General features: G+C 39.0%; 2 protein-coding genes across 2 annotated transcripts; both read right to left on the bottom strand.

Moving 5' to 3' along the window:
• Positions 1-11,710: 11,710 nt before the first annotated feature.
• On the bottom strand, positions 11,711-71,811 carry LOC125247191 (cytosolic 5'-nucleotidase 3-like). Its single transcript, XM_048158410.1, has 4 exons — positions 71,629-71,811; positions 65,679-65,777; positions 13,230-13,299; positions 11,711-11,960 (listed from the first exon to the last, which is right to left on the bottom strand). The coding sequence occupies exons 1-4, from the start codon at positions 71,629-71,631 to the stop codon at positions 11,902-11,904; spliced, it is 231 nt and encodes a 76-aa protein (XP_048014367.1). The 5' UTR covers positions 71,632-71,811; the 3' UTR covers positions 11,711-11,901.
• On the bottom strand, positions 13,306-20,247 carry LOC125247190 (zinc finger BED domain-containing protein 4-like). Its single transcript, XM_048158409.1, has 2 exons — positions 16,035-20,247; positions 13,306-15,911 (listed from the first exon to the last, which is right to left on the bottom strand). The coding sequence occupies exons 1-2, from the start codon at positions 16,458-16,460 to the stop codon at positions 15,471-15,473; spliced, it is 867 nt and encodes a 288-aa protein (XP_048014366.1). The 5' UTR covers positions 16,461-20,247; the 3' UTR covers positions 13,306-15,470.
• Positions 71,812-72,089: the final 278 nt, after the last annotated feature.

The following is a 72,089-nucleotide window of genomic DNA, read 5'->3' as shown; positions in this document are numbered from 1 at the left end:
ATCAATAAACCACAAATTTGAGCTTTAAACCAGCACATTCTCGCCTGAAACACTCTTAAAACTACATTTCATGACATAATAACAGTAATATGTTTAAATTAAAGCTGCAAGCAGCATTTATGGGGCCAAGCACAAAAGCAGCACAACAAGCCAGCCAACACAGCCATGAGCATCAGACATGAGCATCAGACTCAAAAGTTATAAGCATATTTAAAAAAAATTCTCCACTAGGTGGCGCTTGTCCGAAACTTCTCAGGCTCCTTCAGCTAATTGTGTTGATGACCCATACCAAGTTTCTTAACGATACGCAAATGTGTTCATAAAATACAGCATTTTACCACAAAATTCAAAATGGCCGATGGCCAAAATGGCCGATATGGTAGTAATGGACATCATTCGACTCGGCATGATGCCCCGAATCCTAGGAGACCAAAGTTATGATTTTTGGAAAAACCAATCAGAAGTTATAAGCATAATTAGCCATTTTTCATATCTCCAGACCAGTAGGTGGCGCTGCACCGAAACTCTACATGATGCCTCAGGTTATGCTTGTGATGACATGTACCAAGTTTGGTAAGAATACGATAAAGCGTTGTGGAGATATAACCTCAAGTCTGATTTCAAGCTTTTCGTCCAATTCATTTGTGCCGATTTCGAGAACGGATGGACCTATCGAAAAGATTTTAATAACATTTTGCAAGCATGGTCTGAAGATGATCTGTATCAATTTTCGTGAAAATCGGAGTAACGCCCTTGGAGGAGTTCGACAAAGCAGGTTTTTCGCAAAATTCAACATGGCTGACACACCATAAGTCAAAACCTAGCATGTTTGGTATCGTTGAACTCAGTAGGAATTCAGGAGTCTAAAGACATGATTCTTTTGAAAAAAAGTTGACCACACCCATAGTGATAAGTATTTGAATATTTGAATTTACCACTAGGTGGCGCTGGTCCGAAACTTCTCAGGCTCCTTTGGGGCATTGTGCTGATGACCCATACCGAGTTTCGTAACGATACGTTAATGCGTTTGTAAAATACAGCATTTTAGCACAAAATTCAAAATGGCCGACAGCCAAAATGGCTGATATGGTAAAATTGGACATCGTTCGACTCGGCATGATACCCCGAATCCAACGAGACCAAATTTATGATTTTTGGACAAACCCATCAGAAGATATAAGCAAAAAAAGCCATTTTTCGTATCTCTGGACCAGTAGGTGGCGCTGCTCCGAAACACTGCATGTTACCTCAGGTCATGCTTGTGATGACATGTACCAAGTTTGGTCTGAATATGATAAAGCATTGCGGAGATATAGCCTCAAGTCTGATTTGGGGTGCTCTACGTTAAATTTATTTGTGTGTTTTTCAAGAACAGTTGCGTTAATCAAAAAGCTTTTAATAACTTTTTGTCTGCATGGTCTGAAGATGATCTGGTTCAATTTTCGTGAAAATCGGAGTAACGGCCTAGGAGGAGTTCGAAAAAGTAGGTTTTTCAGAAAATTCAAAATGGCGGAAAAATTTTCATGACGGAAAATGACGACATAGGGTGCAATCGAATCGCCTTGAGCCAAGGAATCAGAGGAAAAAGGAATTTTGTTTCTAACCCTTACGGTTCAAAAGTTATTAGCATAAACATAAGTGCAACTTTGGACAGCTGGTGGCGCTAGAGGGATTGAGTTAGAGAATCCAAATTTGCTATGGACAAAGGTCAAACAGTCCTCTAACTGTGTGCCAAATTTCACAACTTTCCCGCAAGCGGTTCTATGGGCTGCCATAGACTTCAAGAGCGGAAGAAGAAGAATAATAATTAAAGCTGCAAGCAGCATTTATGGGGCCAAGCACAAAAGCAGCACAACAAGCCAGCCAACACAGCCATGAGCATCAGACATGAGCATCAGACTCAAAAGTTATAAGCATATTTAAAAAAAATTCTCCACTAGGTGGCGCTTGTCCGAAACTTCTCAGGCTCCTTCAGGTAATTGTGTTGATGACCCATACCAAGTTTCATAACGATACGCAAATGTGTTCATAAAATACAGCATTTTACCACAAAATTCAAAATGGCCGATGGCCAAAATGAACGATATTGTAAAATTGGTTATCATTTGACTCGGCATAATGCCCTGAATCCTAAGAGACCAAAGTTATGATTTTTGGACAAACCCATCAGAAGTTATAAGCATAATTAGCCATTTTTCATATCTCCAGACCAGTAGGTGGCACTGCACTGAAACTCTGCATGATGCCTCATGTCATGCTTGTGATGACATGTACCAAGTTTGGTAAGAATATAATAAAGCATTGTGGAGATATATTCTCAAGTCTGATTTCAAGCTTTTCGTCGAATTCATTTGTGCCGTTTTCGAGAATGGATGGATCTATAGAAAAGCTTTTAATAACATTTTGCAAGCATGGTCTGAGGATGATCTGTATCAATTTTCGTGAAAATCGGAGTAACGCCCTAGGAGGAGTTCGAAAAAGCAGGTTTTTCGCAAAATTCAACATGGCGGACACACCATAAGTCGAAACCTAGCATGTTTGGTATCGTTGGACTCAGTGGGGATTCAGGAGTCTAAGAACATGACTCTTTTGAAAATAAGTTGACCAAAACCATAGTGATAAGTATTTGAATAATTGATTTTACCACTAGGTGGCGCTGGTCCGAAACTTCTCAGGCTCCTTTGGGGCATTGTGCTGATGAGCCATACCGAGTTTCGTAACGATACGTTAATGCGTTCGTAAAATACAGCATTTTACTACAAAATAAAGCATTTTAGCACAAAATTCAAAATGGCCAACAGCCAAAATGGCCGATATGGTAGTAATGGACATCATTCGACTCGGCATGATGCCCCGAATCCTAGGAGACCAAAGTTATGATTTTTGGAAAAACCAATCAGAAGTTATAAGCATAATTAGCCATTTTTCATATCTCCAGACCAGTAGGTGGTGCTGCACCGAAACTCTACATGATGCCTCATGTCATGCTTGTGATGACATGTACCAAGTTTGGTAAGAATACGATAAAGCGTTGTGGAGATATAACCTCAAGTCTGATTTCAAGCTTTTCGTCGAATTCATTTGTGCCGTTTTCGAGAATGGATGGATCTATAGAAAAGCTTTTAATAACATTTTGCAAGCATGGTCTGAGGATGATCTGTATCAATTTTCGTGAAAATCGGAGTAACGCCCTAGGAGGAGTTCGAAAAAGCAGGTTTTTCGCAAAATTCAACATGGCGGACACACCATAAGTCGAAACCTAGCATGTTTGGTATCGTTGGACTTAGTAGGGATTCAGGAGTCTAAAGACATGACTCTTTTGAAAATAAGTTGACCACACCCATAGAGATAAGTATTTGAATATTTGATTTTACCACTAGGTGGCGCTGGTCCGAAACTTCTCAGGCTCCTTTGGGGCATTGTGCTGATGACCCATACCGAGTTTCGTAACGATACGTTAATGCGTTCGTAAAATACAGCATTTTACTACAAAATAAAGCATTTTAGCACAAAATTCAAAATGGCCAACAGCCAAAATGGCCGATATGGTAGTAATGGACATCATTCGACTCGGCATGATGCCCCGAATCCTAGGAGACCAAAGTTATGATTTTTGGAAAAACCAATCAGAAGTTATAAGCATAATTAGCCATTTTTCATATCTCCAGACCAGTAGGTGGCGCTGCTCCGAAACACTGCATGTTACCTCAGGTCATGCTTGTGATGACATGTACCAAGTTTGGTCTGAATATGATAAAGCATTGCGGAGATATAGCCTCAAGTCTGATTTGGGGTGCTCTACGTTAAATTTATTTGTGTGTTTTTCAAGAACAGTTGCGTTAATCAAAAAGCTTTTAATAACTTTTTGTCTGCATGGTCTGAAGATGATCTGGTTCAATTTTCGTGAAAATCGGAGTAACGGCCCAGGAGGAGTTCGAAAAAGTAGGTTTTTCAGAAAATTCAAAATGGCGGAAAAATTTTCATGACGGAAAATGACGTCATAGGGTGCAATCGAATCGCCTTGAGCCAAGGAATCAGAGGAAAAAGGAATTTTGTTTCTAACCCTTACGGTTCAAAAGTTATTAGCATAAACATAAGTGCAACTTTGGACAGCTGGTGGCGCTAGAGGGATTGAGTTAGAGAATCCAAATTTGCTATGGACAAAGGTCAAACAGCCCTCTAACTGTGTGCCAAATTTCACAACTTTCCCGCAAGCGGTTCTATGGGCTGCCATAGACTTCAAGAGCGGAAGAAGAAGAAGAATAATAATAAAGCTGCAAGCAGCATTTATGGGGCCAAGCACAAAAGCAGCACAACAAGCCAGCCAACACAGCCATGAGCATCAGACATGAGCATCAGACTCAAAAGTTATAAGCATATTTAAAAAAATTCTCCACTAGGTGGCGCTTGTCCGAAACTTCTCAGGCTCCTTCAGGTAATTGTGTTGATGACCCATACCAAGTTTCATAACGATACGCAAATGTGTTCATAAAATACAGCATTTTACCACAAAATTCAAAATGGCCGATGGCCAAAATGAACGATATTGTAAAATTGGTTATCATTTGACTCGGCATAATGCCCTGAATCCTAAGAGACCAAAGTTATGATTTTTGGACAAACCCATCAGAAGTTATAAGCATAATTAGCCATTTTTCATATCTCCAGACCAGTAGGTGGCACTGCACTGAAACTCTGCATGATGCCTCATGTCATGCTTGTGATGACATGTACCAAGTTTGGTAAGAATATAATAAAGCATTGTGGAGATATATTCTCAAGTCTGATTTCAAGCTTTTCGTCGAATTCATTTGTGCCGTTTTCGAGAATGGATGGATCTATAGAAAAAGCTTTTAATAACATTTTGCAAGCATGGTCTGAGGATGATCTGTATCAATTTTCGTGAAAATCGGAGTAACGCCCTAGGAGGAGTTCGAAAAAGCAGGTTTTTCGCAAAATTCAACATGGCGGACACACCATAAGTCGAAACCTAGCATGTTTGGTATCGTTGGACTCAGTGGGGATTCAGGAGTCTAAGAACATGACTCTTTTGAAAATAAGTTGACCAAAACCATAGTGATAAGTATTTGAATAATTGATTTTACCACTAGGTGGCGCTGGTCCGAAACTTCTCAGGCTCCTTTGGGGCATTGTGCTGATGAGCCATACAGAGTTTCGTAACGATACGTTAATGCGTTCGTAAAATACAGCATTTTACTACAAAATAAAGCATTTTAGCACAAAATTCAAAATGGCCAACAGCCAAAATGGCCGATATGGTAGTAATGGACATCATTCGACTCGGCATGATGCCCGAATCCTAGGAGACCAAAGTTATGATTTTTGGAAAAACCAATCAGAAGTTATAAGCATAATTAGCCATTTTTCATATCTCCAGACCAGTAGGTGGCGCTGCACCGAAACTCTACATGATGCCTCATGTCATGCTTGTGATGACATGTACCAAGTTTGGTAAGAATACGATAAAGCGTTGTGGAGATATAACCTCAAGTCTGATTTCAAGCTTTTCGTCGAATTCATTTGTGCCGTTTTCGAGAATGGATGGATCTATAGAAAAGCTTTTAATAACATTTTGCAAGCATGGTCTGAGGATGATCTGTATCAATTTTCGTGAAAATCGGAGTAACGCCCTAGGAGGAGTTCGAAAAAGCAGGTTTTTCGCAAAATTCAACATGGCGGACACACCATAAGTCGAAACCTAGCATGTTTGGTATCGTTGGACTTAGTAGGGATTCAGGAGTCTAAAGACATGACTCTTTTGAAAATAAGTTGACCACACCCATAGAGATAAGTATTTGAATATTTGATTTTACCACTAGGTGGCGCTGGTCCGAAACTTCTCAGGCTCCTTTGGGGCATTGTGCTGATGACCCATACCGAGTTTCGTAACGATACGTTAATGCGTTCGTAAAATACAGCATTTTACTACAAAATAAAGCATTTTAGCACAAAATTCAAAATGGCCAACAGCCAAAATGGCCGATATGGTAGTAATGGACATCATTCGACTCGGCATGATGCCCCGAATCCTAGGAGACCAAAGTTATGATTTTTGGAAAAACCAATCAGAAGTTATAAGCATAATTAGCCATTTTTCATATCTCCAGACCAGTAGGTGGCGCTGCTCCGAAACACTGCATGTTACCTCAGGTCATGCTTGTGATGACATGTACCAAGTTTGGTCTGAATATGATAAAGCATTGCGGAGATATAGCCTCAAGTCTGATTTGGGTGCTCTACGTTAAATTTATTTGTGTGTTTTTCAAGAACAGTTGCGTTAATCAAAAAGCTTTTAATAACTTTTTGTCTGCATGGTCTGAAGATGATCTGGTTCAATTTTCGTGAAAATCGGAGTAACGGCCCAGGAGGAGTTCGAAAAAGTAGGTTTTTCAGAAAATTCAAAATGGCGGAAAAATTTTCATGACGGAAAATGACGTCATAGGGTGCAATCGAATCGCCTTGAGCCAAGGAATAATTTTGTTATAACTTTTGACCACAAGGTGGCGCCGTGCCGAAACTTCTCAGGCTCTTTCAGGCCTTTGTCCTGATGGCCCATACCAAGTTTCATGACGTCATAGGGTGCAATCGAATCGGCTTGACCCAAGGAATCAGAGGAAAAAAGAATTTCGTTTCTAGCCCATACGGTTCAAAAGTTATTAACAAACACGAGCTCAACTTTCGACAGCTGTTAGAGACTCCAAATTTGCTATGGACATAGCTCAGACTGTCCTCTAACTGTGTGCCAAATTTCACAACTTTTTACCATACGGTTCTATGGGCTGCCATAGACTCAAGAGCGGAAGAAGAAGAATAATCGAAAATAAAAATAAGAAAAAGAACACCAACGGATACAATAGGTGCCTTCGCACCTTCGGTGCTTGGCCCCTAATAAGCGTACGGAACGCCAACAATAACAATAGGTGCCTAAGCACCTTCGGTGCTTGGCCCCTAATAATAATAATTAAAGCTGCAAGCAGCATTTACGGGGCCAAGCACAAAAGCAGCACAACAAGCAAGCCAACACAGCCATGAGCATCAGACATGAGCATCAGACTCAAAAGTTATAAGCATATTAAAAAAAAAATTCTCCACTAGGTGGCGCTGGTCTGAAACTTCTTAGGCTCCTTCAGGTAATTGTGTTGATGACCCATACCAAGTTTCATAACGATACGCAAATGTGTTCATAAAATACAGCATTTTACCACAAAATTCAAAATGGCCGATGGCCAAAATGAATGATATTGTAAAATTGGTTATCATTTGACTCGGCATAATGCCCTGAATCCTAGGAGACCAAAGTTATGATTTTTGGACAAACCCATCAGAAGTTATAAGCATAATTAGAAATTTTTCATATCTCCAGGCCAGTAGGTGGCACTGCACCGAAACTCTGCATGATGCCTCAGGTCATGCTTGTGATGACATGTACCAAGTTTGGTAAGAATTTAATAAAGCATTGTGGAGATATATTCTCAAGTCTGATTTCAAGCTTTTCGTCGAATTCATTTGTGCGGTTTTCGAGAATGGATGGATCTATAGAAAAGCTTTTAATAACATTTTGCAAGCATGGTCTGAGGATGATCTGTATCAATTTTCGTGAAAATCGGAGTAACGCCCTAGGAGAAGTTCGAAAAAGCAGGTTTTTCGCAAAATTCAACATGGCGGACACACCATAAATCGAAACCTAGCATGTTTGGTATCGTTGGACTCAATAGGGATTCAGGAGTGTAAGAACATGACTCTTTTGAAAATAAGTTGACCACACCCATAATGATAAGTATTTGAATATTTTATTTTACCACTAGGTGGCGCTGGTCTGAAACTTCTCAGGCTCCATCAGGGCATTGTGCTGATGAGCCATACCAAGTTTCATAATGATATGCAAATGTGTTCGTAAAATACAGCATTTTACCACAAAATAAAGCATTTTACCACAAAATTCAAAATGGCCGATGGCCAAAATGGCCGATATGGTAAAATTAGATATCATTCGACTCGGCATAATGCCTCGAATCCTAGGAGACCAAAGTTATGATTTTTGGACAAACCCATCAGAAGTTATACGCATAATTATCCATTTTTCATATCTCCAGACCAGTAGGTGGCACTGCACCGAAACTCTGCATGATGCCTCAAGTCATGCTTGTGATGACATGTACCAAGTTTGGTAAGAATACAATAAAGCGTTGTGGAGATATAACCTCAAGTCTGATTTCAAGCTTTTCGGCGAATTCATTGGTGCCGTTTTCGAGAATTGATGGATCTATCGAAAAGCTTTTAATAACATTTTGCAAGCATGGTCTGAAGATGATCTGTGTCAATTTTTGTGAAAATCGGAGTAACGCCCTAGGAGGAGTTCCTCAAAATTCAACATGGCGGACACACCATAAATCGAAACCTAGCATGTTTGGTATCGTTGGACTCAGTAGGGATTCAGGAGTCTAAGGACATGACACTTTTGAAAATAAGTTGACCAAACCACTGGTGATAAGTATTTGAATATTTGATTTTACCACTAGGTGGCGCTGGTCCGAAACTTCTTAGGCTCCTTCAGGGTATTGTGCTGATGACCCATACTGAGTTTCGTAAAGATACGCTAATGCGTTCGTAAAATACAGCATTTTAGGACGAAATTCAAAATGGCCGACGGTCAAAATGGCTGAAATAGGAAAATTGGATATCATTCGACTCCGCATGATTCCCCGAATCCAACGAGACCAAATTTATGATTTTTGGACAAACCCATCAGAAGTTATAAGCAAAAATATCAATTTTTCATATCTCCGGACCAGTAGGTGGCGCTGTGACAAAACACTGCATGATGCCTCAGGTCATGGTTGTGACGACATGTACCAAGTTTGGTCTGAATACGATAAAGCGTTGTGGAGATATAGCCTTATGTCTATTTTCGCAAGCACTATGTACAATTCATTCGCGTGTTTTTCGAAAACGGTTTGAGGAATCGACTTGAATTCCATAACTTTTTGTCGGCATGGTCTGAAGATGATCTGGTTCAATTTTCGTGAAAATCGGAGTAACAGCCTAGGAGGAGTTTAAAAAAGTAGGTTTTTCAGAAAATTCAAAATGGTGGAAAAATTTTCATGACGTCATAGGGTGCAATCGATACGTTTTGAGCCAATCAGAGGAAAAAAGAATTTTGTTTCTAGCCCTTATGGTTCAAAAGTTATTTGCATAAACATAAGTGCAAAATAAGAGTACGGAACGCCAACAGTTACAATAGGTGCCTAAGCACCTTCGGTGCTTGGCCCCTAAATATAGCTGCAAGCAGCAATTACGGGGCCAAGCACAAAAGTGGCACAATAAGCCAGCCAACATGGCTTTGAGCATCAGACCACCTGCAACAATGAGCAATTAAAGACCTATTAAGATCATTTTAGGCAAAAAGAGCTGAAAAATGATAAAAAATGAGGATTTACTGGTTCATCACTTTCGATCAATAGGTGGCGCTGTGACCAAATTAATGTGGTATGGTCAGAGTGAGGTGACAATGACAAATGGCAAAGTTTGGTGTCAATATGTCAAAGCATTGCAGAGCCGTGAACACACACCCAGAGCAGTGTGCAGCCATTGCTGCGGCGCCCAGGGAGCAGTTGGGGATATGGTGCCTTGCTCAAGGGTCTCACCTCAGTTGTGGTATTGAAGGTGGGGAGAGCGCTGGATATTCACTCCCCTCACCGACAATCCCTGCCAGACCTGAGACTCGAACCCATGACCTTTGGGTTACAAGTTCGACTCTCTATCCATTAGGTCACGACTGCCCCGAATAAGTGGAATGGACACGGACCATACACGGACACATACTGAATTCTCTTTATCATCTTCTTGCACTTGAATGGTTTAAAATCACATTAAAATATGGAAATAGGAATCAATAAGCGGAATTGAAATGTCTTATCAAACCCATAGTTTTTGGAAATTTGGAACCGGTTCTAAAATGAAACAGGTTCTCAATACTAATGATACACTAAGCCTAATGATAAAGTGATTTCACCTGACTTGAAGTACTTGTTCATACTTTCCCATGTTCTTAGCTGGTCATTTGGTGCCAAGGCCAAAAAAAACAGTGAAATTTGGGTTGTTGTGATGAAGTTCTTTTTCTTCTTCTTTTTTGAAGCAATTAAGCTTTTTGAAAGCATTTCAAATGCATTTGATCACTCTGCACAATAATCCAGAAACAATGTGAATTGACACCACAACTGAAGCAGCAAACTGTGTGAAATCAACATTTATGCCATTGACAATACTTTTGGCCATGGCTGTACACAGGTTTATAAAGACACAGTAAACACAATCGATATGAATCAAGTTGTTTAGTCACGAGTCTTATGAAGTGACACGATAGCTTTATAGGAACATTTAATTTAGCTTTTATTCACATATTAACATTGATCAAAGCTTGTTTGATGTTTGAGAACCACTGAGGTTTATTCTCATGTGTAAAGCAAGCAGCTGCCATCAGCCATATTTGATGTGCCCCACGTGGTGATCAACGTTTATATGTGAATAAAGCCTAAATTACATCTGTTTATCAAATAAAATGATTGTACACAATGATTGGAATGAGATGGAATCTTCCAATTCAAACGATGTTCATAAGACTTGGATTAACCACTTGATTCATATAAATTACATTTGTTATATCTTTATGAACTTTCTAAAGCATCAACTTTTTGGGTTAATAGACTTTTACTGGAAGGACAGAAATCTTTTAATTTCATTAAAAAATTTCTTAAAGGTGCCATAGAACGTCTTTTTAAAATATGTAATATAAGTCTAAGGTGTCCCCTGAATGTGTCTGTGAAGTTTCAGCTCAAAATACCCCATAGATTTTTTTTTTTTTATTAATTTTTTTAACTGCCTATTTTGAGCCATAATTATATATGCACCGATTCCTTGCGCGGCCCCTTTAAATCTCGTGCTCCCCTCCCCCGGAGCTCGCGCTTGTCTTAACCAGCATAAACAAAGTTCACAAAGGTAATATAACCCTCGAAATGGATCTTTACAAAGTGTTCATCATGCAGCATGTCTAATCGCGTAAGTACAGTGTTTATTTGGATGTTTACATTTGATTCTGAATGAGACTGCAAGTGTTTAAAAAATGAAAATAACGACAGTCTTGTCTCCGTGAATACAGTAATAAACGATGGTAACTTTAACTACATTTAACAGTACATTAGCAACATGCTAATGAAACATTTAGAAAGTCAATTTACAAATATCACTAAAATATCATATCATCATAGATCATGTCAGTTATTATTGCTCCATCTGCCATTTTTCGCTATTGTTCTTGCTTGCTTACCTAGTCTGATGATTCAGCTGTGCACAGATCCAGACGTTAATACTGCCTGCCCTTGTCTAATGGCTTGAACATGAGCTGGCATATGCAAATATTGGGGGCATACATATTAATGATCCCGACAGTTACGTAACAGTCGGTGTTATGTTGAGATTCGCCTGTTCTTCGAAGGTCTTTTAAACAAATTATATTTATATAAGGAGGAGGAAACAATGGTGTTTGAGACTCACTGTATGTCATTTCCATGTACTGAACTCTTGTTATTTCACTATGCCAAGATAAATTCAATTTTTAATTCTAGGGCACCTTTAATTTGTGTTCTGAAGATGAACAAACATCTTATAGATTTTTTAAAAAGATGAGTAAATAATGACAATTTTTATTTTTGTGTGCTATCCCTTTAATAAATGCATATAGTTTGCCTTGAATGTGCCTTTAACAAATATTGAAGAAATTCAACTTTCAAACATTTCAAATCAAAAACAGTTTTGACTTTTTTTATTTTATTTATTTATTTTTATTTTTTATTTTTTGCTCAAAATGTTCATTTTGGAAAAGATTTACTTTCTCACCTTGGCTATGCAGTCTTCACTGATCAGTTTACTATCTTCCAATATATCTGAAAGCAAATAAGTTATTATTCATTTTAACAACAGAAGAGAAATCCATTTATTCACTTATTCATTTTTTTAAAGGTTATTTGCAGCATTTAGTGTTCAATACCATTAATGTTGGATTTTATTTATTAATAAAAAAAATCAAAATAATATAAATGACAAAATAATAATGTAATAATATTAATAATATAAATGAGACAAGACAGTGAAAAAAAAACTGTCCTGAGCAAAATTTGTCACTATGACTTGCAGCCTTAATCTAGCACACTTAATTTTTTATCACTTAACCATATATTTGGAGCAACTGAGAGATGCACGTGACAATAATTTGCTTAGCTAAAAACATTTTTGCATGTCAAAGTAAATTTTCTGAGATTGTGCATTAGTAATAGTGATGTGAAAAGTACATATTTTTAAAAATAGAAAATAGAATGCATTCCCCACATTTTTCAAACAGTTGGATGGATCACAACAAAGTAATCACAGGAGTAAAAATGTGTGGCCAAAGACATTTGTCTGTATGGCTTTAGTACAAGTGGTTAAAAATTATTAATTTAAAGAGACAACTTTACATATAGTGTTTTACTGAACAAACAGTTTAACAGCTAAAGCAGCATGCTGTCTGAAAGCAGACCATTTATTATTCATTTTAACAACAGAAGAGAAATTCATGCAACATGTAATGCTTTAACACGTATTCATTTTCTAAAGGTTATTTACAGCGTTTAGTGTTCAACACCATTAATGTTAGATTTGACATATATTTATAAAAAATATCAACATATAAATGAGAAATTTTACTTAAATATAATTAATAAACAGTGCAGACAAGACAGTGAAACAAAAAAACTGTCCTGAGCAAAATTTGCCACTATGTAAAGTCTTGCAACCTTAATCTAGCATACTTTGCTTAATTTTTATCACTTAACCATATATTTAGAGTGAGTAAGAGATGCACATGTGATAAGAATTTTGCTAAGCTAAAAAAAAATTTGCATGTCAAAGTAAATTTACTGGGATCGTGCATTAGTAATAGGGATGTGAAAAGTACATATTTTTAAAATAGGATGCATTTTTTTCCCACATTTTTCAAACAGTAGGATGGAGCCAAACAGAATAAACACAGGAGTAAAAATGTGTGGCCAAAGACAGTTTTCATCAATAAATAAGAAAACAATTCTAAAACTACTCAACCTCACAAATTGACTAGTTGACTGTTAGACAACTACCCCAGCAACACTAAAGCAATTTTTAGTGATTGATGTACTCACTATGGCAGGTAGGACAGCGTTTGCCATTGTAGGAGAACCTGGTAAGAGTCATATCAAAATCTGAGATCACCTAAAACATAAACAACAAAAATTCATCAAATGTCATTACATGACACCATCCAAGCACTGTACTCAATAACGCATCTGAATTGTAATGAGAATTCATTTCAATCTAAAGACATACAAAGTTTTTTTTTATCTTTAAAAGGTCTAAGCCTCTCAGACAGTGGTTCTCAAGTTCAGCTTTTAAAACACAAAATAAGAAAAGGGCCAAAACTTTCATTGTGAGACTCTTACTTGAGACAATACTTGGAGGTTTACTACCTATGTTTTGCTAGTTCTTTAATGGTTGTCCAAATTGAAGTGTCACTGAACATAAAAATAGAAAATACTCCATTTCAACCACAAAACAATAATAAAATAATAATAATTATTATTATTATTTTATTCTTAATAATTTATGTTATTCTAATCTTACTAATTAATACTTGGTATTCTTACTGAGGGAAAAAAATCTCTGAGGGTAAAGAAAACCATTCTTGTGAAAGTAAACTTCACAAGCCCTGATGAAAAGAAGACATTATTGCTAGTGAGAAATCTTTCATTTAAAACATTGGACATACTTTGAATATAATATACTTTTTTTATAATAATTTTTATGAAATTATTGAAAATGATTACTGAAAGTGAACCTGTTCTCCTGTCACTTCAAAAATGGATGGAAAGAGAGACTTGCTCTAAAGCAAAAATTATTAAAAATTTTTTTTTAAAAAAAGTACAGTAGCGATAAAGAGGTGAAAAGGATGAAAAATGACCTTACAAATTGGTTATTTCAAAATCAGAATAAACCGACTATTTGTCATGACGATTCCAGTAACAGACAATGAAAGAGTAGCAATATTAATGGGGGAGCTACTGTTATTTTATTATTTTGCCCTCCCATGTGAAGAATGAGGTTTGTATAGCTTAGATAGTTTATATATAAGTATCACAGTGTTGTTTCCAGCAAGGATAGAATTGAGGCTGGATCTAAATGCAGCAGTATACTTTAACAATAAATCAAAACAACAAACACACAGGAGTAGAACAACCACTATACACAGATGAGAACGGACAACTGAGAACACCGACTGAGGGCTATATAAATACACTGGTTAACTAAGGGAGGAAACAAGAGACAGGTGGGGCAAAAATCAATCAATCAATCAATAAGTAAGCATGGAAACAAAAGAGAAACACAGGAAACACAGATATTAATTAAAAGTCCAAGAAAATGAAAACTTAAACTAGACTGCATGTAACAATTAGGGCTGTTTCGAATGCCATTTTTTGAGCTTCGAAGCCTAGTGGGCAATCAATATCGAATATTCGAAGCTTCGGTGGGTGGGGCTAAATATATAATAATAGTGTCGGTTTGCATTTGTATCATCTTTCACAACTTCACGTTTCACTCTTCGGCATCGTAAATGTGTTGCGGCAGACCCAGTGGAGTGCAGTGTTGCAATATGATCAGGTGGCACACATTCTTTAAATATTAATAAACATTTAATAATCTTTTAAATAGAACAGTTTCCGGTACGCATTACACGGGCAGGTTTATGCTCCGAAAACGGACAGTGCACAAGTGATACAAAACACAAAGTCTGTTGAGAGCAAGAACTTTAATAAGGTATTAATAATGAACATTTCTTTAAAACAAATGAATCCCAAAACAGAAATTAAATTAGTAACACACAGTGATTTCAACGAACTGTAATAAATAAAGAACACGGTAGCATGCTTATAAACAGTTGAATAAGAATAAATGAACTGTTTTTAAAATGACACAAAATGTAATATCTATTACAATTAGTTTTATTCTATATAAGGGATTTATTTTGTCTTATTCTGACTTTTTGTTAATTTAAATCTTTAAAATGCGCGATGCTTTTATTGAAAGCATGTTGCGGTGTTTTTTTTATTTATTATTATTAGCCTGCAGTTCGTTGAACTACATTCATTTATTATTCGTAAATGTAATAATTACTGACACCGTAACGGGTTGGCTATTTAAATTTAAAGTAATTGTAATAAATTTTATTCACTCCCTTATATAGAATAAACTGTAATAGGTTAAATAGAACAAGGCAATGTTAGCCTAGCTAGACAGCTCACATTTCAATGACAAAAATATTTAGGCTCTTTCAAACACTTAGCCTATATAAATCGCAACCCAGTGGTTGGAAACTATTGTGAAACTACCTATACTCGTTTCATGTTGTGTGCGAGGAAGATGAGTTTGTCCACATTTTCTGGTAAAAGGGAACTTCGGGTCTTGTTGACGATGTAGCCAGCTTTTGAGAAAATGCGCTCTGATGGAGTTGAAGTGGCCGGAACGCAAAGAAGGTGTTTGGCTGCAAATGCCAGTTTAGGGTAGCGGTCACTGTTTTGCTTCCACCATGCCAGTGGGCCCGACTGTAATTTAGAAGCATCTCTCAAATACTGCTCCATCTCTGTCTTTGCGCTGTCTCCGCGTTCTTCTTCCTCTTCGTCATCAGCCTGCATCAGCATTGAAATCTCCTGCTGTTTTTTTTTGGCGGGTGGTGGTGGCGCATCCGTCTCCTCTTCTCCGTGGCTTGCTGACAGCTCTTCTCCCTTGCGAACGATCTGTTGCTGATGCAGATGTTCAGCTAGTCTGACAACCTAAACAAATAGCATTTTCTTAGTCTAATCTATGCGTAGCGCACACAATAATCTTAGTGGCATAATCACAATACATTTTAATTATTTACTATTATATAGTAGTAATAAAAATATAAGTCTAACCTCAATGTATACCAGGTCCTCCTCCTCATCCTCAAGGAATTTAAGGTGCTTAAATCTCACGTCTAGTGCTGAAGAAAGGAGATAGATGCTGGTGGGTTCCAAATTTAACAGTTCCCATCTGCTGTCGATCTCCTTGACAAGGGTATTCTTCATTTCTCTGATGGCAGGGCTGTCATCCTCTTCTGGTGACAGGTGGCGTTTCTTCAGGTTAAAGAGCATTGGCACTGTTGCTGACAACGACAAGTTTGCCTCCTGTGATAGTAGTTCTGTGAGTGTGAGCAGGGGCCCAAGTAATTCTGATGTCTCTTGTGCCAGTTTCCACTGGTCTCCTGTCAAGTCAAGGGTGCGATTTCCTTTCTTAGTGATGCTGGGATCTGACAAAACAGCTGTCACTGGCCATCGCTGCTCCACCAGTCGGTTAAGCATTTCATACGTAGAGTTCCAACGAGTAGCAACATCTTGAATGAGTTTGTGTTGTACAACGTTCTGCTGCGTTTGTTTCTCTTTCAAAGCAGCTGTAGCCTTGGCACTTTTTTGAAGTGCCCTACGAGATTCCTGGCAGCTGAAACTGTGCGACGGATTCGGTCCAGTTTCAGAGCTTCATTTATGCATAGTTGCAGCGTGTGTCCTGAGCAGCAGACCCCTTGAACGGTTCCCCATTTCTCCGGTTCTTTATTCAGCGTCTCGGTGCACAGCTTCATATTGCTGGCATTGTCGTGAACAACGGCTATCCGCTTGTAATTTGGAATTGCGAATGCATCTGCCGCGTCTCCAAGCTGTTGTGCAATGTTGACTCCTGTATGGCTTGACTCAAATGCTTTGGTTTCCAAAACGAAGGCAGAGAGTTCCCACTCCTGAGGCCGTAGCTTTTTCAACGAGAGCATAAATTTGGCCTCGCAGATCGCTGTATTTAAGAGACAGGGTGTTTGAAATACTGGAACGGTTTGGGACAGTGTAGTCTGGCTCCATTATCTTCATTAATTTTCTGAAGCCTTCGCCTTCAACTACATTAACGGGCCTCATATCCATAGCGACAAACTCCACTATGGCATCTGTTATCTCTCTCTTTCTTTTCTCTGTTAACGGTTTTCGGAATTGCAGGATCTGCTGTGAAGTTTTGGGTTTTGTTGAGCATGTTGATGGCTGCGATACCTGTGGATGTACCTATAAACAAATTATTATTAGCCTGTGCTGCTGTATGTTTTTAAATAGTGTCGTATTTGCAATTAGCCTATTTATCATAGCAAATTAAGCGCATAAAAGCAGTTTTTTTTTTTTGTTGTTGCGTGCTACTTACAGAACTCAGGTGATTTTTCAAACTTGTGGTGCTGTTGTGGTAGGCCAGTTTCAAATCGCATATTTGACACACTGCCTTTGTCTTGTCATCCTCACTTAATTTAAAGTGCTCCCAAACAGCTGAGGTCTTGGGCATTTTGTACCTATTCAGTATGAGATGAAATAAATCACTACGTTCGCCAACGGGCGGTTCAAGCATGAGTGAGAATGAGTCCGCGACGGAAGTCACGTGTTGAAAAAAAAAAAAAGAATATTCGAATCTCAAAACTGAAAATCGAATGCCACCCCACCGAATGAATATTCGAATATTCGATTATTCTAGTACAGCCCTAGTAACAATAAGACTGCAATGATAAATTATTCCATTTCTCTGTTTAGAAGCATGTTGCGATGATCAGCCACATTGATATTTTTTAGTGCCTTTTGAAATGTAATATTCAAAAAAAAAAAAATAGGAAGGACAATTGTTAAGTATGATTAAATGGAGAGAGAAATCACTTTTGAATTAAAAAAAAACAATGAATGATTTTGTTCTGTGACGCATGTATGCTGTTTGTATTAACACAATATCAATATTGAGGAGGACACGTCCACAATATTTGATATTCTTGATGCTTCTCTGCTACACAGAAGGAGGGTTTTACTGTTCTCAAAACCTGACCATTCATTCCAGCAAGATGCTTAATTTTTAAGGGTGAAAGAGTGTGAGATATAAGATACAATTAAGCATTTAACATCTGACAACTGTTTTACGATAGAAATGTTAAATGACCAACAGTAATCAAATGATACAAATTACTCAACTTTTTTTTTTTTCACCTTTTGTCACTTTGAATTTAAAATATATAATTTACATGATTCATGAAATTCGTAATTGAATGTGACAAGAAAAGAAACATTAACTGAGCCATTTCTGGCATATTAGGCAAACTAATGAGTGAATGTCGTCGCCATATTTGGGGGGAAAAAACATTAGCATGGAGGGGGCACATAATTCTGTCTTGCATATCTCCTTAAAAGCTGTTCATGGTACCCCTGCTTTAGTACTGCTTTAAAAAGCATAATTTCAGTTAGAGAGAGGGGGGAAAAAAAGCTTTTGGCTTGTCTCCTGAGGGCCACAATAGGGAACAATGAGCAAAATAATAATGCACTGCATTAAAGGTGGACTCGGTAGAATTTCAAATACACTGTTTGGAAGTTAGTTGGGCAGACGCCAACAACAAATGCGTAACCAATCAGCATTAGGGGGCGTATGATGGTCAAGGAGAGAGAACGAGCAAGAGGGAGATTTGAAAAGAAGAAGAAAAAAAACTGCAGAACAAGAGAGCTCAAAAGAGCTCAAAATAATATAACTGGAATGAAGTTTTATGACACTGCAAGCACTTTAGGACCCACGTTTATATTAGAAAAGCTTTCCAGCGCTGGAGAGAGGCTAAGTGGGAAGGCCTGAAAACAGACGTGGAGGCTGCTTTGATCCCACTTCTCATGTGAGTAACACGGTTTTGATTGTCTGGAGCTGCTGTGCTGTTTGCGACTAACAAAGAATGCTTTGTATTTACTCTTGTATACTGTACGTTCATTTCACTTCCTTGTCGTTTGCTCATCAACTGCGCTTTACTTTTCGTGAAGCATTTTGTTGTGTGTCAGCTATGATAAACAGACACCCACTCGCATTGCATATGTAACAGTGCACACTGTCGACTGCTAGAGAATGCGGTGTTTAGTGTCATTGTTAGTGCACACACCTCGTATGCCTGCAGCGATTGGGCCGCGGTTCGAGACCAACTCGGAGCAGGGTGGTTGGGATTGGAGTGTGAGTTTTGGAGGCGAACAATTAAGAGAGGGGTGGGTTTGTTTGGGTTGATTTCAAATATCAGCAATGTTGATTTCAAATATCAGCAATGTCCAACAGCGCTGTTCAAAATCTACTTACCGCACCTTTAAATTGTTTATTCAAAGCAATAAAATAACATGACTGTCTTTAAAAAAAGTGCATAATGTTTGACCGTTCATAATTCAAATAATTTATTAAATTGTATAAACAATGAACAAAAAAGCATCATGTATTTATGCATAGTTTAATAGAAAGAGCCGAAGCGCCGATCACACCAAATACTTTTTTTTTCTGTGTGTTTAAAAACATGAGATGCAGTGAAATGGGGGGAAAAACCCCCACAAAGGATCAGGATATTTCAACAAGGGAGCTAATGTGAAGGCTTGTTTCAGGCCTGCGGAGGTCACAAAGGCGGTCTTCCACTGGTCATTCCGGATCTGGATTAGGTTTAGGCGCTGCGTAGGTGTAACTTGCTGAAAATTGTTGCTCAACACAATTGGCTGTTTCCATCCAGCTATTTTTATGCGCATTTGGGATATTGCATAAAAGAAAACATGCACATAAACTAAGATGTAAACACATTTACTAAATAAATCAGTCGATGTGCTACTAAAAAAAAAACATGTGACTGCCTCAACAGTGGATGTGATTGGATAAATGTTGGTTTGATCATTCTGAAATGTCTAAGCCAAAGTCTGTCATCAGAATGATTTGGTTTAATTCCTTCCCAGAAACATCTGGAAAGGTGGGACGTGATGGGTATTTGCTTGAAGATGGTCTACTTTGTTCCATCTTTGTTGCTTGAAGATGGTCTACTTTGTTGGAATGGGATCATACATAAAGATGCTTTGTTAGAACCTAAAACTCAGAAAGTTCTTTGAATCCATTTTGCAATGGGCTCATCAAGGATTTGCTGTTCATACCAGGGTCCGAAAATGTCTGGCCGGATTATGCAACAGTTTTATTGGGCTAGGGCAGTGGTTCTCAAACTTTTTAGCGTGGAGTACCCCCTGAAGGGATTCCCATCCTTCTGCGTACCCCCTCTCTTCCATTTCGACTGCAGTCACACCTTTTCCATTAAGGGAGAATATTTGCCCCCTAAATTGATTTTCCAGTGCATATTTTTACGTTTATGAATAACTTTATAAAATAAATAATGTTTTAAATAAAAAATGTTTAATAGAGAAATATGCAATGATGGTAAAACAAAGTGATACTTTTAAATATTAAACTAAAACTGCCAGTAGGTGGCAGCAAGTCACTGTTTTTATGAGTGAGTCATAGAGTCATTCATTCTGTAACAAAGCAAGTGGCTGTGAATGAATCATTGAATCACTGACTCTCACGATTCGTTCAACGCCGCATTCGTGTGTTGTAGGCTAGTTCTGCTCTGGTTTTCATTAGAAATATTTTTTCGTTGCAAAATAGAGTAAATACTGACAGTACTGTGTTTAAAATGTACATTTTGTTTTTTGACCTGTTGTATAATAATGTCACGTTTGCAGTCATGTGGATATTTGGGTACAATTGCATTCTCCCTCGTTATCAACATTAAATACAAGAACTCACACAAGGTATGTTTTTGTATCGAAGTAAGTTTGAGTCTTAAATTGATATAAATCCACTATCTGTGTCTATATTTGTTCTCCATGCAAGTGCTAAATCCCCACTTTTACAAAGGTGTGTTGGAAATCTCAGAAGCATAGACCAGGAGACTTTGGGATCTCTTGAAGCATAAGTTACTCTTTATTGAGAAACACGCTGTGCGTCGCTGTGGTCATCCAAAATCTAACTAAGGCAGTGACTTGGTAGTTCATATACATTCAAGGGGGAGGGATACATAGAGTAGAGGTGTGGACAATCTTAACAAAGCATGCAAATGAAATACAGGAATCAGCCCATTCCCTACATTTCCCAGCCATGATCTAATCAGCATAACTGTGTCATTCAAATGCAAAGGTGCTAATCCAATCAGTCTGGCAGTATCACCTATACCTTTACATTATCATAGAGACAAAAGCACTGCTGTATCTTGAGCTTGTCCTGCCAAATGGTCAGGATGTAGGATCCGCAGATTTTAAACAGATTCTTAAATTTGTAATTCCACAGTTCCCCCTTTGAGAGTTCTAATAACTCTCACATAATACAAATTTAAACCTTCTTAAATCCCTTCTATAACATATGTTAACAAACATAAGTCCCATCTTCCAGTCATGCAACTTGTAACAGTTACAGGCACATACATCTTATTCTGTGTCGTGTCCAACATTTACATACGTGTTGTTCTTTAACTTGAGTATACTGTTGACACACATATACAACGCAGGGTGGTAACATGTTGTATAAACTACATGATGACACAGAAAACCATGTAGCATAAGCGTGGAAGTCCTAAAAGTCCATGGCGCCTGAATAGCTGTGGAATCTGTTCCCTGTAGAGTCCATTTCCATGTTTGTCCCAAGATGATTCTTTGTCGTTGTGCAACTCCGAGTTGCTCAGATGACTCCGTCATCATGAAGGTTGTTCACGGATATCTGAGGTGATGCTTTACACCAGGTGCTGCTAATGAGACGTCATGGCATATTCAGGTATGCACACAAGAAAACAAAGAGACAGCAGACCAGCAGTATTCATGCAGAGACTTTAGTATGTTAGACCTCTGATGATCGTATAGTTTTTGTGTCTAACTCTGATCATCATAAACTTCAAGTGATCGTATAGTGGTTTTGTTCTTCTTTTTCTTAACCTAGTCTTAATCAATTTGACACCTATAGACCAGTAAGGTGGGGATAAACTGAGATGGGGAAACCTATGAGGAAGTCTTCACCACAGCGTTGACCCCCGAGGCCTTATGCACTTCGGTTCTTCCCTGGGCTCCTCACTGGTCTGTGTGTCCTATTCTCTCCCTGTAGTTCGTTTGCAAACTTTACTGTGCTACATCTCCAACTTCCATTGAAACATCAGTCATAGCAGACATCACAACCCATAGAGGAGTGAATGGAGTGTGCTGTAGCATACATTTAAGGCTGTGAGTGTACTTAACCTGTGTCCCCAAATGGTGGAAGTGATAGTCAACTTTCTTTTGTTCAGAATGAGTCTTTCAGCTTTCTTGTAAATGACTGGGGAAATTAAGCACTCACAGCCCAAATGGTTAGCATGTCAGCAAGCTGCTGCTCCAAGAGTTTGGAGAAGAGGGGAGGGGCAGTTTCAATGTAGCAAGTAGACTGAGTATGAGCTGAGTAAAGCTGTTCATTTCTTTTAATGTCTTTTTGTTTTTCCTACACTCTTTCATCTAATGTCCAGGTTTACCACAGTAATGACAAGTGCCTTCTCTCTTAGGACATTTACGTTTCTGTCGATTCTCTGTGTTGACCTTAAAGGATGCTGCTGCAATTTTTACTCTTGTCTTGACATCAGAGTCTCTTTCCCAAACAGCTAACCTATTAAAGTTGTTTTGCAGAGTTCCATTGGACCATGTGAGGTCTAAGAAAGGCAATGCATTTTTGTATTCTGATGAGAGCCCATCAAACCACATGCGGACCAGTGGTCCATTATCCTCTAACACCTTATCTGGAGTGTCAGCTATTCCACTGTATGCTGCAGCTAACTGACAAAATCTTTCAGTGTACTCACTTACAGTTTCATCCTTCGTCTGTACACAACTAGTGATCTTTGACCAGTCTACTTTTGGTCCAACAAGGTTCTGTAACACTCTCAGAACTCCTTCTCTCAATTCACCTTTGCTGGAATTCTGAAACTCAGAATTATTTACAGCACTTTCAAAATCATTGAATTCTGACTCTTTCAGGATTTGTGACATTAGCTGGGTGACTTCAGCTAGGGACATATCATAGAGCTTCATTTTTCTGGACAACTCTGTCCTAAACTCAGAAAAGTTTCTATGCACTGATGGCAAATTCTCAGCAATTCTTTCTATGTCTTCAGGAGCTATAGCGGTACTGACTGCTTGTAACTGCAGTATGGGGGTTACAGATGGAACTGTGTCAACCCCTTTTGCCCTACTCTGAGCCTTTTGTCTCACTCCACACACTTCAACTGCATTTACATCTTTATCCATCAATCCAGTATTGCTATTATCCTCAAGTCTACAGAAAGACTGTAAGTCAGGATAGCTTTCATCTGACTGCTGGTCTTTTGAGTCACTTTTGGTTAATGCTTTGTTACGACCCAACTTCTGAGTGAGACGAGACACTCGAGTGTGCAACTGTTTGTTCTGCTCTTCTAACTTAGTAATACGTTGGATTTGTTCTTGTGCAATGGATAGAGTAAATTCTCTGTGGCAGCAGATAATGCCCTTAATATTTTTCTTCTGAATACAAGCACCAAGTACCTTTTTGCATTCTTCAATAGACCAAACTTTTTCTGGATGAATCCCAAATTTCTTTGTCAAATCCAGTCTGACTGACTCAGTCACTATTGAGTCCATGTGCTTTCCTAACAATGATTTGAACTCACTATCTGTCCATAAAGGGGTAGCTAGTCCACCTTTCTCAGTTGTTGGAATTAGTCTAGCGTTCTTTCTCAACATTGTGTAATGTCTTTCTGGCACAACAATACACTTCAACACTTCCCTGACAGAGCAGAGGTTAACCTAGTTAATACACATCATAATGTATTACCTACCACCAACCTTCTCTGGTGAGCAGAGTAGAATCAACTTGCTAGCACACTGTAACAATTGTAACCTTCCCTAAATTAACAGAGGATGAACTCTCTTCTCTAGCAAAGTAGAGTATGGCTATTCTGTTAACACACCACCTTCCCTGATTAAACAGAGGATAACACAAATTATTAGCACGTAATGCTAATCTTCTCTACCTGAACAGAGGCTAAACTTCATCTCTAAAAGAACATTTTTAGAGGATAACTTAGTTAACCAAACCCTACAGCTGTCTGTTAACTCTTCTCTGACGGCGCAGAGGATAACACATTAGTATTGGTCTTAATGGTTCTTTTGGATAGAGTATCACTCACCAACCCTTGGGTGCACAGGAAAATTCAGCCTGGATCTTCTTTTGGATCAGATCTCTGTTGTGCTTGAAGTTCCAATCTGGATTGAGGTGAGAAGCTCTATCCGGGTCACGGCACCAAAACTGTTGGAAATCTCAGAAGCATAGACCAGGAGACTTTGGGATCTCTTGAAGCATAAGTTACTCTTTATTGAGAAACACGCTGTGCGTCGCTGTGGTCATCCAAAATCTAACTAAGGCAGTGACTTGGTAGTTCATATACATTCAAGGGGGAGGGATACATAGAGTAGAGGTGTGGACAATCTAAACAAAGCATGCAAATGAAATACAGGAATCAGCCCATTCCCTACATTTCCCAGCCATGATCTAATCAGCATAACTGTGTCATTCAAATGCAAAGGTGCTAATCCAATCAGTCTGGCAGTATCACCTATACCTTTACATTATCATAGAGACAAAAGCACTGCTGTATCTTGAGCTTGTCCTGCCAAATGGTCAGGATGTAGGATCCGCAGATTTTAAACAGATTCTTAAATTTGTAATTCCACAGGTGCATTGTCGAGAACGGCAGTAATTTAGCGCGATTTAAGGCAGCAGACTGCACGCAATCTATCATATCCATGCTGCTTGTGTGGATGCAGTCATTTTAGACTGCAAAACATGAGGTAATTTGATTAAATGTAATGGATTTACGGCATTTTGCCAGTTAGAAATACATGCTCTGTTTTAATATTATTTTAAGGTATGGTAGAGTTAAATGAACTACTCCGCATTTTGTCGTATCCCAGTTTGAAACACTGGGCTAGGGTAAAACGACATGTGGCTAAGTTGGACGATGACATCACTGTTTTCTCCAGAGCCGATGTATAGATAAATAAACTAAATTAATAACTAATGATTTTTACAAAAGGAATGAATCAATACTGAATTTACTTAAACTGGACAATGACACCATTTTCTTCTAGAGCTGCTGTGCAGCCAAATTATTTACCAGTTATCACTGACTACGTTTACATGGACAGCAGTAATCCGATATTAATACGATTAAGACAATACTCTAATTAAGAAAGGACCATGTAAACAGCAATGTTTTATTACCTTAATACGACTAAAGTCATACTCGAAGTAAACACAAATCGAATTAAGACAGGTGGAGTATTCCTATTTTAGTCGCATTATTGGAGTGCATTATAGACATGTACACACCTTAATCACACTATTAACGTCATGTGGGAGTTTTCGCCACATTTTGACACAGGACACATAATACACGCACAGCAGTGGTCAACCGTTTTGACGGCAAACAAGAGAGCAAGCGTCAAGCAAGAAGCCACAAATCAAATTCCTCTCACCTCATCTCTCATCCAGTACACCTCTGAGTTTGTCGCAGTGCGGTGGCATGAATAAATGTTGCCGAATTAAAGTACAGGAGTTGCTAGTGAATTTGTATCCACCGTTGTCTATTTACAGAGCCCCACATATGAGAGGGAAAATAAATAGTAGCCTAAGCTAAATCGTGCGAATGATTTACTAATTTGTTCTCTCAATTTATAAATCATGCGCATAATTTATAAATCTAGGGAACGAATTAATAAATCGTGCGCACAATTTATTTATTTTTTCTTGCATGTCATGTGCGGGGCTCCGTCTCTATTTGCATGTATTGCATGTTAAATAATTAACTGCACTTGAAGCTTTCATAAGATTAAAATTGAAACACCCAAAACTGTATAGCCTATGGCACGAACTGTGTGGTGATATTTGAAATTCTGTAGAGAACGTCGGACAGCGTGCCGTGGGGACGCAATGACGTTTGCCATTAATCGATCTATGTACTATAACATGTAAAATGGGAACATGAAAGGAATATTCTAAAAGCAACTCATGTAAACACCTTAATCATAATATTGTCTTATTCAGAATAAGGTCAATAATTAGATAACTGCTGTCCATGTAAACGTAGTCACTGTAAAGCTGCTTTGACACAATCTGCATTGTAAAAAGCGCTATAAAAAATAAAGGTGACTTGACTAAGTATACGAACTTGCTATATGTGCAAGATTACCAGTAAGCCAAATCAGAAAGTACCAGTTGCTCCATTACAGCCTATTCCTATTGTTTACAATTCTTCTGACCATTTGATCATTGGCTGCACCAGTGTCACCCATTCATTGACTGCGCCCTTGCCAGTCTAGGACTGATCATGATTATCTTCTTACCATCATGTGCTAGACTACTCATTATCCTGGAGCTTACCCATTAAGGTATATCACTACCAAATATGTACTGAAAGCCCTCACTTACTTAGTTTATATTCAGCTGGTCATTTTTATGCATTCGTTTGCAAGCAAAGTTAGTAAAAGCAGGGAAGCAAATAGATATGTTCATGCAGGCAACAGAAACACATCAGAAATCCACCAATTTCAGTTTTTTTTTTTTTTTTTTAATCGTCACCGTAACACATATTTTAATCATCAAGTGTTCTAAAATAGAAGCAAATAACGTATGAGAGTATACATACAATATACATAATCTATTTTCAAAGTTATGGCCGTTGTATAGATAATTAAAGATGGCCGTCTTTAACTCCAACTTTATTTAGTAGCGCCTTTTTTATTTTTTTATTTAACCAGGTAAGTCAACTGAGAACCAGTTCTCATTTACAATGACAACCTGGCCAAGAGGCAGCATAAAAAGCAAGTACAGCAAGTTACAGCAGCAGATTTCCAGTCCCTCAGGAGAACACCAGTATGGACTGAGAGATTAAAAATGCAAGTGATAGGTGCTGCAATAATTGAAGTTCACATGTTCCACTCTGTCTCAGAGTGCACATACAGAAAGCCATTTTAGGAACAGAGCAAGTTCTCTTTTGTGCTTTTAATAACTCTATATAATGTCAAGCGCATCCCCTTTTACGAAAGTCACGTTACTGATTTACACCTTATGTTTGGACCTTTAAGGAGGAAAGAAAGTGCACAGCTGAAAAAAAAAGGAATCAGGCACAATTTTAATATCTCGATATAATTTTATCTCGATTAACGTATTTTTACATAATTGTTGGAAGCCAAAATCGAAAACTCATAATCAAAACTCAATTTCAATTACTCGCACAGCCCTACATCAGCTGTAGATCACTCCACAAGCAGGTTCTGGAACAACACCATTGTCTGACGACACTTCTCCCCAATGGTTTGCCAATTGTGGATTGAGTGTATGGGCAATTCCAGCGTTATGGACGTGACATCTGCAGTCAAAACTTGAAATATAAATTCTTAGAGAATGCATTTAATACCAACATATTGAACTGTCTGTTTAGATATTCATAGTCCCTTTATTAAAGAAGTCCAGACATTAGAAAAATGTCAGTCTATACAATCGTTTTATATTTTAGATAAGGGAAATAAACATGCGTTACGCATGACGTGACAAAAAAGGCACCAAGTTTTAGATGTCAACATATTTTTTAGGAATTCTGTGAATTACACTGCGTGAACCAAAAGTAATACTGCCCACCGAATGAAGAAGGGTTGGCTCTCCACAGAACATAAAATATTAATTTTATTTTATTTTTCGTGTTTGCATTTATGAGGAAAAAACAACGTTACTGATGTGACCGCTCTGCAACCGGCACAGAAGACTGTTTTAAAACTTTCACATAGACCTCAAACAGGAATTTAAACTATCACATGTTGATATTTGGAATACCAGTATGGTAAGACTGCAGAAATAATCAACTTTATACTTAACTTTATACCCTTTAGGTTTATTGCAAGTGGTTATGGAATATTTCTCATGTTAACAAGTGTGTGCATTGTTCAAGAATCAACTGAGACCATGATTTTCCTGCTTTTCCTGCTTTTACTGCTTGCTAAAATACATGAACAAATATTAAAGTTTATCATAAAGCAGTTTAAAATCGCAGGTTTTCCCCACAGTTAGGTGAACCAATTGACACTATTGTCACTCGCAATTATGTCAGTTTTGTGTTTTGTGTCTAAATGATTACACGGTTTTCGGCTAGTTTGCGCAGTTTAAAGCAAAGTCTTGAGTCAAAATTATCACTTTTTTTTCCATGTCAAAATGATTGCTTTATTATTATTATTATTATTATTATTATTATTATTATTATTATTATTATTATTTTGTCAGCTTGATCGCAGGATTCTGATCAATAGGCTATTCATGTTTTAACCAAAAGTTAAAAACGCGACATCCCGAGGGAAGTGTCCTATGACACAAATGCTCTTCTGTAAGTTGTACTGTAATATAATCCTAACTTCTTATGTTCATATTTAGTTCTGTAACTGGTAAAGAGGAAATGTGTGCTTGATCTGCTGCTTACACTGAGGCGCCGCAGTAATTGTCACGCAACGTATTAAAGTGCAACATCTATTGTTTCAATTTTGTTATAAAATTGACTGAATTTGAAAGTTGACACTTTTTTTTTTTTCGGATTAAAACTAACAAAGCACAAAGATTATTGCGATTACTGGATATGTTCTGATATATACGGTAAGCCTGAAACAGATCACAGCCAATATAAAGAAGCAAAGTCATATGCATAGGATTTACAGGGTTCCCACTCTAAGCCAAATGTCAAATTCCCTGACTTTCACTGACTAAAAAGCTGAATTTCCATGACCTATAATGATGAACGGAAAAACAGGCCGCTGTTGTGCTGAGCACTGAGCAGACAAAAATCAGCCACAGACAGTATTTTAAATCCATCCATTTGCAAGCTTTATTTACTTGTTCACAGACATTTTTAGTACAAAACTAAGTTAAATTCATACACCATTAAATGCTCTTTGAAATTTTTCTGTACTATTTCTACAGAAATTAATTTAGTTTTTATACTTTCAGGGGTTAAACGCTTTAGAGGATTTTGTTTCTCATCAAGTTCATCATTCAGTCTTTAGATTTCTTCACATTTAGTTTTTACAGACCATCTTAGACTGTTTGACACTAGGCTATTTCTGTAAAATGGTTGTTATGATTATTTAAGTCTGAAATAAATAATTATTTAATAATTAAGTCCCATAATATTCTTCCTTCAGAAGTAATGTTGGTAGTATATCCAATGTGCATTTATTAATTTATTCATATTTATTCATTCTATCATGGTGAATAAACGAAGATAACGGCTACACACAACCAATTTGAAAATTCTGTGCGACTCCCAGTAGGGGGCGAAATGCGACAATCATACAGTAAAAAGGCGGCTTACCCTGTCCTTTTTTACTTACCATGTCCTAACCAGACTTCACAAAGCTACAAGATGACAAAATCAATCATAAATCACAGCCAATCATAACAATATTTGGGTGGGCTCTATTCGCAGCTAAACACGAAAACCAAATGAAATTAAACCATAAAACGTCACAGGTTACGTATGTAACCATGGTTCCCTGAGAAACAGGGAACGAGACTCTGCGCTTGAAACACTTTGGGGAACTTTTGTGACCCGATGTCTGAAAGCCAACTATCCAACAACTCCAATCTCTACTGGCCGGTGACAGCCTATGACGTAATAAGGCGTGACCCGGAAGTATAAAAGGAGCGCCTGGAAAACAAACAGTATCTATCGTTCTATCGTCTTGAGGGATTGTTCTGCAGGCAGGCAGCCCGAAGCATGGCATGGAAACGCAGAGTCTCGTTCCCTGTTTCTCAGGAAACCATGGTTACATACGTAAACTGAGACGTTCCCTTTCGAAAGGGAACTCGTTCTGCGTTTGAAAGGCTTTGGGGAACGATATACCCATGCCACCATGCTGAAGGAGAGTGCATGCCAAAAGATGGCTAGACAAACGTCAAGCAGTTTCGAATGAAATGCCAGATAGCAACTCACCCTCGGGTCACACAAAGGCTGTCAGTGACAGCATTCCCTAAGGCCAACAGCCCAAGCTAAGCCTCAAAGAGGCCTTCCGTAGAAAGCCTACCAAGGCTGCTAAAGGCATCTGGGACCAACTTTCCCGAGGAAAAGTGGTCCCTTAAAGGGAATGTGGCCAGGGCACCGAAAGGAGCCGCGGCCAGTCACTAGAGGGGAACAAAGTCACCCTCAATGCCACCAGGGACGCCGACCTGGTCTGATGTAGGACAAACTTAGTCTTGGCCAACCCTGTCTGAATACAGAATCTCCATAACGCATCCTGGGGCTGATCCTCAATGGAAGGCCTCATGGAAACCTTCACCAATGATCAGCTTAGGGAGCTAAGCCCTATTACACAAGCAACCCTAGCAGGTGTAAGATCAACAGATCCTCATATACTTTGATCTCCTGAGATATGGACAGCACAAACACATACAGCCAAACACATACAAACCAATGCAAATTCTGATTGTAAGTTCATGCCCCACATTGGGGGATGTTTTGTCTTGGTCTGAGTATTTAAAGAAATGTTGCAAAAGGCTCAGGGCGACTCTGTATTCAGATGGAGCCCACATTGCTGAGTGTCCAGGACACTCAGAAATGTGCATGTCAGGTATGCATCTTACTCTATTTCTGAGCATTTGATGTTTTGTATTAATCATCTTTGAATTGATTATGTAATTGGCATGATACATTTACCTGACTAATAAATTGTCACATTTGACTTTATTCTGATTTACTCTGAAATTATTGACTTTAGTAGATTCCGATGTATCCACTGTTACCGCAAATCTGTGTCAGGTTAGTAACAGACTAAAGTCCAGTTGAGTGGAGCATAGGGCACACTAACTGTGATTTTAGAGCTCCGACTAACGCTTGGCATTAGTTCAAGTGTACTTAGACTGTAAAGGCTAAAAAGGGAATTCCGTTTAGGGCAACAAATGTTGATTGACCAACCTAAATAGGGTGAGCCTTACCTCTGTTTATTGTAACATTACTCTAGCTAAGTGTACATGGGAAACCATGGCATAACCAAACCAAAGCTACTATAAGAGAAGTAATATTGGTCGGCTTATCTGTAGTAGTGGTTATGACCCCTGACTAGAGTTAGTGTTACTTTAATTCAAGTGTATACAGTTCTATGGGGACTAAATCAAATACTTTTAGAGAAAGCAAGCATGAGAGCGGCACTCTATTAGTATAGTCAATTACCTCTGTCTAGTGACCAAGACTGGCGAGTTTGTGATCGTGGGCCCGCATATTAATGAATGGCCAGTGCGAGGACCCTGTGCGACACTGAGAACCGAATGAACGAGTACAGTAAGAGTAAAGAGTTAAATAGAATATTCAAATGTAAAGCCAAATTATTATACAAATGACCAATAATCAATTGACATTCTAAACTAAATTCGAGGTCATAACATGGAGTCAGATAAAAGATTATTTGGAATTAAACTACTTTGCCACGCTGAAAAGACGGAACGCTCAAGAAACCTTCCTCACCCGGTGGGAAACCGCCATTGGGCCGATTGGGCGGGCCTTACACAGGGAAGTACAAAGCCCGACCTAACAGGTAGACCATACTGTGGGCACATAACCATGGAGGCCAGAAAGGGCCTACATCATAATAGTAGTTCTATGTGAAGTAAGACTCCCATAAGCTAGAGTGCTTGACACAACAGTGGGACATTCAATTCAACACCTTGAACACCTATCAGACTTCAGTATACTCAGACTGTAAAGTGCCCACATAACAGTCCACCTAACACAATCCAACAAGCAGTGCACTCAGTAAAAGGAACCTTTTTTACTCTTTAAAACAAAAAGAGTACAGCACACGCCATCACACACTAAGGAAGGCCCCAAGAAGGGCCTATGACCTCAGCAGACACATGGCGTCAGCTCGTGGCAGTGTTTCAAGCACCAGGAAGGACAAATAACCGAACCATAAGGAGGTCAAATTATCACCTGGGGCCCTGGCCAACCAGAAATGTACTCAATAAAACACTTGAAACTCTCTCAGCGAGAGGAGTACACTATTACATACACCAGTATGTTGAAAAAGGTGGCCCAGAGGGCCTAATACCTGCAAAACATACGAGCATCCTGGAGAGCTGAACTCAGCTGAATGCTATAAACCCTTGTATTGAGGGGAGTATAATCCGCTCATCCTAGGATCTACTCAGTGCTTGATTATTTGCACTGAGGAGGCTGTGCGCTAGAGAACCCTGATACAGCGGAGCACAAACCAGCCTGGGGCTGATCCTCAAAGGGAGGCCTCGTAGAAGCCTTCACCAATGATCAGCTTAGTACTACTCATGATAGTAGTTCTATGTGGAGTAAGACTCACATAAGCTAGAGTACTTTGTCACAACAGTAGGACATTCAATGGTGGCCTGCGAAGGCCACCTTGAACACCTATCTTGCTGGAAGCAAGAAACATGACTTCAGTATACAGCAAAATGAGACTGTGAAGTGCCCACATAACAGTCCACCTAACACAATCCAACAAGCAGTGTACTCAGTAAGAAGGAACCCTTTTTACTCTTTAAAACAAGAGGAGTACAACATACGCCATCCCAGAGTCAAGTCAAGTCAAGTCACCTTTATTTATATAGCGCTTTTTACAATGCAGATTGTGTCAAAGCAGCTTTACATTGATAACTGGTACATAATTTTTGCTGCACAGCAGCTCTTCAAGAATAGTGTCAATGCAGGCAGATCAAAGCACTGTTGAATAAATGTCAAGAATACTGTTCAATATCAAATGTCAAGCCAAATATCAAGGGACCTAATACCTGATACCTGTAAGACATACAGCGTTAGTCTAATGGCCACATAGAAACTGGTATCCTGAGGGCCACCTTGAACCCCTGTCTTGCTGGAAGCTTACTTAGTAACTTACTTAGTTACTTAGTAACAGTAGTTAAACTGTAAAGTGCCCACATGACAATCCACCTAACACAATCCAATGAGCAATGTACTTGGTAAAAGCATCCTACCAGCATGTCAGCTAAAAAGGAGGCCTTATGGGGCCTACAAGTTCAGCAACAAGTGGCGTTCAGCCCATTTGAAACATATAAACACAAACTGTGCCAACATGTAAACTAAAAAGGAGGCCTATTAGGGCCTACCATTTCAGTGGCACGTGGCGCCAGCTTGTGAATGTAAAATTTATGTGAGCAAACCATGATCACCTAACAACAGCACTTGAAAAACACAAGCTGCTAACTAGAAAGAGGCTAAAGATATAAGAGCCTACATTTCAAGTTATAAGCAATATGGCTGTTATCAAAGATCACTAAAGGGAGCTAATAGAAACCAGACTGCAAAAGCAGTTCTAACACTACCCTGAGTATGCAATCCAACAGGTGATGCACTCAGTGACACAAATAAACCCTAACTGGGGAATATTAAAATAGTCACCAATCTCTCTAAATAGAGGCTAATATCAAAAAGACCTGCTATTATGAGAACAGGTGCTAACCTGTGGCAGTATAAGTAAGCGCACATACAAATGTATGTAACTCAAAGAAAAACACAATGCTTTGAAATGCATGCTATCCTAATAGGATAAACATTCTTTCCAAACAGATTTGCAAATCTGTATTGAGCCCTAGAGGATGGAGGCTAAAAAGCTAGCGCTTCCGTCAACTCAAACTTGAATGGAAAATCAAGTGGCTCAGAGGAAAAAATTTCTCTCATGGCATGAAAAGTTCTATAACGTGAGGCCTAGCATACACTAATAACTTATCTACGCAAAGATAAGGGCCTACCACCTGAGAAAAACGGCACCAGGGAGTCTGAAAACAGTCTACAACCTTAGCTGTTAACTCACCAATTGCACCTACATAAACAAGGGGACAATGGGCATACAGCCTAACAACTCCCTCAGGGGAAGGCCAGAACTAGGAACTATACCACCTGACAAGGGATAGTATAACATATAACACACCTAATCTAGCTCTAGCCTGGCAGCTAAGCTAGGGGCCTTCTTACAGGGCCACAAGCCTAGTGAAGCCTGGGCTTCACCTCCAAATCTCATGGATAAGAGAAAGAAAGCGAAGCTCACAGCAAACAATGTCAGGCGGCCGATTAAGGCCGACCTAAACATACACATTAACTGAAGTGACGAGTGCTAACTCAAACTACTCTAGAAAACAGCAGATGAGAAACTACTAAAAACAACAGGTGGCTAAGAGGCAGCCATTTTGTGGCCTGCACAATATATATTCTAGCCAGCCTATCAACTTCAATTTGTGTTTTTTTGTTTTTCTATAGCATTAAACCTCAAATGTCAACTATATATTGGTTTGGTTTCTTCTTTGAATAATAATAATAACAATAATAATAATAAGAAGAAAGAAAAGTCAACATATGCATGGTATAATAATAGGGGCTTTTGCTACCAGTGTGGTTCTCCAAGAACTAATGTTCCCCTAGGGCCTGAAGTGACGTAAACTGCGCTTGTTGTTGTTACTTTATTTTGACGGCGCTGAGAAAAGTTCAGGCAGATCCTGAGCACACAGTGCTCACATTCTCCATCTTCATTAGTTTACAACCTGTTTAACAGTCCTGTTTAATACATTATTAGATAGAACTGTTACACAAAGAAAGAAGACAGTATATGAAAAAGTATTAGCTTTTGCAGTGTTGTTGATGGTCAATGTTGCTAGCTTAGCAGAAATACATAATCATGTTTCGCTTGGTCAAAGTCGCCCCTGGATTTTCTCCTTAGCATACGGTTCAGAGGTCCATCTATCACTGTTTTCCATGTTTGTAGAGTTAGTTTGTGGAGTAAATATATAGGCTGTGTGTACACGCTTTTTAAAAATGGCGGGTGCTGGGGTTTCGCGTACTTTTACATTCTGAAGTAGTCGTAATTCGCCTCTAACAACGTGACATGCTCATAACACACCTATTAAACACGCAGAAAAATTTAAGTGGATATTTTTCCTTGTAATCGCACCTTTAATCGATTACAAAATCGTGGCATCCGTAATCGTAGTCGTGATTAGAAATTTGATTAATTGTGCAGCCCTAGTTCAAATCATACTTACATATAAATCACAAGTTCAGTATGGAGTAAGGCAAAGCTCAGTACTAGGACCGTCGCTGTTCACTTTGTACATGGGAGATATCATTGGGAAGCATGGCATTAGTTTTCACTGTAACGCTGATGATACTCAGCTCTATATTTCTTCGCGCCCTGACGAATCATACCAATTACAAAATTAATGGAACGCTGATATAAAAAAATTGAATGATCAGAAATTTCCTACAACATATTTCTGAAAAAAAAAAACAGATTCTAATTATTGGACCAAAAACCTCTGCATGTAATAACATAGAATACTGTCTAACACTTGATGGCTGCTCTGTCAAGTCTTCATCATCAGTTAGGAACCTGGGTGTGCTCTTTGATACCAATCTTTCATTTGAAAGCCACATTTCTAGCATCTGTAAAACCACATTCTTCCATCTTAAAAATATATCTAAATTAGGACATATGCTGTCAATGACAAATGCAGAACAGTTAGTTCAGTGGTTGCCCTGCACGCCTAATAAACAAACTCCAGCCAGTCCAAAACGCAGCAGCTAGAGCTCTTACTAGAACCAGGAAGTATGACCATATTAGCCTGGTTCTGTCACAGTATTGTGACTGTATTGGCTCTCTATTAAACATCATATTTTAAAATCTTGCTTTACTTTCAAAGCACTAAATGGTTTAGCTCCCGAGTACTTAAGTGAGCTCTTAACACATTATAGTGCTTCACGTTTATTGCGATCTCAAAATTTTGGCCAGTTGATAATATCTAGAATATCAAAATCAACTGCAGGTGGTAGATGCTTTTCTTTTTTTAGCACCTAAACTTTGGAACAGTCTTCCTAGTATACATTCCTGGCATACACCCAACACATTATCTACTTCTATAATTCAAATCATGTAAATTGTTAGGCTGCATAAATTAGGTCAGCCGGAACCATAAGAAGAATGGCATCTACGCTAATATTAGTCTCTCTCTGTTTATTCTGAGGTTTACCGTATTTTACCAGATCCAGGCCGTATCCAAAATAATCTCTTTCCATTTCTCTTCCTATTATCATTGTGAAGCAGCTTTGAAACAATCTGTATTGTAAAAAAAAAAAAAAACTCTATATAAATGAAGATGACTTGACAATCTCTCCAATTTGACTATACACAAATTAATCCTAGGGGGGACTTTAACACTCTGGGGTCGGCAGTCACGCCGGCGTGATCACCGCGTTTTTTTTCTAACCAGTGTGAAAGAGACTCAAAATACTCCGTCAATGTTGCACATACAATTAAGAGTTATACACCATTTTAATCTGTGGAATATTTTCTTTTATTTGTGTACACTCAGAGTAAAAACAAAATGTTGTGCTTTTTTGTAAAATAAAGAAAACAAACATGATGCGTGATCTCTCATCTCCCTCTGAACGAACTCCAATCTGATAGTTCTCAGAAAATGAACTGTAACTTAGTGAATACTAATCACAAAAAAATTATACTTCTGTCTAAAGAGACGTTGAAATGTCAGGTTTTTAATCGTGTAAGTCAAAACGAAAACAAACCTTCTGTGTTTATGTAATCTGTATGAAAAGAGAGCCATGTCAGAAGTCCTTGATTCAGCTCATTATCCGCTAATGCGGCCACGTCCACTGCTGTTTTTCATATATGTTTGATTTACATTATTATGAGCTTGAGACATGATCAACAGAGGGTTTTTTCACAGCCTATCTGACTGAAAGGCCTCATTATTTATGCAGCTCATTAGAGCTCTTTATCTGATTCTTTTGTCTTCTCAGGTGAGAATCATCCATTATTCATGATTATGCCTAGTTTGTACTGAATACAGTGTAATGACACTTTTTCCATTAATATGTTTATGAACAACTGAAAAAAGCACAAATGTCAGGGCATGTCAAAACTTCTCCAGGCCCCAAATCAGCCTCAGACCCCTGAGGGTTAAGGGCCATATCATACACCCGGCGCAATGCGGGGCCAGCCGCGACGCAAGTGTTTTTTGCTAGTTTCAGCCCGACGCAGTTATCATTTTCACGCCCTGCACCATGTTTAAATAGCAAATGCATTTGCGCCCATGGGGGTGCTGGTCTGAAAACGAGGTGTGTTCAGGCACATTGTTGGCGCATTGCTATTTTGAGGCAACAAATAGACTGCGCCATTGAAACCTGGAACCTGGTCTAAAGTCAATGGCGCAATATTTGTTTCCTTTCGATACTTCACTCGTAGTGCGTATGGGGAAAAGTCTCCCTTTTTCCCCGTTACTGAAGCCTTTTTCAATAACGCAGTGTAACTGCACCGTCATTGGTTCACTCATAGACAAGTTGTTGAACCAATGACGGCGCGGCATAGCTGCGCGGCCTATGGCGGCAAAGCGCGCGAACTTTCCCGCCGAAAGGGGCGGGGTTAAGGGCTATATAAGCAGGCGTTTCGCCATAGGATTTCAGTCCTTTCTCCTTCAGCGACGACAACACATCTCCTCGCTGATCTCCGTTGAAGCCTGAAGAAGCTTGCTGCCTGGAAAGAAGCTCTCGCCGCCGTTTGAAGAGGCTCCCGCAGCGGACCCAGCTGAGCTCGCCGGTCGAAGACAGCGCCGGCGCCCTCGCAGACTGCCACCCAGAGCGCCGTCCTCGAGACGCCCGCCTCCCGCTTCCAGCTGCTTTCTCAGCGCGTCTCCTGCCGCCATCCAGAGCCGATCGACGACTCCATGTCCCTCGCGGCTTCTGAAACAGAAGGATGGGTTGGCGAGTCGGAGCCATCCTAGATCTCAGACTTTTGAACCGCTCCCTCATGAGACGGAAGTTCAAAATGTTAACGTTGAAGCAGATCCTCGCACAGATTTGTCACGAGGACTGGTTCTGCTCACTGGATCTGAAAGATGCATACTTTCACATCCAGATAGCCCCCCACCACAGGCGATTCTTGAGATTCGCATTCGAGGGCGTGGCTTACCAATATACAGTCCTACTCTTCGGGCTGTCTCTGGCTCCTCGCACTTTTACCAAGTGCATGAACGCGGCGCTTTCCCCACTGAGACAGATGGGAATCCGAGTTCTGAATTATCTCGACGATTGGCTCATCCTGGCCCATTCGTGAGCCGAGTTGGAACACCACAGATCTGTGCTCCTCAGCCATCTAGAGTGCCTGGGTCTCAGGGTCAACCTAGCCAAGAGCTCGCTGCTTCCCAGCCAACGTATATCGTCCCTGGGGGCAGTTTTCGACTCGGTCCGCATGACGGCAGTGGTCTCGCCAGAGCGCACTCTGGCCATTCAGCAGCTCGCGGCTTCCATCAAGAACAAAGCCTACCTCCCTCTGAAGCTTTTCCAGAGGCTGTTAGGGCTGATGGCTTCCCTGATGGCTTCGGGTCCCTCCTCACACCTGGCGGCATGGCCACCTGTGTCTCAAGGTCAATCAGGCCTGTCTTTCAGCCCTGAAACCCTCGATAAACCCTGCTTGATTCAGTCTTGGAGTACCCCTACAGGCAGTGTCACGAAGGACGGTGCTCTCGACAGACGCATCCAACTCGGGTTGGGGCACTCTTTGCGAGGGCAGACCGGCTTTCGGCTCGTGGTCCCACGAGCAGAGCCATCTGCACATCAACTGCCTCGAGATGTTGGCAGTGATGCGAGCCCTTCAATAGTTTCAGGCACACCTGACGGGACGCCAAGTCTTAGTCCAGTTGGACAGTATGACAGTGGTGTCATACATAAATCACCAGGGCGGTCTTTCGTCCAGCCGCTTATGCGCTCTGGCGAAACGTCTTCTGGAATGGGCACTGCCGAGGTTTCGGTCGCTCAGGGCGACTCACATACCTGGCAATACCAATCTGGGTGCGGATATGCTATCTCGGAGCAACGTCCCCTCAGACGAGTGGATGCTCCATCCCCAGATGGTTCTCAAGATATGGGAGTTCTTCGGGATGGCAGAGGTAGACCTCTTCGCCTCAGAAGACAACTCTCACTGCCCAACCTATTTTTCGAAGGAGGTTGATGCTCTGGCCCACACCTGGCCCAGCACCCTCCTTTACGCATTTCCCCCAATCGCTCTGATTCCGCAGGTCATCAGACGAGTCAGGGAAGACAAAAACATCCTCCTAGTTGCCCCGCTCTGGAGGAGCCAAGTTTGGTCCTCAGAGCTGTTCAGGCTTTCCACGAAAGTGGCCCATCCCCCTGAGACGGGACCTCCTCTCTCAGGCAAACAGAACGATCTGGCACCCACAGCCAGAGCTCTGGGCTCTGCACCTCTGGTCCCTCGATGGGAGCCGGCTGACCTCCCCGGGGACGTGCTAAATACCATCTCTCAGGCAAGAGCTCCGTCCATGAGACGCCTCTACGCCCAGAAATGGTCGGTCTTTGTTGACTGGTGCTCTGCACGCAACATAGACCCGGTGGAGTGTGACGTATCTCCGATACCGTCTTTCCTCCAGGAGCATTTGGATTTAGGGCGCGCCCCTTCAACGCTTAAAGTCTACGTAGCAGCCATCGCAGCGTTTCATGCTCCTGTCGCTGGCCAGTCAGTGGGACGAAACAGCCTTGTGGTGCGTTTCCTGAGGGGTTCCAGGCGATTGAATCCACCTCGTCCCCTCACTGTTCCCACTCGGGACCTCTCACTGGTCCTCAGAGCTCTTAAAGGGTCACCCTTTGAGCCACTGCGTTCAGCTGACCTCAGGCCCCTGACGCTTAAAACCGCTCTACTACTTGCACTAGCATCGGTCAAGCGTGTTGGTGACTTGCAGGCCTTTTCTGTAAGCCCTGCTTGCCTTGAATTTGGGCCTAACGACTCAAAGGTCGTGTTGAAACCCAGGCATGGCTACGTTCCTAAGGTGCTCTCGACCCCGTTCAGAGCACAGGTCATCTTGCTTTCTATACTCCCTCCTTCTTCGGATGAGCAAGAGCTAGAGTTGCTCTGCCCTGTCAGGGCATTGAGGACCTATGTTGAGCGATCACAGCCCTTCAGGCAGTCAGATCAGCTCTTTGTTTGTTTTGATGGCCGCACCAAAGGGTCTTCGGTCTCTAAGCAACGTCTCTCGCGTTGGATAGTCGACGCTATTGCTCTCTGTTACTCCTCTATGGGCACCGATTGTCCCATAGGAGTTAGAGGCCCACTCCACTAGAGGAATGGCTTCCTCCTGGGCCTGGTCCAGTGGAGTTTCTATTAAAGACATCTGTGAGGCGGCCGGCTGGTCTTCGCCGTCCACTTTTGTCAGGTTTTATCATTTGGACGTCCCGACCTTACAAGCTCGGGTCCTTTCGGTATGACCCGGCGGCCTCTGTCGAGCTCCGCCTCATGCCAATACGGGAGTTATCTCCTCTTGTAGTGTAACAAGGGTTTGGCGGCTTCAGCCTTCTTACTTGTCCTCTGGTCCCCCCTCGGTGTCCAAAGCAAGTTCAGTCGTTCCCTGCCATGGCACAGCGTGGTTGAATTCGTTCCCCATACGCAGTACGAGTGAAGTATCGAAAGGGAACATACTCGGTTACTAACGTAACCTCGGTTCCCTGAGATACGGAACGAGTACTGCATTACTTGCCGTGCCACGAGGCTGCACGCTTTGTCGCCATAGGCCGCGCAGCTATGCCGCACCATCATTGGTTCAACAACTTGTCTATGAGTGAACCAATGACGGTGCAGTTACACTGCGTTATTGAAAAAAGGCTTCAGTAACGGGGAAAAAGGGAGACTTTTCCCCATACGCAGTACTCGTTCCGTATCTCAGGGAACCAAGGTTACGTTAGTAACCGAGTACGTTTTGTTTTTTAAAGAGCGCTTTAGTAATATGCGCCTATATGCGGGTGCACAATGCACGTACACTCTGCTTATTATACACACAGCACACAAACATTCCAAATATTAAAAAAAAGGATTACAATGTAATAGATTATTATTGTGTGCATAAAGATAAAAATGTTTTGGTGGAATCCAGCTTGTCCCGTAGATGGTCTGCTCGCGTGCTTTAACCTCATGCACGAGCAGATCTTTTTCCTCTCTAGAGAAGCGTTCAGTTTTTCTGCTTGCAAATTCCGCCATGTAAATAGCAAATCCACTATAGGGCGAGCGCAACTGGCTTTTAAAAGGGAATTGGAGATGAGACTCTGATTGGTTTATTTCACATTACACCCAAAACACACCTATTACTCATTAAGAGAATAGGAACAACCCTTTTAGACCATGCGCCTGGCGCGCTGACCATTTTTCCCATTGTTAAACAAGCAAAGTGGATTCAGACACGCCCTAAGTGCACTTGCACCGTGCACTTTAGACCATGCGCTTAGATCGTTAAAATTAACTGTGTACTCCACCCCACTATAGATCAGTCTTTAAAAACACCCTACAACATAACTAAATCCACCATGTTTATTAATACTTTTTTGGAGACATATGTGACCCGTCCTGGCAAAATGAGTCAGAATGCTCAGGGGATAATTTTGAGCTACAAGCAAAAAAGTGAAAAATATCAATTTTGGTTGAATTTTAGATTTTCACAAAAATTAGTTCATTAAGCCCTCGTCTAGCGATCCCATTGCTCCAAATAGTAATAAAACATCTAAAATTATCTTTATTTGTACATTTTCTGAGTGAAGTACCTTTTTCTCTGCTCGCTTCTGGATGACGACTACTTCTCCCCATATCCTCCTGGGACCCAGGAATAGACTTTTGCCCTCTGTAGTGGATGTTATATTTTAGTGATTTTCTCTGACATCATACATGTCACAGTTTTGAGTCTGGATGTCCTATGAAGAGCACATTCAGGGCTTGCAGAGATAAATGTTTTGAGGTTTCACCATAACAACAACTTCTTGGTCTTTAAATATAACTGAAAATGAAAATTAGCACTCTTATTTAAATATGATAATATTTTGTAATTATCATTTAAATCAGATTAATTTTCAAATTGTTTGTTATAAATCAACATCTCAGGAAAATGTTATGGGTTTTCAAATCAAAATATGACTTTCTGTTATGAAACAGGACATTGGACAGGACATTTCATAAATGTCCATTGTAGAGGACACTAGGACTTAAATCATGTTTATCAGGCATTTTAGGATATACAACAAGTGAATAGGGAAATAAATTATATATCAATATTCACATGAATTAATGGATATTATTATGAAAATGTTGCCAATTATTACTCCCATTATTACACTTCTTTTTTCATTGCATGTTGCTCCAAGAACACATTAATATGCAAATTATATACAGTGTATAGATACATTGTATTGAATGGGAAAACCCATGTATGGCTATTTTACCCACATATTGCATAAAATGGTATATCACTTAATTGAATGATTCTTCATTAGAGAGAATCATTCAAGCTACAAGATGATCTGCGTACTGTAAGTGTTTTTGTGTTGTTTCTAGTTTGATTTGAGTGCTGTGTAGTTGCTAGGAAGTTTGTTTACTGTGTTCGCGTGGCAAATCGCGTTTGTTCTCGTTTCGCTCTGAGCCAGTAAGGCGTGGCCTGCTGAACTAACTAACGTTGTATGTAGCTGATAAAACTGTGTAGTATACCATGGCAGCGGACACGGCAGCCCTTGTGTGAAGCCCTCCTCGTGTGAAGACCGAAGAGTTTAAAGACCAGCGACTCCACCAAGCAAGGACACCGGCAAGGCACTTGAGTCTTGCACTTTTCTTTTTCCTTCTTTCCTTTCTCTTTCCCACTATTACTAACACTCGTAAATCATGTGCTACACGTTGGAGGCAGTGCAACCATAACAACCTGTGTATTTTACCCATGTCATCTAGTACATTACTTTCTATTTCCATTGGGCTCTGGAATTGCCAATCTGCTGTAAACAAAGCAGACTTCATTACAGCTATTACTACTTATTCAGATCTCCATCTCTTGGGTCTGACTGAGACATGGATCAAACCAGAGGACACTGCCAAACCAGCAGCCCTCTCCTCTAATTTCACTTTCTCTCACACCTCATGCCAGATTGGGAGGGGTGGTGGTACTGGTTTGCTTATGTCCAGTGAATGGAAGTTCAATCCTTTACCATCTCTCTGTGGCAATGGCTCATTTGAATCACATGCAATTACCATCACCTACCCTACTAAAATCCATGTTGTAGTTGTTTATCGTCTCCCAGGTCAGCTAGGTAACTTCTTGGAGGAGTTAGATGTGTTACTCTCATCCTTCCCTGAGGACGGTACTCCTCTGCTAGTACATGGAGATTTCAACATCCATCTAGACAAACCTCAGGCTGCTGACTTCCACACTCTGCTTGCCTCATTTGATCTCAAGCGAGTGGCTACCTCAGCTACCCACAAATCAGGTAACCAATTGGACCTCATCTACACACGCTATGGCTCCACCGACAATACACTGGTTACTCCACTACACACCTCAGACCACTTTCTCATCACTTTTAATCTCAACATGACCCCTAACTCGACACACACTCCAATACATGTTACTTTTCGGCGAAACCTACACTCCCTCTCACCATCCCACCTATCCTCTTTGGTCTCATCCACACTTCCTCCCCCTAACCAGTTCTCATCACTGGACACTAACAATGCTACTGACACTCTTTGCACCACTCTAACATCTTGCTTATATGACTTCTGCCCCCTTTTAACCAGACCAGCCCGCGCCACCCCATCTGCCCCCTGGCTCTCTCATGATCTCCGCGAGCATCGGTCTAGACTCAGGGCTGCAGAGAGGAAGTGGCGCAAATCTAAAGATCTTACTGACCTTAGCTTATATCAGTCACTCCTTTCTTCTTTTTCTACTAATGTCTCCAATGCTAAAACCACATACTATCACACTAAAATTAACAATTCGACTGATTCCAGCACACTTTTCAAAACCTTCTCTTCTCTTCTTTGCCCTCCTCCCCTACCTCCCACATCAGCTCTTACAGCTGATGACTTTGCCACATTCTTCACACATAAAATAATCAGCAGCCAATTCTCCACACCACACACTGACAATAACATCTTAATGGAAACCACAGAAATCCTCCTTCTCCATGCTTTCTGAGGCAGATGTTTCAAAAGTCATCCTTTCCAATCACCCTACTACCTGTCCGCTAGACCCTATCCCCACTCATCTTCTTCAGGCCATCTCCTCCTCAATTCTACCTGAACTCACTCACATTATCAATTCTTCCCTTCACACTGGAACATTTCCCACATCCTTTAACTCCCTCGGGTCGGCGGTCACGCCGGCGTGATCACCGCGGTTTTTTTCTTAACAGTGTGAAATAGACTCAAAATACTCCGTCAAATTTAATCACACATACCAGTGTTATACATCATTCTAAAGTGTTGAGTGTGTACTTTTATTTGTATACAAAAAAAACTAAATGTTGTGCTTTTCGCAAAATAAAGAAAACAAACATGATGTGCGATCTGATGTCTCCCTCTGACTGAAGTCAATTCTGAAATGCTTTTTAAAATGAACTGGAACTCAGCAAATACTTGTCACACAGATATGAGAGACATGTCTACTTAATGCTTAGAATGTCTACTTTTAAATGACGTAAGTCAAATCAAAAATAAATATTATCAGTTTATGTAATTCGTTTGAAACCAAGGAGATGTTCCTTCTTCTCACTTCATTATCTGTAATGAGCTGAGACTGCCACACCCCCCGCGCCGTTCACATGGTAAATAGTTTGGGTGTAATATATGCATCGCACACGCCCCCCGGTCAGTGCCACAAAACACGAAGTTTCTACATCAGATTCACTGACCGTTCATCGCGTTTTGAGGATGGCACGCTACTCCGATAAAGAGGCTCTTCAGATGATTCTGGACAGCGAGGAAGAATTCAACGTTTCCTCTGAGGAAGATTGCAACTACGAACGGTTGCATTTCGAACTGGGAATTGACCCCGACGAGGATATAAGTCCAGGGTAAGTTGTTTACTATAATTCTTTTTCTGATAATAAAAAACTCGCATCAATTTTCATACAATATTGTGCCTAGTTTTGGCTTGCTTGTGTCCGCTTGCGGGAAATATTGCCTTACAATATCCCTTACAAATATCTAATCGTTAAGCCTAATGTAACTTGTTTGCAAATATCTGCGTATAATAATAATATGATGTGATTTACTGCAAATATATTTTAGTCTACGGTAAAATAATGTGATAGTGTCTAAACACTATTTATTTATATCAGTTTGGGTTAGTTATTCTAAAATACGGCCTTATGCCTAATATACAGATGTTTGTGAATACAGGTGTAAATGTTTGAAATGCACTAAATATGTGCGATCTACGTTATATGGCCCATCAACAGATACTCGCGGCTTACGGCCGTCCTATGGCCCATCGTCAGCAGATATATACATACATTGTGCACCCATAACAATTAATTGCCCATCAGTTTACTTTGGACAATGTATGCTAACAGTTTTTTTTTTTTTTTTTTCGTTTGTTTAGGAATCTGGCTGCTTCACGCTCGCCTTTACCAGCACCTCACACAAGGGCACGCAGATCTCGTTCAGTTCTCAGTTCGATCGAGAATCATACTGAGTAAGTGCACAGACGTAATATTTTACAGATGTTATTGTTTACACAGTCATAATACAAATATGTTCTTGTACGAAAACTGCTGTCTTTGTTATGCATGGCCATTACTGATTGATGATAATATTATAATTTCTTTGTGTTATGAACATGAGTAAGTGCATAGACATAATATTGTAACTGTAGTAACTGTACATCATCTTAATTCAAAACCTATATTTACCTGTATGGCATTACAGAAACTGTTGTCTTTGTTGTGCATGGTGATAATATAAAATTCATATGAATTTTCAGACTATATTTTAGCTAGTTTTGCCTAGCTTTTAACAGCTTACTGGAAATATTGCCTTACAATGTCACTTACAAATGTTTGTGGATATATGCTCAAGTGTAAACACTTGTAATGTGATATTCTCTAAACATATTTGTAATATATTTCACCCAGTTTTGGTTAGCTTATCATACATGTGGTCTACAGAACATCAATAGATATTTGTCTGTCCTATGGCCCATTATCAACATGTAAATGTATGCTAACAGTGTTTTATTTGTTTAGGAATGTGGCTGCTTCATGCTCGCCTTCACCAGCATCTCACACAAGGGCACATGGGTGTCATTCAGTTCTCAGTGCGATCGAGAATCATACTGAGTAAGTGCACAGGTGTAATATTTTTCAGATGTTATTGTTTACATTGTCATAATACAAAAGTATATGTTCTTGTGACATAACAAAAACTGCTGTCTTTGTTATGCATGGTTGTAGTGATTGTGTTATTAGCATGCTCACGCCTTTTTTTTTTTTTTTTTTTTACAGATGTGACAATGAAAATTTCCAAACACCTGTTCCAAAGAGAGCCAAGGCAAACAAGCAGGCAAACAACAGGCAGTCCACTCTGTCATGGAAAACAGAGACTGATGTTGATATGGTTCCACATACGCTGCGATTCCTGCCCGCCCGTGAAACTGGACCACAACTGAGCTCTGCTGACTCACATTCTCCCATGTGTCTATTCAATCTCTTTTTTTCCAGAAAGTGCTGTCAACTCTGTGCCATAACACCAATGCGCAGGCTGCCAAAGCAACTGCAAAGGGCTGCAAATATAAATGGACAGATGTAAGCATCTGTGAGATGTACCGCTACATTGGGCTGCTGTTTTACATGGCAATGGTGAAGGTGAGCTCCATCAGGGACTACTGGCGGCAGAGCAGTGTTTTCTGCGTACCTTTTCCAGCTACAGTTATGTCTAGGGACAGATACCGGACAATTTCTTGTAATGTGCACATGAGTCACCCAGATGCAGACAAAGTGAATGACAGAAAGAGGGGCACAGCTGAACACGACCGTCTGTTCCGGGTCAAACCTCTCATGGACACTATTCGTCATGCTTGCAAAGCTATCTATCATCCTAGAAAAAATTTAGCTGTGGATGAGAGAATGGTGGCATGCAAAGCACACACTGGAATGACGCAGTACATGAAAGCCAAGCCAACCAAGTTGGGTTTCAAGTTGTTTGTTCTTGCAGATTCTTCAAATGGATACACTGTGGACTTTGTGTACACCGGAAAGAACAACTTTCCCACAGGCCATGGACTGTCATATGATGCTGTGACTTCTCTTTTGGACCATACATTTTTGGGTTCTGGGTACCATGTGTACATGGACAATTTTTATACAAGTCCAAAGCTCTTAAAAGACCTGTTTGCAATGAAGTTTGGTGCATGTGGGACTTACAGGGACAACAGGAAGGACTGCCCTCGGAATGCAGCTAATTCACTCTCTAAAAAATCTGCCAGGGGATCCATCAGATGGATTCGGGATGGACCTCTTGTATTTGTGAAGTGGATGGACACACGAGAGGTATCTGTCTGTTCTACCATCCATTCTGCTTATTCAGGAGACACTGTGCAGAGGAGGGTGAAATCACAAGATACATGGAGGACAAAGACATTTCCATGTCCTGCACCTGTGACTGCATACAACAAACACATGGGGGGCGTTGACCTGTCTGATCAGCTGATTCAGTACTACACAACACAGCACAAAACCATGAAGTGGTACAGAAAGATTTTTCTGCACTTCTTGGACATTGCTTCCACCAACTCTTTCATTTTGCACAAAGAGCTACATGGTAACATGTCCCATAAAGAATTTATGGAGCAACTTATCACAGAGCTCTGTGGTGTGCCACAGAAAGCAGCACCAAAACGGACCAGTAGTGACCATGTACCAGTTCCAGGAGCTGAGCTGACCTCCGATGGCAGCAATGTTGCGACGGTTGGTCGCCGGAGCTGTGTGCATTGCAAAGCAGTGCGTGGTGAACGAAAATTAACACCATGGAAATGCCAGGCATGCAGTGTTCACTTGTGTCTTCAGTTGAACAGGAACTGTTTTCAAGAGTGGCACAAAGATGTGTGACTGTGTTCAGATGTGTGTGCTCTGTTGACCACCTCCCACTGACCATTGAGCTGGCAAAGAACATCAGTGTCCCTGTCCACTCCATCCTAGACATTTTACTTTCATGAGCAGCTGTTGCACTATGTGAGTGAGTAGGTTATGCAGAGATGAGTGAGTGGCCCACTTCCAAACCACCCATCGTCTGTAATAGTCTTGTCTCTCCCTATGTACACTGCCTTCTGTACCACTACATGTTGTTTCATGTGTAAACTGTCCCCTCCATCCTGGACATTTTCCTTGCATGAGCAGCTGTTGCACTATGTGAGTGAGTAGGTTATGCAGAGATGGGTGAGTGGGCCACTTCCAAACCACCCATCGTCTGTAATAGTCTTGTCTCTCCTTATGTACACTGCCTTCTGTACTACTACATGTTGTTTCATGTGTAAACTGTCCCCTCCATCCTGGACATTTTCCTTGCATGAGCAGCTGTTGCACTATGTGAGTGAGTAGGTTATGCAGAGATGAGTGAGTGGGTCACTTCCAAACCACCCATCGTCTGTAATAGTCTTATCTCTCCCTATGTACACTGCCTTCTGTACCACTACATGTTGTTTCATGTGTAAACTGTCACCTCCATCCTGGACATTTTCCTTGCATGAGCAGCTGTTGCACTATGTGAGTGAGTAGGTTATGCAGAGATGGGTGAGTGGGCCACTTCCAAACCACCCATCGTCTGTAATAGTCTTGTCTCTCCCTATGTACACTGCCTTCTGTACTACTACATGTTGTTTCATGTGTAAACTGTCACCTCCATCCTGGACATTTTCCTTGCATGAGCAGCTGTTGCACTATGTGAGTGAGTAGGTTATGCAGAGATGGGTGAGTGGGCCATTTCCAAACCACCCATCGTCTGTAATAGTCTTGTCTCACCCTATGTACACTGCCTTCTGTACCACTACATGTTTCATGTGTAAACTGTCCCCTCCATCCTGGACATTTTCCTTGCATGAGCAGCTGTTGCACTATGTGAGTGAGTAGGTTATGCAGAGATGGGTGAGTGGGCCACTTCCAAACCACCCATCGTCTGTAATAGTCTTGTCTCTCCCTATGTACACTGCCTTCTGTACTACTACATGTTGTTTCATGTGTAAACTGTCCCCTCCATCCTGGACATTTTCCTTTCATGAGCATCTGTTATACTATGTGAGTGAGTAGGTTATGCAGAGCTGGGTGACTGGGCCACTTCCAAACCACCCATCGTCTGTAATAGTCTCGTCTCTCCCTATGTACACTGCCTTCTGTACTACTACATGTTGTTTCATGTGTAAACTGTCCCCTCCATCCTGGACATTTTCCTTGCATGAGCAGCTGTTGCACTATGTGAGTGAGTAGGTTATGCAGAGATGGGTGAGTGGGCCATTTCCAAACCACCCATCGTCTGTATAAAAAAAAGAAAATAAAAAAGTCTTGTCTCTGCCTATGTACACTGTCTTCCACTAAATGTTGTTTTATGTGTAAATTCAAGTGTATCTCTTAAGTTTTATGTTAAGTATTTTTGTTAAGTGTAAGTCAGTTGACTTACACTGTGTACATTCATATAGCCTATATGTTATATAGGTATATGTAGAATTATACAGGTTATGTATTTCTTTGTTTCATATATTCATGCACTACCAGTCAAAAGTTTGGAAATTTACTATTTACTATTTTTAATGTTTTTGAAAGAAGTCTCTTATGCTTATCAGGTCTGCATTCATTTGATAAAAAATACAGGGAAAAAACAGTAAAATTGATATATATATTAATACAATTACACACTGTTTTCTATTTGAATATATTTAAAAAAAAATGTATTTCTGTGATCAAAGCTGATTTTTTTTTTTTTTTACTCCAGTCTCTAATGTCACAATCTTTGTTCAGGCTGTCAGGCCTAATTTTTACATAATTGTGTAGTAAAAATTCTAGCCTACAAGCTTGAAAACTCAAAAGTCTTGTGAACAACTATTTAGTATGTGTTTTTTGGCTTTATTGCAAGGACATTTCTTTCCCCAAAACTTACTAACCATGCATAATCTTTATTTAAAAAAAAAATGCAAACATGTACCTCTATTTTGCTCACATATTTTTGTAGCAGAGTTTGTGCTGAATACAGCAAAATTACATGTTGGCCAATAGTATGTTATAAGTAGCTGAAATAAGCACAAATGTCAGGGCATGTCAAAACATCTCAAGGGCCCTAGAATCACTCAGACCCCTGAGGGTTAAGCAGGCTAGAATTACCCCACTGCTTAAAAAACCCACTCTGAATCCAGCACTTTTAGAAAACTACAGACCAGTATCCCATCTTCCTTTCATTGCTAAGACACTTGAGAGAGTTGTATTCAACTGTCTACCTATCTCACACAGAACAACCTCCTGGACAACCACCAGTCTGGTTTCAAGAGTGGCCACTCAACTGAGACTGCCTTGCTCTCAGTCACTGAAGCCCTGAGACTGGCACGAGCGACTTCAAAATCATCAGTACTCATCTTGCTGGATCTGTCTGCTGATTTTGACACAGTTAACCACCAGATCCTCCCGTCAACACTCATGTCAAAGGGCATCTCGGGAACCGCACTCCAGTGGTTCAAGTCTTACCTCTCAGGTAGGTCCTTCAGGGTATCTTAGAGAGGTGAGGTGTCCAAGTCACATCATCTTGCTACTGGGGTACCTCAGGGCTCCGTGCTTGGACCACTTCTCTTCCCCATCTACATGTCATCACTAGGATCTGTCATTCAGGATCATGGTTTCTCCTATCACTGTTATGCTGATGACACACAACTCTTCCTTTCATTCCAACTAGATGATCCAACGGTTGCTGGTCGCATCGCAGCCTGCCTGACAGCCATTTCTGCCTGGATTAAGGACCACCACCTTCAACTCAACCTTGCAAAGACGGAACTGCTTGTGGTCGATGCCAACCCAACACTTCATCATAACCTTTCAATTCAACTTGAGTCATCAACCATTACTCCCTCCAGGACAGCCAGGAACCTTGGAGTGGTGATGGGTGATTGTTTAAGCTTCACAGATCATGTTGCGACAACGGCCCGGTCCTGCAGATTTGCCTTGTACAACATCAGGAAGATTAGACCCTTCCACACAAATTCTTGTCCAAGCTCTATCCAGATTGGACTATGGTAATGCTCTCTTGGCTGGCCTTCCAGCATGCACTGTCAAGCCTCTACAGCTGATCCGAATGCTGCAGCAAGACTGGTCTTCAACGAACCGAAGAGAGCGCATGTCACTCCTCTCTTCATCAGTCTGCATTGGCTGCCAGTAGCTGCTCGTATCCAATTCAAGTCTCTGATGTTTGGCTACAGAACGACCGCCGGCTCTGCCCCGCTATACCTTAACTCACTACTTCAGACTTATGCGCCCTCCAGAAACTTGCGTTCTGCAAGTGAACGGCGCCTTGTGGTGCCATCACAAAGGGGCACAAAATCACTCTCACAGACCTTCTCCGGGTCTGTTCCTGGCTGGTGGAATGACCTACCATGCTCTATCCGGGCAGCTGAGTCTCTAGCCATTTTCAAAAAAATGCTAAAGACGTATCTTTTCGTCAGCACTTGACCCAGTAATAGTAGCACTTACCTTAACACTCTGAGGTCTAAAAACGCGCCGGCGCGTTTTGCAGGTTTTTTTTCACATTGCAGCAAAACAGACTTAAAATACTCTGTCATTTTTTGTCATAGAGACATAAGTAATACATCAATTGAAACTATAGAATATCTCCTTTTATTTGTATACACTCAGAGTAAAAACAAAATGTTGTGCTTTTTGTAAAATAAAGAAAACTAACATGATGCGTGATCTCTCATCTCCCTCTGAACGAAGTCCAATCTGATAGTTCTCAGAAAATGAAGTGTAACTTAGTGAATACTAATCACAAAAAATTCATACTTATGTCTAACAAAACGTTGAAATGTCAGGTTTTAAATCGTGCAAGTCAAATCGAAAACAAACATTCTGTGTTTATGTAATCTGTATGAAAAGAGAGCCATGTCAGAAGTCCGTGATTCAGCTCATTACCCACTAATGCAGCCACACCCACGGAGCCAGCGCTATTCACAGGCAAATTCAGAGACAACACATGCATTCATCATCTCAATCGTGTATTTATTGCCTTGAAAATTGTTTATCTGGATGAAAAAGCCATGGTTAGCGATCTCTGGAAGACATTCAGTAAATTCCTGTTTGTTTTCTTCTATTGATAAGTTTTAAGTGAGTTTTTGTTTCTTTAGCGCCCTCCGGCTGTAGTATGAATTGGTAAACACCATTCATGGAATATCGTCTTCTTCTTAGATGAATTTGTGGACTAAAATGCACAGAGCGCCCTCCGGCTGCAGTATGAATTGCAAACACCAGCGCTCATAGAGATAACAATGAATATTAAATAAAAAATAACTCCTCTGTATAGAAAATTGACATAAACATATGAGAATCCTATATTTCTCCAAATGTGCATGCTTTTAAACTAAAAGCCTATATTCAGACTCTTTGCATCACAGAAATACATTATATTTTAAAGTATAATATAAAACCATTATTTTATATTGTAATAAAATTTTTCTGTATATTTCATATACCATGATGAGCTTGAGACATCACAGAAGTTTTTTTCACAGCCTACCTGACTGAAATGCCTCATTAATATGCAAGTCTTTTCAGGTCATTACTATTCAATTCTTTTGTCTTCACAGGTGAGAATGAGCCATTATTCATGGAGATTCACGCCTCCTCGCATACCGTGTTTCTTGGCAAAAAGTGTCTTACAAAAACTAAATCAGTATATTGTTATAAATGAAAGAGTAGTCAGCATAATTTTTACATAATTTTGAAGCAAAAACTCTAGTCTACAACCTTCAATACCCAAAAGTCTTGTGAACACAGATTTAATATACTTTTATTGGCCTTATATCAGTGACTTAAGTTTTTTGTTTTTTCAGTAACCACGCATAAACGTTATTCCTTCAAAAACACAAACATGTACACACATGTTCCTCACATATTATTGTAGCCTAGTTTGTGCTGAATACAGTGTAATGACACTTGTGTCATTAATATGTTTATGAACAACTGAAAAAAGCACAAATGTCAGGGCATGTCAAAACTTCTCCAGGCCCCAAATCAGCCTCAGACTCCAGAGGGTTAATTTCTATTCTTCTTCCATCTATTTGTGTATTTATTTAAAAAAAAATAAAAAATATTCCTTGCTACGAGCACATTACTGTCATTACTGTGACTTCACACAGCACTTACTTACTGTTGTTCTCATGTTGTTTTGATTGATTCTACTATTCTAATTTGTAAGTCGCTTTGGATAAAAGCGTCTGCTAAATGACTAAATGTAAAATGTAAATGTAAATTAATTCCATTATATCTTTCATAACATAGTTGAGAATCATCTTTATACAAAGTTTGCTTTAAAATCCTGAAGCCTAAAAATTTATGGGTAATTAAAAAAAAATAAAAATCCCATTGTTTTTGCCTATACATGTCATTTCATGTCATTTAATTTTTTAAACAACTTAGTCTTGGTGTCCACTACACAGAGCATAAAATATGAATAAAATAGCATGTTTCAAAAATTTTATGTTTCTTATGCTCTAAACCTTTTTTTCTGGGTCTCAGGAGGATATGTTGAAGGCCTATCATTGCAAAGTGCAGCATTCCAGCTTTATGAATACTCATAGCGAATTCTTGATGACATGTGTCCAAACCAGTGAATGTTATTTTCAAACCCATGCTGATAAAAATAATCATGCTTACTGACTTTACCAAATAAAGTGCATAAGATGCGTCTCCCCGGGAGCACACAATCTCCACATACACAGAATTACGGTATTGCAAAATAGCTGTCGTGAGCCCTATTCACACAGGATTAGTATTATCTGGGGACCTTTAGTCATTTGCAATAATTGCGGAGGTTGCCTGTGATCTTAGTCCAGTGCAAAATGGCCATGTTGGTAATTTGTAAAGTAAAAATTCCCCCGCAAATGACCCACCGAGGTCCTGTGATAATTAGTCTTGTGTGAATCGGTATCTCTGTGATTTGGCGGGCTCATATATATATATTTTTTTAAGGTTTTTGTTCCCTGTGCACCTTTTTATCCATCTTTCGTGAAGAATGAAGGCTGCATTGGAGTGTTTTGATAGTATTTTGGGTGCTAAAAATTTGCAGAAAGAGAAAGCTGAAAACGATCAGAAGAGCGAAAACAAAAAGAATGATTAGATGGAGATGGATGACATGTATAGCAGGATGCAGTAAGGAACATTCTTCTGTTTCTAGACCTATAATGACAAGACATTTCCAAGCAATAGCCTATCCAAAATAGTGCACAATCAAGCGAGGGAGTTCACATCATAATTCGAGGTTAATGTGTTACAAATGAATCAAACATAAAGCTTGTGCTATTTTAACCTGGTGAAATGTAAATGACATCATATCAGGGAGATAAGTCAGTACATTTGAGTAAAATCACAGGCTTCACTTATCCCATCCGAATGTGCCACACGAAATTCTGAGTGTGTGTGTTGGGGGTAATTTCTAAATCACACGAGGTCCCCAGACAATACTAATACCTGCAAACTCCAAAGTAAAAGGTGACATGTTTACAAAGTAAATAGCATCCTCCCCCAGGAGAAATTTTTCATGATTTTAACATATAAACTAAGCATTCTGGTGCACTCCCAAAAGAAAATAAATGGAAAAAGCAACATTTTCTTCTAGTAAAAAAAACAACAACAAAAAAAAAAAAACAATAATAAAAAAAAAAAATTCTTGACACTAGGGCTGGGCATAGACACAAATTTCACAATTGGATTCGATTTTAAATCAGAAGCTTGCGATTTGATTTCGATTTGATTACCTTCAATTCAATATAGGGCTGTGACGGTAGGCATGACAACCGCGCTACCGCGGTCGTGGAGTGTCACCGGCGGTAGTGTGACATATATATATATATATATATATATATATATATATATATATATATATATATATATATATATATATATATATATATATATATATATAAAATAGTGATTATGATTAATAATTGATGTTTATTTTCTAGCGATCGTTCAAGATTCATAGTTTTGTATGTTATGTTGTGTAACGTACACCCTAGTGTGTATGTCTCCTACTAACCGGCTAACTCACGTTTCTGCTATTCACATGTGGGTCCAATATTGTCTAAAAATTCGAAAAAATCGAATAATGCAGCTTGTCTGTCTTATTACTTGGGGTAAAGATCAAGGATGGAGCACGACTTTTGTTTACAAAGTGTAATGCATTATCAGCTATTCACGTTTGTGTTCGGCTAACGTGACAGTTTACAACATAGCTGTGGGCCCTGTTCACTTACATAACTATAAAACAAACTGTTTTTGCCTCTGCGTTTTATTATTACAATAGAGTGGAGCTCTATCTGTATTGTAATAGGATGTTAAGATGCTAGTCCACACTAACTAGTTGAAGCATTCTCTCTGTAAACAGTAAACACCCATTGTAATGTCAAACAATGATATAGCCATTTTTTTACTTTGTTAGTAGTTATGACAAAAAAGTTTGTGTACACATCTGGCCTAAAAGTTTCTTATTTTTAGAGGTTCACTTGGCATTCTGTGCAAATACATAAAGTATAACAGTGACACTGCTATCACGTCTTATAAATAACACAAACTAAGGTGACACTTACCATAGAGAAATGTTCTGCTCCAGTCAGTTTCTGGTTGATCGACTACTTCAGACGTTTCATCGTCGGACTCGGGCTCAAATTGATATGGGAAAAACAATGCCTTCTTTTCTGTCCATACATTGTATATAAATTATGATTCATAATCACGACTGAAGCAGGTCGTTTCTCTATGGTAAGTGTCACCTTAGTTTGCGTTATAAGATGTGATAGCAGTGTCACTATGGGGGTAGAATTGTTGCATTTTTCCAAATAGATAGATTATGATCCACAAATAAATGTAAAGAGATTCACAAAAAAAAAAAATCATATGCACAAATGAATAGAATGAGATCCACAAATATATGTTAGGAGTTTCACAAAAATTGATCAAGTGTTTGACTGCTGAACATACTTTTATGCATAATCTATATGGAATTCAACAACCTGTCACATGTTTAAAAAGGATATAACTTCACTACAAACAATGGTACCATTAAAAGTTTTAATTAATGTTTAAAATATTACTTAAAGGGCCTATAATGTTTTATAGCTGGTTTGCTGCTCATATCCATCGACGTTTGATTGATAAACTGGGAAATGGTGTTGGTTGTTGTTGTGTGACCACAGTTTAATCTATTTTGCAAACCCGCATGTTTATCACAAGGTTAAATCCAGTTAGTTGAGTTAATAGCTAATTATTGAGGCTTTCTGTTCTATCTTGAATTACATGGATCTTCCATAACGCATCTGTATCCAATATAGGCTACTGTTCCCATAACAGAGAGCACTGTTTCTCTGGCATTTTTAAATGGCACATAAAATATAATAGTTTAGCTTGGCTTGGCTTGACACACAATAATGGTCTAATTAAATCTAAATTTTAAACATCTGTACCATTGTTTAAGAATCCTCCACTTCCTTTCTAAACCAATGCAGGATGAGACCACCTCGACTGTAAAGCAAAATGTGATTGGTTGTAGCGAGAGTGTGCTGCAGTTGGTCAATGCAATGTGGCCATTATCTGATTGGCTTGAGTAGTCAGTGGGTGGAGTCAACCTATTTGTGGATTTGTCTGCAGTTGTGACACTAGAAATGTTTCAAAATCCACAAATGCACAGGAAGAGACCCACAAATGCGTGCAGCGATCCACAAATGCACACAAAGCAATTCACAAATATAGAAAGTGATTCACAAATGAATGCAGGCAGAATTGTGCTTGTGACATAAAAACATCTGTGAATATGTTTTTTATTAGCAAATCTCATTTTATTTATTTGTGAATTTAATTTTTAAATTCATACCTGTGTATCTCATTCAATTCATTTGTGCATACAAGTATTTTTTGTGAATCTCTTTACATTTATTTGTGGATCATAATGTATTTATTTGGAAAATTGAAACAATTCTACCCCCATACTAGTCTGGCTATCACCAGACCAAGCTCAATTTAAAATTGAACATTGGTCTGGGGAGTTTGCTATGTATTTCCTACTGCACAAGAGGCGTGATCAACGAGCATTATTCACGCAATTGGATAGTCCTTCAACCAATCAGATCAATGATCCGGTTGACGTACTTTGCAGAGCGATGCGAAAACTCCAGACAGGCTTACCGTATGTCTCAATCAGCTCCCTAGTTCAGTAGTCAGGGCACTGATCAGGGAATCAACCACATTCACTTGCATGATATACTGATTCACGACCTAGGGAACTAGGGAGCTGATTGAGACGCAGGTTTAGTTTGTATTGGTTTGTAGCATTGATCCGTGGTTTGCAGAAGCAGCAATGGCATCGAGCGATTTTTGCAGGTTGTGCAAAAAAACATGAAAGTGATCGGTATTTACACCCACTCGAGCAATTTGTTTGCTAAATAAAGAAGTCATACAGCATCGTCGAGAGTTTAAAAGGCGACTCTGATACTGTTCTGGTTCAGTGTAAATGAACGCGGAATATAGCCGCCCTAAACTACGTCATTGTCATGACAACCAAAAAGAATTCCAGTCAGCTCAGGCAGCGCGAGATTCAAGAAGCAGGGAGACGAAACATATAGAGCAAATAATAAAAATATTGTCTACCATCAAGGGGCATTGAAGTAAAAGAGTCCTGTACTCGCATCGTGAAGCAAACCACCAAAATAACAGCAGAGAATCGTTGTGTGTCATCAATCGCCGTGTGTCATCAATCGCCGTTTGTAATCTTCCTATGAAGAGACTGTCGGATCAACGCTCTGCTACATTTCTCTCACATAAGGTAAATGCTTAACACAATCGGCGTCACTGTGATTGTGCATTGTTATTTTGGAGTGACGGTCGCGAGAGACAGGTAGATCAGATAGAGTTTGAAAGCTGCTTGCCGTCGCTTCTCTATCGTCATCGTGTTATACCAGCCAATAGCGAGCAAGGTGGATAAGCCAGTCTGTGATTGGTTCCCGCAAAAGTGTAACAGCGCAGCAGAAATGAATGCACGGGTTTCCAGACTGAGTTGCCGAGCGAAATCAAATTGCCAGCAGATCAGGCTGGGTTTACCCAGACTACCCCCATACGTCACTGTTATACTTTAAGTAGGTGCACCTGTGGGAACTGTGTCAGAATGCCAAACGAAGCTGAAAACCTCTAAACATAATATAAACATTTAGGCCAGATGTCTACACAGACTTTTTCGTCATAACTATTAACAAAGTAAAAAATGGTTATATCATTGTTTGACATTACAGTGGGTGTTTATTGTTTACAGAGAGAATACTTCAACTAGTTTGCGTGGTGTACTGGCCTCATTGAGTCCATATTCAATTATCCAGCAAGTTAAACCCCATCAACCAATAACTCCCGGAACCACGAAGTGATGTTGAGATTGTTTACTGAATGAATGGTGTGAAACTGGAAATACAAATACATAAACCAATAAATTGGCATCAGATTACATGTGAACACAATTGACAAGCAAAAAGTCATCAAAAAATGTTAAACAATGTCACATGAAGACTTGCTGAAACATGCTGTTCTAATCAACATCAAACATCAATTTTCAATATACAAAATACAAGAAATAACAAACCAGAAAAACTTACAGAGAATGCCCCATCAACAACTCCAAACAAAAGATGTCCTTAGATTAAGATGTCCACAACATGTGCAACCTCTTAGTGTCTCTAACTCACAGGATGATTTAGTCTGATTATAATGACATCACTGTCCCTCATTAATGAGGTCACACTCTGCAATCTTCCAGCTATACTCCATATAGCCATAAGAGGTCACTTGACCTCAAAGAACTGGCAAGGCCAGAACACGTGGACTAGCATCTTAACATCCGATTACAATTCACTCTACTGTAATAATAACGCGGAAGAAAAAAAGTTTGTTTTACAGTTATGCAAGCGAACCGCACCCACAACTATGTTGTAAACTCCCATGTTAGCGGAGCACAAATGTGAATAGCTGATAATGCATTACACTTTGTAAACAAAAGTCATGCTCCATCCTTGATCATTACTCCAAGTAATAAGACAGACAAGCTGCATTAATCGACACATTTTAAGACAATATTAGACCCACATCTGAATAGCAGAACTACAGAAACGTGAGTTAGCCGGTTAGCAGGAGACATACAGACTAGGGTGTACGTTACACAACATAACATACAAAACTACGTACTTTGAACAATTGCTAGAAAATATAAACATCAATTATTAATCATACTTACAGGTTGAGATTCAGAGGAGCAAGCTGGTCCAAACTGGGCATTAATCCATATTTTATGACCAAGCATTTTGTGAATCCTGCGTTAAACTCCCAGAGGTTTGAGAAGCAGTCGTCAGTAAAATGACAGGAACACAACAAAAGATTGTACTGTTGTGGTATTGTTGAAAAAATACATTTTCCCTGGCATCTGCGTGGGCAATAAGTGGGCGGACAATATGCTAATGTTTCGTTGTAACGTCACAATGAAACGGCTTGGGATTTGTTTTACAAACGACTCGTTTAATTGACTCAGAGTTGACTCTTACTTTTGAGCGACATACAGAGATAGATATCAGGGCACTTTCAGATTTAAAACTTTGCAGGATGTTTTTTTTTTATTCACTTAGAGCTATGTTACACACGACATAAAAGGTAATTTTCAAAAATCCATAATAGGGGCACTTTAAACAATAAGACTTGAAAATTGCAAACAAGCAACCGAATTTAAGGAAAGAACAAAGCTACAGACATAGATTGATCTAATAACATCTGAACAGACAGAAAGATTTGTGCTTCAATCTTACTCTAAACTATATGAACACTGACAAATCTGAGAAAATTCTTGCATAAAAAATAAGACAATATTCAAATTTTATAACATCTATTCGTGGAGATGATGGCAGGGTCACTAAGGATAAATTAGAAATTGATTCAGACTTTGAACAATTCTATACAGCCCTATATTCATCCAAAATTGATTGTGCCCCAAGTTCCCTCTGATGATAACGTAGAATCTGAGAAAATAATTTTGAAGAACTGAATGTAGCTCTCTCAAACATGCAAAACTCAAAAGCTCCAGGGCCAGATGGCTTCATGAAAGATGACTTCAAAAAAAAAAAAAAAAAAAAAAATGTTTAAAGGGAAACTAATGCCTCTGTTACTTGCTGTACTCGAGGAATCATTCTCTATAGGTCACCTTTGGGCCTGCCTTCCTTCCTCGCTTCCAGGTCTCCTATTCGCACACTTACCCCTGAGTCTAGACTCAAAGTCTTTGCACCCAATGGTATGGAACTCCATCCAGATTTGGGCCCAAATTCACAAGTATTTCGGGTAGCAGAGAGTTTCAATTTGTGCCCCAGTTGCCAGAATGTCAGGTGTCAGGTTTCGCTTGTGATTTACTGATGTTACTTTCTCTCTTTTTTTATATATATACAGTATATACACAATGTAAAAGCACAATGTCTGTATGCATGCTGTGTTGTTAGTTATGTTGATATATGAATGTTTGTTGTTGATTGATGTTTAAAACGGTGCTTGAAGTGAGCGGGTACGCACCAGTACACAGTATCTGCACATCTCTGTTTTAATCAGTAGTGTACCCTCACTTTTTCTTGAATACCAGCACTTCTCACATGTTGCCGGTATTCTGAGCGCACACCGACGAATCAAACTATTAATTAATTGTTTACATCAAGCGAACTGAACGGACCAATTGTCTGCGCAATATGTCTGTGACTGAAGCCCAATAGACCCTTTTCACATTTCCGGGTTTCTCAGAAGCGGAAGTCGTCATAGTTGGGTTAACTTTTATAGCGGTGAATGAGAGACTTCATTAAATATATTTTGTGTTTCCATTTGCATAGATAGAGAGAAAAAAAAAAAAACTGCACAATTGTGTTTTTACAATTTTCAAAAAGAGGAAAAAAATAGAGATACACAATGTATAGTGTTATAAATGTACATATATAAAAAAAAAAAAAGAAAATATAAAAAAAACGTATTTTATAAAAAAAACTTTAAAATATAAAAAACAGGATTTACGATATTGATGACCGTTAATATGTGTCACAGTCTGTGAAAAGCATTGTTTAAAGGTGCTAAAGAGGATGTTTTGTTTTATACATTTTTGCAATATTACTTGAAACTGTCTTTACTGACTGATAAAAGACTATTTATTAGGTGCACTGAAAGTAATAATATTAATATACATCATCTGTGCACGAGGTAAGGACTTAAAAACATCAGCCAATCGTTTACGCGATCATCGCGTAAACGATTGGCCCTCTGGCTTGTCAATCACTGCCGTGACGTTCCTTGTGAGAGACGTGCGCGGATTGGCCCTCTGGCTTGTCAATCACTGCCGTGACGTTCCTTGTGAGAGACGAGCGCGGCTGCGCGCTCCAGTAACTTTCCACGCTCCACAGGCGCCGCATGCAATGTTTTTGTCCGGAGACAGGAGTAACAACTGCAGATTATGAGTTACCTGCGGTGAGTCCGACATAGAATCCAAAAAACACGACACAGCGAATGCTGGTGGTAAACACTCATGCTCCAATACTTGTGCACGAGTTTTGGGAGGCGTTCCTTTGAAATGAGCTGTGAAGGAGGGGGGCTGTTCTTACGCATGCGCTCATTTCAAAAACTCAGTAACAGTCTTTGGATTCTCAGTCGACGAAAAAATCCTTTCTATCACCTTTAATTTTGCAAGAGTGGTATAGGGTGCACCATAGGGACGTTCACCACCACGCTCTAAAAGTGTTAAGATTTGCACAAGCCATTCCTATGTGAAGCTGATGATAAAATGTGCAACTGCAACCCATTTGAATTCTATTGAGAATATAGTAAAACGTTGTAGAGAAAGTCAAATATGATCTAAAACCGCCACTAAAATGACTGATAAAAAGAGGGGAAAACATCATCCTGCAAGCTTTTTAAACTCATGACCACATTTACTAGAATTTATCATGTTCTATTGTATTTATTGTGGAAGATTTTGACTAGTTGTAGAATTTATAATAGACAATCTTATGGGAATAGATTTTTCAGTAAAGATTTATATTATAACTGTGGCATGCTGTAGATATTTTCTGTGTTGCTATTTTTCATAAATGCTATGGATAAAGAAAAAATAAAGAAAAAAATGGTAATGAGGAGCCATCAATGGTCTTACCTGTAATCCTTATTGTAACAAATGCTATAGTTAAAGCGGAACTCAGTAAGATTTGCGACGCTCCCCCTATAGGTTCCTTCAGTGAATCACACTGTCATAAATACTCCAAGCGCAGCTCTGGACTACAACGACTACAACGCTCACCCAGTAGTTTTGCAAATACAGTACAAGAAATCTCGATGGAGGTGGGTAATTTTCTAAATTGTCTTATAAAGTCATAAGATATACATTGTTTTTGAATTACCGTAAAGCATTTTGTCACTCTCGCGTGAACATGAACATGAGGTGAGATTGTGTCGGGTCGGCGCAGCTCAACTTGCAAGTGCTGTTTTCTGGCGTAGACGTGCCAGAGGGGGTTAGTGCACGCCTCAAACACACCGCTACAAGTCAATTAACCATCGTAAGGACTTAGAAAACTATTTATGAAGGTAAAAAAGTTACTTAGTTCTGCTTTAAACAATTACAAGAACTGTTACTTTTAAGGCTGAGTAGAAGTTAGAAAGAGCTTTAAAATATGGACCTTCTTGAATCGTTGACTAAACAATTGGTTTTCCCCATGTGTAAAATGACAGATATTAGGAAAAACCTGGCTTTCAGATTTTCTAAGAGATTTTGGAGATTGTAATATCCAGGAAATTAACAAGTTCAGTATAAGAACATTTTAAGTTAGTTTGACTTCCTATGGCACTTTGTAAACAAGTGATTGTTAACTATATAGGCTATAGGGTTGGGCCGACAAACGATGCCATCATCCATCTCTGATGGCTGACAGACATCACAATGTTGAGCTGGCATCGTGAAGGGGAAAAAAAAAACCTTGTGACACAGTGGTAAACATGCCTCTGTCACAATTTTTTTGGAGTGCGTTGCAGCCATCAAAATTAAAATTAAAATACTCTTTAACCCTCATGTTGTGTTCGAGTCGTATTTTCCCGTAACTGAAAATGCTAGATAATGTTATCGCATTGGACTAAAATTTACTGACTTTACTTACCCAGAGTCTAACAACTTACCAAATATTTTTTGATAATTTTTTGTGTGTTCTTTCCACATTGTAACATTTGTGGTGTTCCCAGTCAAAAATGACCGGCCTACAAAAAATTGCTTATAAATCTCTCATTATGCTACATTATCACTAAAAATTTGATTCAATCTTTTTGTCAACTTGTTTTCTTTCAGTTAGGACAGGTTTTATATTTCAGGTTTCATTTTTATATTACAGGTTTTATATGGAACTGATCGATCATATGATTTATTTATCTGAGTTTTTGTACCTCAGTTTTTGAGTGAAATATGTGTTATTTGTGGATAATTTTGTCAATTTTAAAAATATATTAAAAACATTTGCACTGTTTATCACACTAGTGAGCTTTAATGTTTGAGCAGAAAATCTGTTTTGAAATGTTTTTATTTTGTTTTTTATCCATTACAAAATGGCACAAAGTCACACTTGTGTTCCCCATCAAAAATGACCGGCCTACAAAAATAGCTTATAAATCACTTGTTATAACGCTATTATTTTATCACCAAATATTGGATTCAATCTTCTCGTCAACTTGTTTTCTTTAAATTAGGACAGGTTTTGTATTCATTTTTTAACTGACTGATCGTAGGTGTCACGATTCCTGTCATTTCCCAGACTCCAATTCCCATAATCCTCCCTGCCAGTCACCTGACACACATACACACACGCACTACACTTCCCAGAAGCCTGTGCCTTGGACTAATCACCTCACCAGCTGTTGCCTATCAACCAGACTATAAAAGACTCTCATTCCCCTCACATCTTTGCAAAGTCTTGTATTGCCCTGGTGTACAATTCTGAGCGTTGTTATTCTGTCTGCCTGTTACCGATCCTGCCTGTTACCCGTTTACCATTCTCTGCTGCATACCTTTGGACTGTTTGTTGTTACCTGGACTGTGATTGATATCTGCCTGCCCCGATCTACTGCCTGTACTGTGACCACGATTTTGCCTGTCCCTTGCTGTTCCTGTTTGCCCCTGTTTTGACCTGGCCTGTACGACTACGCTCTCTTTTAATAAAGCTTGCATTTGGATTCGAACCCGTTTCCCGCTTCGTTACAGTAGGCCTCATTGATCTGAGCTTATATTGCACAAAAATGACCGCCCATTGAAAATGAATGGGGGAGTCAATAATCAGAGAAACAATTAGTTTTCAGCAGTGTGTTCATCAAAAATAAAGGCCTCACACCTCTGCATGTGTGGATACATGCATACTCGTGCATCCGCGCACATACATGCATGTTCATGTACATAAACTATTTTGTGTATTATGGCCTTTCATTTGCACAGAGATTAACTTTATCCTCAAATCAGTGAGGCTCAGATCAATGAGGCCTAAGATCAATCAGTTTCAAAAATAAATACCAAACCTGTCCTAATTAAAGAAAACTATTTGACAAAAAGATTGAATCCAATATTTGCTAATAAAATAGCATAAGTGATTTACAAGTTATTTTTCAGCAGGTCCGTCATATTTGACCGGGAACACCACAAGTGTGACTTTGTGCCATTTTGTAATAAATAAAAACAAAATAAAACCATTTCAAAATAAATTTACTGTTTAAACATTAAAGAAACACTAGTGTAATAAAGAGTGCAATTTTTTTCATATTTTATGTAAAACTGACAAATTATCCACAAATACCATTTTTTTTCCACTCAAAAACTGAGGTACATAAGCTCAGATAAATAAGGACTACGTTCAGTTAGTTCCAAAAATATACAAAACCTGTCCTAATTGAAAGAAAAAAAGCTGACAAAAAGATTGAATCCAATATTTGGTAATAAGGTAGCATAACGAGAGATTTATTAGCAATTTTTTGCAGTCCAGTCATTTTTGACCGGAAACATCACAAGAGTGATAGGGTTTTCAACACAGTCCAAGGGTTAAGTTTGTCAGTGAAAACATTGAAAATCTATTCTTTGTACTTTTGTCAGTTAAATAAAAATTAAAAAGAATTAACAAACCACAGATTCTTGATGTTATTTCATTTTACAAAAAGTCCCAAATTTTCTGGAAATGAGGTTGTATTATATTCCAAAGAGATCCATTAACAGCCCCACAGTGGAAAATAAAACTATCCATACTGACTGGGCCGGATCGGCATGGAATGAAAGGTTAAGCAAAGAGAGTGGTTTGGCCAGACAGTGTAAAAGCAGCTTTTGATTCCTGAACTTGTTCTTTTAAGGCACTGCCATTGTTGTTACCCATTCATTTATCCTGCATGCACCAATCCTGATTTCTGAACATTCTGCTTGGCTTTGACCTTACCAATATTTCCAATATAACATTTGACATCTCATTAATTGAAACATAAAAGCATCCATCAATCATAAAGGAGCCATAATTACCTGTAATGTGCTGGATCCAGCCTTTCTCATGGATGTCAATATCTGTTCCACCCTCTCAGGGTCCCTCATGCTCACTGAACTTTTTGATAACTGAGGAATCTGTGAAATTGTGAATTGAAAAAATAAAGCATTATCAAGCCATCTATAAAGGTTTTTAAAAACAGGAGGCAGCTGATGAAAGTTTTGAAACAGAAGAAAAGAGTCAGGTAAGATTATAAGATTAATATTTTAATATACTGTTAATCAAAAAAAAAAAAAAAAGAAAAAAAAAAAAGAAAGAAAGACAAACAGGAAATCACTTACAGTTCCTGACTGAATAACTTAGTAGTTTTAATACACCTTTTTCCTACACCACATGACGGTTTGCATGAATTATGGGAGTAACTTCCATTAAACTGTAAACAATCAGCGAAAGGTTCGCTTTATGAAAGCTTTAACTTTATTTGTGTCCCCCAAGGGGCAATTAGTTTTACGGCAAGACTTACAGACAGACAACCAAAAAATAGAAGACAATACAAAACATTATATATTATACATATATTAAATTACATCCCCTCTCCCTCCCCCCACTGACCTTGATTAAACTGCTGACCCTACTAACCACCAAGCAATAAGCATTTTCAAAAACTGGGTACAATGAGATGACATAATCTATAATCTAAAACCCAGTAGGCTTGTTAGGAAAAAGGTGGATAAGAATCATATTTAGAATCATATTTAATTCATAGTGTAGAATATGCAGTGTTTCATTTTTACATTACTTTATTGAATGTCTGTAGTATTTCATTAGTATAAACCTACCTCAAAAACAAAGAACTGATTCATTTAATTTGTTTCTTTGATCTATTGTATTTATTCATCCTATTGCTCATAATTAGCAATAGGATGAAGACTGTTTATGTCTTCAGTAAGCTTGAGAAGTTTGTACTCACATTAGGCTACTTTTCTCAACTGTGGTAATGAAAGTAAATGAATTAAAAAAAAAAAAAAAAACATGGTGGCAACTTCTAAAAAATGTTTTTTTTTCTAAAATTTCTAAAATATATATATATATATATATATATATATATATATATATATATATATATATATATATATATATATATATATAAATAAATAAAATAATAATAATAATAACAATAATAATAATGTTTATAAACTTTAGCAGTAAATTGCAGGGCAGTTGTTATTGTACATATCTGATATAGTATTGTATTAGCAACAATTTCCTTCACTGTTGTGTTTCTTTATTTTAAAAAAAAGAGAGAGAAAAGTCATGTAAAACAAGTTCTCTCAACTTAATTCATTACTTTTATCAACTTTTTTTCATTAATTGTGAAGTATTTTTTTCCCTGAAAACAATAAATTATCACAAGACTCAAATTAAATTGCTTTAGAAATATTTATTAACATTCATTCAGTTTATACACTGACAATATTTTCCTTATGTAACTTGGAGAAATCGCTAGCAAAACAAATTGAACAAAGTTTCTAAAGTAATTTAATTTACTAAAACAAAAAGATCCATTCCATTAACACACAAACTGCCTTTTTGCAAAGTACTTTGTACTGGACTGAACATATTTTTTCCGAAACTATTAGAGAGCAGCCAGAAAAATGGAGCGCAGCTGGAAGAAAACAAAACGAAGTTTTTCACATTTCGTGGAAAAAACATTTTTACGAACAGAAAGGCCTTAAAAACTGCTATATCTACTAATTTTTCAAATCTCTTAGAAGAAAACAAACACAACCCTAGGTATTTATTTGATACAGTGGCTAAATTAGCAAGAAATAAAGCTTCAACTTTAATGACTTTATGAACTTCTTTACTTGCAAGATTGATAATATTAGAGGGAAAATTATAACCATGTCACCGTCTAACTGCAGTATCGCGTCAGTCCATTGTAGTGTCCCTGAGAAAAAATTCCATTCATTCTCTGCTAGAGAAGAGGAAGAATTGTCTACACTTGTTAAATTATCAAAATCAACAACATGTATGTTTGACCCTATACCGACTAAGCTATTGAAAGAGATGCTTCCAGAGGTCATAGACGGTCAGAAAAGTATGATTTGAACCTTGCCATAAATGCAGCACTAAGATCCAGTAACACTAATAGAGAGATACAACCCCGATCTGTAGGGCTGTAACGATATGCAATATGAAACCGAAATCGCGATACGCAGGTCCACGAACCTGTATCGCGATGTGAGAAGGCAGAATCGTGACACACCCCTTCCAACTCCCAGAGTTATCCTTCCTGTCCAGATCCAATGCTACCACATTTTTAAATTACTATAAGTATTAGGGGTGTAAAGATTTATCGTAGATGGTGTGTCTCAATCAGCTCTCTAGTTCAGTAAGTGTTTCGGGCACACATTGAATCTTGCAAGCAGGTTTAAACGTTTCTCATGTCAGTCTCTTGCATGGTCGCGTGAGAAAAGTCGTGGCTTTCTTTCACCGCAGTGCACAGCAACAGCTGTGCTCACAGAAAAGCAAAAGACGCTTGCGATGCTTTGCTTTAAGAAGTTCTGTGGGGCCGTTCACATATTGCGTCTTTTCCGCGTGCAAGTCAGTTATTTTTTTCAAATGTAGCCGCGCGGCAGACGCGCTCATAATGGGATCAACGCGGTAGCGACGCACATGCAATTCTCAACTTCTCAGAATGCCGCAAGCGCACCGCAGGTCGTGTGACAAGAATCAACCGATCAGCTATGGCCTTTCCGTAACAAAACATCAAAAGCTCAGCCGAACAGCTGATCATAGCTGTACATGGTGGTTTTTATATCTTATCTCCATCAATATATCTCGTAGTAAAACTAATGCAAGGGCTAGAAATCATTTATCCTTTGCAGAAACATCCTGATCCTCTTGGAGAGCTCAGTTCATGGTTGCATAGCAACGACCGACGCCACGGGAGCGCAAGCCTTTGGAAAGAAGGAGAAGCGGTGCGGCCGCGCCTTCCACGCGTTTTTAGACGCGATATGTGAACGGCCCCTATTCATAATTCTAAGTTCATGTTAAATTTAACATTTTTTTTCAGTGACAGACAGCCCTATTCAACTGTTAATTTGAATACAGAAGGATTTTATTAAAATTTTATATTTATTTATTTTATTGAAATGTGATCTTGTATGTACAACAAGGAAAATTATTGAAATTTGTTCATGTTTTTTTAATAAATCTTTATTTCAGTTTGAATTTGTTCAAAATATCGTGATACGTATCGTATCGTGAATTCCGTATTGAGATACGTATCGTATCGTGACCTGAGCGTATCGTTACACCCCTACCGATCTGATAAGAGCAAATCATTTGTTACTCTAATGAGAGCAGTCTCAGTACTATGGTACGGTCTAAATCTTGACTGGAAATCCTCAGATACCATTTCTTTCTAAAAAAAGGGAAATAGTTATGATGATACTACCTTTTCTAGTATTTTTGTCAGAAAAGGTAAATTCAAGATCGGCCTGTAATTGACATTCTCTAGGATCAAGTTGTGTTTTTTTAATAAGAGATTTAATAATAGCAATCTTAAAAGTTTTTGGTACGTATCCTAGTGATAAGGATAAATTAACAATGTCCAACTGCGTTCAGCACTCGGTTAGTGAGTGCGAGACATCACTGCCGTTGTCAGAGCGCGATCAGACCTCACTAAGTAAATGCTGAACGCAGTTGGACATAGTGGTGTTTTAGAGGTAAAAAATGATATAAATACTGTTCGGTTTCTCGCACAAACCGATCGTTTCATGTCTTAGGACATCAATGTGTCGTCACGAGCCGCAGGGTTTAATTTGGATTTGTCTATGCAAGTTTTTTCGACTCTTATTGATAGAGTTCCTATTCACTCCCATTATTTGACTGACAGATGGCAACGGTTCGAGTTAACAATCATCATTTGTGTTCTACTGAAGAAACAAAGTCACCTACATCTTGGATGTGCTGGGGCTAAGCAGATAAACATCAAATTTTCATTTCTGGATGAACTATACCTTTAATGTTAGAAACCTTATTGTAAAGTGCTGATGTTCTTTATAATTCTTTAGCACGTTTTATTGTACTTAAATGTTCAGATTTTTTGTTATAAGAAAAAGTCATTAAACCTGCTAAGAGGACAACTTTTTTTGTAACTTAATTCAGAAAATGTTAACGTCAAGCCACTTCGGTAAAGTTGGTTTTATATTCGCACATTCGGACATCCGTATTCAAAAGCCTTGTCAATCACATTACATTGGACATTCAGTGGACATCCACAAGTAAATATGCCATTAAAACAATACTTGCCTATTTTGATCGACTGTGAAAAATGTTGTAAGTTGACAATCGTTGGTTGTCAATATCATGTCGCTGCTTAAAATTCGCAAACATTAATTTATTGCACATTTATTGGAAAGTCTGAATTTATCAGAAGTCCAAATGTGCGAATATAAAACCAACTTTACCGAAGTCGTCAAGCCCTGCCTCCGGAAGACGCAGCCTTTGAAATGAGACACAGCTTAGTCTGTTTGCACTGCGGCCCAGTTTCATAGACAGGGCTTAGGCTAAGCCAGGATTAGGCCTTAGTTCAATTAGGGTATTGTAGCTTTTATAAACATACCCTCGAAAAAAACATTACTGGTGTGCATCTTGAGATAAAACAATGGCACTGACATATTTTAAGACATGTCAATGCAAGTTGTTTTCAGTTAAAACAGCTCAAAAATGCATTTTAGTCTAGGACTAGCTTAAGCCTTGTCTGTGAAACCGGGGGTGCATGTTTCAAACCTTTATTTTAAGCTGTAGTTTAAAAAAAAAATGATTACATTTATGCAAAGTTGATAAACTTCATTGTTTTATATTTGTGCTCTCCATTTGAAAACATTAGATTTTGTTCATTTATTTTGCCTATTATTTATATTATTTTTGCTGCTGCTATGAAAATAAGACAACATGCTATGTTTTTCTATTGTTGCGGAGATTAAATTTAACAAACACAGAAGTAAAACTGCATTAATATCGGTTCTGCAAATTGGTTACCAGACATTTAAAGTTACAAATCCGTCGGATTTGTTACAAAAACGGTCAGAAGCGTCTTTCAGGCTGACCCTGAGCCATCAGGCAGTCCTTATTGGCCAGCACTGGTCAAGACCAGCATATTCTGGGAGAGACTAGGGATTAAAGAACTGTTTTACTACCAAAGGCATCTGCGTGCACAAATGAGAGTAATTATGGGATGCAGAGAGGAAGACTTCATAGGGTATATAAAGTATGGGGTAAAAATAGGAGGCCACAAGATCATTTATTTACCTATCCAATCATTTGTAGAAGTTTTTGTTCTATGGTGTATTATTTTACTGAATAAATGCTTTGTATTCTAGATTTAACCCTCCTCGCTATCTGCTGGAGAGAAACTTTACCAGTTAAAAAATTTTTCAAGCGAATTTCCATGCCTGCGTTTCCTAAAATCATCAAACCACTCTCAACAATGTTTATTGCGATGCTGTTGGGAAACACAACCCAAGAAAACGGTCTATACATTAAATTTATACGCTACAGATTATTATAATAAATCATTGTTAAATGACAATTTCTTTCGATCGAATCTTTTGTCTTGCGCTGACTGATGTGCAACGGATTCATTGTTGATTTGTTCAGTAAATTAATGTTTAATTAGTTTAATATGTTAAAGTTACAGAGCTTTCAACTTTAATTGTTTTACGACAAAACATGCTGCGATTTTTGTCAAGGTGGTTCATAAATGCCACAGCAGCAGAAGAATCAATTAAACACTTTAGGTGGTCTCATACTAGTAGTATTTTTTTGATGTTCTCTTAAAGAAGGCATTCGAAAACACAGGCAAACAGAAGTCAACAATGCAATGAGTATTATGAATTCCATAACCAATTTATCATCCGTAAACAGTCAAATACTCGTGACTGAGACAAAATTGTCAGTAATGCTGTAATAACTTACCATGTCGAGACTCGAAGTGATTTTGGTTATAATATTAATTAAATAAGACTCGAAGTGACCTAAGTTATTAACTGAATTACGTTAAATAGAGAACGTAAAATTGGATCAATGCGTGTGTGTGTGTGTGTGTGTGTGCGCGCGCGCGCGCGCGCTAATTCTTCTTCTTGTGTCTATTGACGGTTTGCAAAATAGCATATGGGTGCATTACCGCCACCGACTGAACTGGAGTGGAGCCTCAATGCGTAGGGGAAAAAATATTATTCTTGGATAATTTCCTGTTTCTCTCAACGTTTAAGCTATTCTAATATTTTGATCTCTGTGCTTCTTGCTTAGTTTTTACTAAAATCATAATATTCTTTATACCTTCTTGACTTCCTGTATTTTTGTTTAACTTTAAACCGTTCCAGACGTCACTTTATTTTTTATTTTATTTTGTATTATTATTAAACAACACATACAGG

Source organism: Megalobrama amblycephala, linkage group LG15 (genome assembly GCF_018812025.1).
Source record: "Megalobrama amblycephala isolate DHTTF-2021 linkage group LG15, ASM1881202v1, whole genome shotgun sequence".
NCBI classification, from domain to species: Eukaryota; Metazoa; Chordata; class Actinopteri; order Cypriniformes; family Xenocyprididae; genus Megalobrama; species Megalobrama amblycephala.
Note: the sequence above shows the minus strand (reverse complement) of the source record. Positions and strands in the feature narration are given on the sequence as shown.

Bases quoted from the DNA above. Each gene is read 5' to 3' on its own strand.
- LOC125247191 (XM_048158410.1), bottom strand. The intron at 13,300-65,678 runs GTAATTATGGCT...TTTATGTTTTAG, and splicing joins CTGGATCCAGCACATTACAG to GTGATCTCAGATTTTGATAT. The intron at 11,961-13,229 runs GTGAGTACATCA...ATTTGCTTTCAG, and splicing joins ACGCTGTCCTACCTGCCATA to ATATATTGGAAGATAGTAAA.
- LOC125247190 (XM_048158409.1), bottom strand. From the start codon at position 16,460: ATGCTTAACCGACTGGTGGAGCAGCGATGGCCAGTGACAGCTGTTTTG. The intron at 15,912-16,034 runs GTTAGACTTATA...CTATTTGTTTAG, and splicing joins AGGACCTGGTATACATTGAG to GTTGTCAGACTAGCTGAACA.